Source organism: Bidens hawaiensis, unplaced genomic scaffold (assembly GCF_021521415.1).
Source record: "Bidens hawaiensis isolate Kalapana, Puna unplaced genomic scaffold, B.hawaiensis_p1.1 tig00017459_1, whole genome shotgun sequence".
Lineage (NCBI taxonomy): Eukaryota > Viridiplantae > Streptophyta > Magnoliopsida > Asterales > Asteraceae > Bidens > Bidens hawaiensis.
The window spans coordinates 207,416-279,504 of NW_027492641.1; the positions used below are offsets into that span (position 1 = coordinate 207,416).

General features: G+C 37.2%; 3 protein-coding genes and 3 pseudogenes across 7 annotated transcripts; 4 read left to right on the forward strand and 2 right to left on the reverse strand.

The window, feature by feature from the left end:
- The first annotated feature begins 15,714 nt into the window (after positions 1-15,714).
- LOC143553950 (uncharacterized) lies at positions 15,715-20,040 on the forward strand. Of its 2 annotated transcripts, XM_077043834.1 has the most exons (8): positions 15,715-16,090; positions 16,165-16,240; positions 17,848-17,974; positions 18,129-18,246; positions 18,889-18,980; positions 19,061-19,130; positions 19,220-19,302; positions 19,391-20,040. In XM_077043834.1, the coding sequence occupies exons 1-8, from the start codon at positions 15,803-15,805 to the stop codon at positions 19,473-19,475; spliced, it is 939 nt and encodes a 312-aa protein (XP_076899949.1). In that variant the 5' UTR covers positions 15,715-15,802; the 3' UTR covers positions 19,476-20,040. The 2 variants fall into 2 exon arrangements, with proteins under 2 accessions (XP_076899949.1, XP_076899948.1); XM_077043833.1 differs by having other exon boundaries at positions 19,220-20,040.
- A 6,781-nt stretch (positions 20,041-26,821) lies between these two features.
- LOC143553951 (uncharacterized) lies at positions 26,822-30,241 on the forward strand (annotated as a pseudogene). Its single transcript, XR_013138919.1, has 2 exons — positions 26,822-29,833; positions 29,938-30,241. The product of XR_013138919.1 is annotated as an uncharacterized LOC143553951 (transcript).
- A 704-nt stretch (positions 30,242-30,945) lies between these two features.
- LOC143553953 (glutamate receptor 2.8-like) lies at positions 30,946-34,008 on the forward strand (annotated as a pseudogene). The gene is made up of 5 exons (XR_013138920.1): positions 30,946-31,186; positions 31,262-32,516; positions 32,592-32,904; positions 32,975-33,375; positions 33,451-34,008. The product of XR_013138920.1 is annotated as a glutamate receptor 2.8-like (transcript).
- A 1,259-nt stretch (positions 34,009-35,267) lies between these two features.
- On the forward strand, positions 35,268-38,535 carry LOC143553952 (glutamate receptor 2.8-like). 2 transcript variants are annotated; one of them, XM_077043837.1, is made up of 5 exons: positions 35,268-35,700; positions 35,774-37,008; positions 37,086-37,398; positions 37,479-37,870; positions 37,946-38,535. In XM_077043837.1, the coding sequence occupies exons 1-5, from the start codon at positions 35,427-35,429 to the stop codon at positions 38,438-38,440; spliced, it is 2,709 nt and encodes a 902-aa protein (XP_076899952.1). In that variant the 5' UTR covers positions 35,268-35,426; the 3' UTR covers positions 38,441-38,535. The 2 variants fall into 2 exon arrangements, with proteins under 2 accessions (XP_076899952.1, XP_076899951.1); XM_077043836.1 differs by having other exon boundaries at positions 37,479-38,535.
- Positions 38,536-45,144: 6,609 nt separating this feature from the next.
- On the reverse strand, positions 45,145-52,492 carry LOC143553945 (uncharacterized). The gene is made up of 10 exons (XM_077043827.1): positions 52,392-52,492; positions 47,856-47,908; positions 46,694-46,813; positions 46,397-46,464; positions 46,149-46,257; positions 45,997-46,065; positions 45,852-45,909; positions 45,535-45,770; positions 45,413-45,464; positions 45,145-45,325 (listed from the first exon to the last, which is right to left on the reverse strand). The coding sequence occupies exons 2-10, from the start codon at positions 47,856-47,858 to the stop codon at positions 45,258-45,260; spliced, it is 783 nt and encodes a 260-aa protein (XP_076899942.1). The 5' UTR covers positions 47,859-47,908; positions 52,392-52,492; the 3' UTR covers positions 45,145-45,257.
- Positions 52,493-68,340: 15,848 nt separating this feature from the next.
- Positions 68,341-70,275, reverse strand: LOC143553954 (exocyst complex component EXO70A1-like; annotated as a pseudogene).
- Positions 70,276-72,089: the final 1,814 nt, after the last annotated feature.

Here is a 72,089-nt window from a genome sequence, read left to right on the forward strand (position 1 = left end):
TAGTACATATTCAATTTACATATTCAAAAATTATACTAAGTGTAAAACAAGTCTTCCGGGTAGGCTTTTCATTAAACTTCAGTCTCCTAGTACGCAGCGTACTCGGCCTTCCTTCAGACTTGGTAAACATAGAAGTGTACTCGGAATCAGTTTCCGGGTAGACTTTACTTAGAGAATATTTTACCAAGTAAAATATTCACCGAGTAGACTTCAATCTTCTTGGACTTATCAAACTTTGCTCGACAGATCCTCACGAGCAACCTTGTTCTTCTATGATCATGTTCGGCTCTTTGTTAGTTGAATAACTTATTGATAAGGCGTACTCGGGAGTACATACCTTACTCGAGCAGAACCTTACTCGATATAACTTAGAGATATTCCATCAACTCATCAAGTATACTCGGACCATAATTATTAAAGAATACCTTGCCCGGTCTTCCAATTGCTTGGCTTCTTGGACTTGGTTGACCATACCTTACTCGAAAGAGTAAAATACTTGGTCTTGAAGAACAACCCTGCTTGACAAAGTGAACCTTAATCGGATATGCCAAATAGATGAACCTTACTCGGAAATCACCAAAAAGCATACCTTGCTCGAATATCCACTTAAGAAGATTATTTGAAGTAAACCGTGCCCGGAAGGCAATATCTCGTACTCGGCCAAGTAAAAGCTTACTCGAAGGTCCAAGGTGTACCTGGATTCAATACTTAGCAGTTTCTGAGGAGGTTGAGAAGATTCCAATCTTCAATATTCTTCATTTAGGTCAAATCTCCTCATTTGGGTCAAACTCTTGACCCAACAGTTTCTAGCACATCACCCCTTTTCCATCTTTCGTTTTGGGGTGACATTTCATACTTATCAAACTAAATGCTTTAATTACTTGAATCTTTAAACCCATAAACATGATTGTATAGGTTACTTGAATAATTGCTTGATTTGGTGTTCTATGCTTATTTGTCCATGTGTTTATCGATTTTGGATGGTGGAACTATAAATCCTAGACCATTTGGCAACCCCTCATGGCAAGGTGTCATTAACGTAATGCAATTAACGATAACTATAAAAATCCTAGACTACCTGGCAACCCCTTGTAGCTAGGTGGTGCTAATGTGTTTAGCAATTGTCAATAAAATCCTTGACTATTTGCCATCCCCTTATAGCTAGGTGTCGCTAACTTGTTTAGCGATAACTATTTTATCCAAGTTTATAGCTTTTATTTATTGTTTTGTATACAAGTTTTGTGGTTTTTTATTACTATATATATGCTCAAACTTATGAATTGCTCACCAACCTTTGTGTTGACAAACTTTATTTTATGAAATGTTACAGGTTTGACTTTTTTTGACTCGAGGACTTGATGAAAACGTTACCAAGACCATTAGGGTATTAGTAAAACGAACAATATAATTGCTACTTGTATTCAAATTGTTTGTGTGAACGAGATGTGTTGATTATTGATTTATGAAATAAATGAGTTGATTAAATATTGTCACTTTAAATAGTGTCTTGTGTATTTGTCCAATCACGTTGCACCCCGGCATGTTCCGCCGCATTTGGTCGGGGTGTGACAGATTGGTATCAGAGCCACAAGACTATAAGATAGGTGGTTAGACGTAACGACCTAGTATAGTCTTTACTTTAGGGTCCTTATACGTGTTGCCTATACGTGTTTACCCTACTTGATTGTTCAATACACTTGTTTATTTATATACTTATTTATTGTATCAAATAATAAATATACACATACACACATTTTCATAGTATTCCAATGTATCCTTACCTTAAAACGCAAAAACATTAGTTTTTATTGTGTTTTATGGATCACGAGCTTAACTTGGATCCCGTTGTTTCAAATCTCCTTAAAAATTGTCTCATATGAGATGACCACTTTAAGTTGTCGAATGCGAGCGTTCCGGTCGCCTTCCAAGTGTTTGGTGTTGAAAACATAAAAACCTCGGTGGTACGTGGAATAGTGTTTTGACATCCCGTTGTATCTCGGTTTATTGCCTTTGTCAATATCTTATTTGAGTCGAAAACATGAAAAAGACGCGGTTTGTAAAAAGGTTTTTAGTGTCGGAATGTCAAGTCATGGTGGTTCATGCACAATTTTTCCACCTTTAAATCTTAAAACATTATTATTATGTTTCAAAAATTTAAACCATTTTTCCTTTATTTTGTTATAAATTCTTAATACAAGTCTTCATTTATAAATGTTATATTTTTTATATATTGTGAATAATTCTTTATATCTCGATTTTATGTAGTAAAGTTTTACGCCAATTTTCTCATTTTGTTTTCACAACGATTTTATTTATATAAATTTCATCCATTGCGACCTCTTCGATAAATATATGTATATATATACATTTTCGATCCATTCACTTTGATTTCTAATATGCCATCTATTTTCATTAAGACTATTTATAAACAAAATTCCGATTATATAAATTTCATCATATTAAAAAGATTTCATGACAAATGTCACTTTGAATTTTCAAGTAAATATTCTATTATATAAACTTTAAATTTTCTTTAAAGTCCTTGTATAAAAAAATAAAAATCTGTATAAAAATTCATTTTTATAACTATTCCGCTTATTTTGAACGATCATTTCACAATATTAATTATTTAAACTTTTCATGACGTTTTAACTATATCACATAATATCCATGGTAGAATTCTCATTACCTAAACTCTATTTTACAACAACTTTCATTATGCAATTTTGCTTCATTATAAATTTTCACCAATAAAACTTGCATCTTATGATACAACTCGTTTTAAATTTCTTATGGTAGTTTCGCTTTGATTTTTCAAGAAAATTCGCAAACTTATAATTTGTAATTTTCATGAAATCCTCACGCAAAACTTCATAGAAATTTTATTTTAAAGACAAAAAAATCGTTTATTGTGATTTCTCGATTTACAATGCCGGTCATTTTAACTTACCATGATATTCTTCATTACACGATATTAAATAACGAACTTGGTAAAAAAAGGGATTTCATTTCGCAACTTTATATTTACAAAACGACACTCATCATTCAATATTTAGACCTCATAACAAATTTTAACATTCAACTTACGTATTTTAAATTCCCTCATAAGCAAAAAAAATTATATTAATCTTTATAAAAAAATAAATAAATAAAATTTTGTGTGATTCACACGCTCGGATCTCAAGAATTCTATTTATATAATATATATTCATATATATATATATATTAACTTGTAATTTTTTTTATCAAAATCTTCATGGATGCTTCAAACATTAATTATAAAATATGATATTTTCAAAATCAATACTTATTACATGTCAAAAAAAATCTCCCTATACGCAACCACGAGCTTCCAAAACACCCGTATCTCATCTCATACTACCATCCTAAATCAAACCATCCTTACATTTCAAAAGTTTCCCGCGCACTCAAATATTTCCTCAATATGAACGAAACCTAACACATCAACGTTATACCCTCACCTACTCAAACCCCATGCAAAATCCAAGATGTACAACATTAACCCAACAAAAAGCTTTAAATACCGACACCTTTACGCCACGAACACCTATCAAACTCACTATCCAAATACTTCAAAGACACCAACAAACACACCCACAAAATACCTTGAACATACAATAACCAAAGCTTACCCAACTATGACTCAAATCCTTCGACTCATGCTATGTCGATTCACCAAACCATATCGCCACACCGTTCACATCCAACCATAGAGTTTGATATCAAAATAGAAACCCAAACACTCCTTACTAAATACATGTATAAACCGAATCTAAACCCAAACTAGTCAAGATCGACTTACCCAACCCATCAATTTAACCCTAGCTCAAATAAGCAAAACCTCATCTAAATAACCCAACCATTACTCACACAAATCATCTAAGCCTAAACCTCTCAAACGACCTAAACTCAACAAACCTCATAAATCCAACTCAAGAAAACCCAACTACGTAAGCCAACACAAACATACTCACTCTTGGCCAAATTTCCAAACCATTCACCATTCGAAGCCTAAAACCTCTCCATACACACGCAAGCTTCGTTTTACCCTTAAATTTTTTTATATATATATGTATACCTACATACAACTAGTGTATTTATAACAACCTCATGTATTCAAGTAATCGCTTTTAAATTATAAACTTTTACAAAAAAGGGGATGATTTACGTATTATTATACTCACATTTTATAAATCATCTTTAAAAAAAATCTAAGATTGTCATGACGACAAAATTTTTATTATGAGGATTTGTATTCAAAGATTATTAAACGATTATATGTATGATTTTAAGGCTTTAAATATTGTCACCTAAGGTGATAAATCTCTTAATAACTTTATAAATTCGAGGTTTCATTCTGAATGTTGAATGTAAGTTTTATTCAATAACAAATTACAACTTTCATCATTTTGCATAAACTCAATGACCTGGGCTTTACGAAACTTTTTGGGACGCATTTATAAATACTTTATGTTTCATATTGTGACCTGAATCTTATTCAATAACGAATTACACGACTATTACCTCTTATTATCGCAAGCATCATCACTTTATATAATTTATTTTTCATCACAACCGCTTTACGTATACAAACTCCTTTATTAATTTGGGTTACAAGATTTACATTCAATAATGATCTAAATATTTTCCCTAGCAATGTGTTACCGCGATGCTTTATTATTATGTACATTTCTTAGAAACAATAAAACGGCCTTACTTAAGACCTCCTTTTCAGTTTTAGTCTATTATACGCTACGCGATTTACATATTTCGACATTAAATTCAAGTCTCACAATTATTGCGATTTTATTTTCATTTGATGAGATGTTTCGATGACAATATTATGCACATGAGATTTCATTTGTGGTGTTTTGATTTTCGTGACCGAATGCAAACTATTCAATAACAATTTGTGTAATACTTTCATAGCCCCAATTTCGCTACAAATTTTGTTTATCTTTAAACGATATTTCCATGACTATGTTATTCATATTTGAGCATTTATGGGAACACGATTCTATACATTATTCTATATCATTTCATCTAATCTATTAACGGCCTGTGTGTGGTTGTCTACAAGTTTTAGCGCTATTAGAAACCGTTATTATAATGACGATTATATAAATGGTTTCACAATAGTGGTCGTATTCACGTTTTATCACATTTCATCGATTGTTTTGGTTGTTAACTAAATACTATTTTATTTATGTTGATACACATATGCGTCACCCAAAGAAACTCACCTCATTCTCGTGATTTCACGTAATTTTATTCTCAATTACCCATAACCTCAAGTTTGTACACGTATGAAACTCATTGCACGACATTATTGAAATTTTAACGTAGTTTACCCTTATCTCATGTACTCACATTTCGGGTTTCTCACTTTCAGTTTTTGGATTCTCGTTTCCTTTATTGGATTTCTCATTTCCTTCTATCAGATGTCTCATTATTAAAATTCAACAGATTTATGCAAGTTTCAAATGTTTAAGATTTCAAAATAGATATGTCTTTTAAACCACGCAATGAGACGAACCATGTGGACCATACGACGATCTAAATATTTATGGGTGCACACTTAATTATCGAAATCCCCGTATGGAAGCCATAGTAAGTACACTTGTGTGTGATAACTCAGGTCCGAGGATGATAGCGGGAAGACGGTAGAAATGCGAGTTATGATAAGGGCATGGTGGATACGCCGTTGGTACTTCCTATATATAAGTGTCTTTATTATGATCTCATTTGTGGCGTTTTCGAGTCATCCATTGATTTTACATTATCATTTTGTTAAAAGTTTTTCTTACAATTATGTTACTAAAGGCAATATTCGTTAGTAATTATTTTTCTATTTTCTTTTAATTTCGGGACGAAATTTCCAAAAAGTTGGTGATACTGTGACATTCGTCAAATTTGGGTCTCGAGTTATATTAGTTTTGTAAACTTTTATTTTTGTCAAATCGATTCGACATTTTTAGAACCTTATTTAGTTTTTATATAATATTAACATAGACTTCGATCTTAAACAAACCGATGTTTGTCATAATATAGTGTTGTTAAGAAAAACATAAGGGGTTTAAAAATGACTTTCGTAAACTCGTTATAAGCTTTGGAAACCTTTAAACTCGTATTAAACCATAACTGAAACTTGGTGGGCCATTTCTGTAATTATGTAAAACATATATATATACCACTTAAAAAAAGAAAACCCTAAACCAACATACATGCACAGCCGCCATCTCTTTCTCCCTATTTTCCGGCGCCGTTTCTGGCGACCAGAATCGGCTCCGGCGAGCCCGATTTTCCGGCCACCACCTCCTACCGCACCACCACCACTTCCCTCCTCCCTCTCTTGGTTTCTCCGGCAGCCGAAGCCCAGTAAACCCACACCTCCGGCCGCACACTCCTCTTCCCCTAGCCGTTTTCCGGCGATCCCTGACCACCGTGTACTGTCGTGGCCCCTGGATGCTCTCCGCTTCTCTCTCTCTCTCTCTCTCTTTCTCTTCTCTCTCCGCGTCTCTCTCTCCCTCTCGGCTCTCTCTCCCTGTCGGCTCTTTCTCCCTCTCGCTCTCTCTCTTCGTATCTCTCTCTCTCCCTCTCTCTCACTCTCTTTCTCTCCGGTTCGTCTTTCCGGTACGTCGCCGGCAACCTTTCTCCGACGACCCCGTGAACGACTAATAGGTAAATTAACAATTGTGGGTTTAACTTTGAGTTTGTTTAACAAATTGTTATCTTGGTTCGGTTGGTGGGTACATTAGTTATTAAACTAGAGGTCTCGGGTTCGGGTCTCATCCTAGGTCGGTGTTGGTATTGTTTCTTTTTATACTTAATAAATTTATTATTACTATTAGTATTAACATAAATACATAAAGGTTATTATTATTATTAACAAGATAATATTTATTATTATTATTACTATTACTATTATTATTATTATTAACAAGATAATATTTATTATTATTATTATTATTATTAACAAGATAATATTTAATATTATTATTATCACTACTATTATTGTTATTATTATCTTTTAACAAAATAATTATTATTATCATTATTTTCATAATAATAGATTATTATTATTATTATGATTATTATCATTATTATTATGATTATTAAGGAATATTATTAAAATCTAAAATTGTTAATATTATCTACTTGTTTTATTAAATCGAAACCCATGTCGGGCATAGTTACCATTTAACGTCATCGTCACTCAGGTTATATCTTTTTATCACTAATACTAATATTATTAAAACATTATAAGTATTAGTTATTATTAATGTGACACGTATAATTATTATTATTAAAACTTATAAATCTACTAATAACGTTTTCAACAATAAAGTAATAATTATTATATTTATTATTACTACTACTATTATTAGTTTTAAAAACAATTCTCAGTTGGTAGTATTACTGTGTATTATTATCATCTTTGTCTTATATATATATATATATATATATATATATATATATAACTTATTCTAAAATCATTATTATCATTTATATCCTTATTATTAATAATATTATTATAAACTTTATTATCTATTCATTTTTATAAAACCTAACTCTTAAATTAAACCCGTCTTGTTTCTATTTCATATTGGTTTAGTTATTTAAAAGCCCTAATAAAATAATATTATTTTTATTTAAATTATCAATTAAGTACGAGTCCCTAATCGTTAACAAACTAACCGTAATCCGATTTTAAACCGAACCTCCTCGTTCAATGTTTCCAATATAGTTTCATTATGGTTTCAAGTTCATTAATATATATATTATATTATTTATTTTAGTTAAGGTGTTTATCGATTCAATTCGGATCTGTTCGTTTACCGTTCGAGCTTCCTTTATTTGTCAATCATTTATTAGTTCTCGTTTCGTCAATTGAGGTGAGTATTTTCATACCCCTTTTTCCATCTTTCGTTTTGGGGTGACATTTCATACTTATCAAACTAAATGCTTTATTTACTTGAATCTTTAAACCCACAAACGTGATTGTATACTTACTTGAATAATTGCTTGATTTGGTGTTCTATGCTTATTTGTCTATGTGTTTATCGCTTTTGGATGGTGGAACTATAAATCCTATACCATTTGGCAACCCCTCATGGCAAGGTGTCGTTAACGTAATGCAATTAACGATAACTATAAAAATCCTAGACTACTTGGCAACCCCTTGTAGCTAGGTGGTGCTAATGTGTTGTAAGGCTCCGTTCCCGGTAGCCCTACTTTAGCGTCGGATTTACTCATAAACACAGTTCTACAAATCAGAGTTTATTAAAACCTTCCGCGGAATATAAAACATCAACCATTTATTACGAAACATTCAATCTTTCCCTTAAAACCATAACGTAAAACCCCATATTTAAAACATCATTTCTTCTATCTTCAAATGTCAGCCGCTCAATCCATGCCATGTGTCATCCTCATGCCATCTCGATAAACGTGTATACCTGTGTGCATACTAAAATTCAGCTACGCTGAGTGAGTTCTAGTTAATCAGGCGACACACAATACATACGTATATCATACATACATACATACATACATATCCGAATATACATATCCATACTTAATCAATTACCCTATTACCATACATGCATACATATCTACAATCACTAACCTCAAACTACCGAGAGTACGTTCATAGTCCGCTGTCTATACCTGTACTCAAGGTTGTGAACACGTAAAAGGTCCGCAGTCCTTACCTATGTTCACAAATTATGGTACGTGAAAGGTCCGCAGTCCTTCCATATACCATCCTATATTAACAACACGTACAAGGTCCTCAGTCCTTTCCTATGTTGCAATCCTAAACCATAGCACGTACGAGGTCCGCAGTCCTCCCATATGCTACCACAACACAAATACAGCACGTGTAAGGTCCACAGTCCTTTCCTATGCTGCAACCTAAACCATAGCACGTACGAAGTCCGCAGTCCTCTCCTATGCTACCACAACACAAATATAGCACGTATAAGGTCCACAGTCCTTTCCCGTGCTGACGCCTATCTACAATACGTATAAGGTCCGCAGTCCTTATCTACGTTGACGTCTATACCTATAACACGTATAAGGCCCACTGTCCTTATCTACGTTGACATATATCATCTATATCACGTATAAGGCCCACAGTCCTTAACTACGCCATCACCTGCCAAGTCTATGTCCAACAGAACTTAGAGGGATTCGCCATCCTAACTTACTACGTCGGACGTAGAACTCACATACCATTCTTGTACTTGCATGCACTTACTTCGCATATACAATAAATACATCATAGCATAAGAACACTCTAGGTGTTCTTCACATCATTCATTTAACAATGATACTCCTTGTTGGTACGTGCAATATCCGAAGATCGTTCACGCCCCGACAAGCATTCATTCATAATGATCATACATCATCCATATATATCATTCCTATCTTTATTTACAACCTGAACGTAAGCGCAATATCCGAAGATCGTTCACGTACCAACAATCAATCATTCATATCTATCACATATATCATATATGGCATACACTTACCACTTAAGGTAAGTGTATTAACTAATCACATCGAGTATGCACACAACCCCGAAAAACATAACAAGGAGTGGGGCTAGAAACTCACCTGAACTCTGCTTCTATCTCCGATAGTTGTTAATCCCTTCTTTAACTGAGCTCGGCTGACTGTATAAGTTACACGTATCAATACTCGTCTGATCTAATCTAGTTGCCTAGTATTAGCTTACTTTTACTTATCATTTTTATGGTTTCCCCTTTATTTTAACTTTAATGTGTTTCATCTCTTTAGTCCTAACAATGCATACATCACGTGTGTACACATATATGTCTACATAAACAAGTCGCCATGTATCCGGGTTTTTATATAAGCGAACTTAGATATAAGCGAACTTAGATATAAGCGAACTTAAATATAAGCGAACTTAACATCAGGCGAACTTGACATTAGGCGAACTTGGCATTAGGCGAAGTTGTATGTAAGCGAACTTAAGCATGGCGAACTTATCTACAGACAAACTCAGCTGCAGGCGAAGTTATCTTGGCGAACTTGTCTGCAGGCGAACTTAGCCGCAGGCGAAGTTACAGCAGCAGCTACGGGTTTTTTCTTAACCCTCATAATCATCTTCGTTTTAACATGTAACCCCTTGATATGATATTAACCAACCCCGTGAACATTCCCATGATCGATATCGGGTAAAACTCGGCCCGGAAAAGCATAAAGTTTGGACCTTTAGGTTTAAAACGTTCAATACTATATCTAAAGTTTATTTTAAGCGAGCCGTTCATAACCATGAGTTCGTTAAGTCCATTTTAATCTTCAAGTTTGCAACTTTACGATTTGTCTAGACCCGATCTATCATTCTACCAATTTTCATGTAAATCCGTTCATGAAAAGTAAACTTTTTTAACAAAAACGTACCTTTGAGGTTTTTGTTTGAAATCACTCGAGATGCTCAAAACCATATCAAACGAACTCCGATTTGAGTGATTTAAGCGGCCACGGAACCGTCTCGTCCCGATCTACAAACCCATCAGCTCACCTTCACCGGAACCCGCCACTACAGTCGCCGGAATAGTGTAACAGTGGCCGAAAATCTTCATTTTGAGATGCTACGGTTTTGCTGATAAAAACCGTACTTCCTGACTTCTGATCGAAGATCTAATCGGTGGGAATCTTCATTTATATACCGTGAATACTCAGTTAAAATTTGGGACCAATCCGACGGCTAGATCTCCAGGAATCTTTGTGTCATTGTGGGTGGTTTTCTCAAAAACGGGAATTGAATTAAGTGTGTGTTTTGATGGTGGAGGCTATGGTCTAGAGATGTATGAAAATGGAAAGGATTAGGGTTTTAAGGGGTAGTTATACTCCCTTAAGCCCATGGATCTAAGACCCATCTTTCCTTTTTGATCCATAATTAACTCCATCAAATTAGCCTACTTATCCTTCCATCCTTATTATTTTATTAATTCTCTACTAACTCAAGTAAACTTTTCCATCATAAATAAATAATATATTAAATATTATTTTTAGAAAATTCGGGATGTTACATGTGTTTAGCAATTGTCAATAAAATCATAGACTATTTGACATCCCCTTATAGCTAGCTGTCTCTAACTTGTTTAGCGATAATTATTTTATCCAAGTTTATAGCTTTTATTTATTATTTTGTATACAAGTTTTGTGGCTTTTTATTACTTTGTATATGCTCAAACTTATGAATTGCTCACCAACCTTTGTGTTGAAAAACTTTATTTTATGAAATGTTACAAGTTTGACTTTTGTTGACTCGAGGACTTGATGAAAACGTTACCAAGACCATTAGGGTATCAGTAAAACGAACAATATAATTGTTACTTGTATTCAAATTGTTTGTGTGAACAAGATGCGTTGATTATTGATTTATGAAATAAATGAGTTGATTAAATATTGTCACTTTAAATAGTGTCTTGTGTATTTGTCCAATCACGTTGCACCCCGCATGTTCCGCCGTATTTGGTCGGGGTGTGACAATAATAATCATAATATTATTGTTGTTGTTGTTGATGATGATTCCATTTCTTAAAGGAATGAGAAACAAACACCTACTCCTTAAAGAATGAAAATCTATATTTAGAAGAAATTTCATTTATTATGGAATGGTTCAGTCCATTACCACATGACAACCAAACATAATTCTTTTCATTCCTTTGAAATGACTCATTTCATTCCACCTTCCATTCCTGTCTACCAAACACTACCTAAGTCTTCTCAAATTTTCTTAGTAATTAAATAACTCAAAAGTAAACAATATTATTTAAATGTAAACTATTCAATTCATATATTAATGTTAATGTTGTGATATTAAATAAAATAGTAACTCATGAAGTCTTTAGTCAATCACATTGATTATTATGTTTCAAAAATTAAGGCACAAACATTGTATGGAATTAGAGAAATAAACATATTTCTATTTTAAAAAGTTCAAACAACCTTAAATATTCAAATATTTATTATATTCAATTTTTGGATTCGTTAGTTAACTGGGTATTGCCTATATAAAAATAACGCACAAAATATGTATCAAATTATACTAATAGACTTATTTCCATTGTTAATAAATACAACCACATTCCATTAAAATATCACAATTTAGTAAAGTTAATATAAAAACCAATTCAAATAAACTAATTTCGATGTTTCATAATTTGACTATTAAGAGGTTAATATTATTTAACAACATACTTTTTATTCATTCATTCATCATAATCTACCTATACTATTAAAAGAATTTAGTTTAAGTCCACATGACATTTTCCTATTGGTCATTTTCAATTCATTCCACTTATATTAACAACTTCTCTATTTTTCTTCACAACATAATAATTCTAAAAAAATATTTTTTTAAACCATTCAATGCATCGTATAAACCACGACCTGTTTACCATTCATGTTTTAAGAATATGGATTCATTGGAAGTATTTAAATTTATCATTAAATGTGGATTTGTAACTTATCATTTTGGACAAATTTTAAATATACTTTTTATTCATTCATTCATCATAATCTACCTATACTATTAAAAGAATTTAGTTTAAGTCCACATGACATTTTCCTATTGGTCATTTTCAATTCATTCCACTTATATTAACAACTTCTCTATTTTTCTTCACAACATAATAATTCTAAAAAAATATTTTTTTAAACCATTCAATGCATCGTATAAACCACGACCTGTTTACCATTCATGTTTTAAGAATATGGATTCATTGGAAGTATTTAAATTTATCATTAAATGTGGATTTGTAACTTATCAATTTGGACAAATTTTAAATAGTATTAACTCACTCAACCATTTAATAAATCAAAGAGTGGATTTTGTTAATGGGTCTAAATTATTGATTACTTATTAGACGTTTATTTTATATGTGTAAATGTTTAATAAAGTTGTTGACCCATATTCTGTTAACGTATAAAACGTATAATTTACGTAATGGTTAATTAACGCGTCTAAATTAAAGTTAGAAATACATATAGATATATTAATTCTATATTAGAGTCCCTTCGAAATTAAAGTCATTTCATTTTTTCATTTTTGAACATGTACAAAAATAGAAAAGTTAGATTTGATTTTCAAAATATGGCAATACGACCCAATCGGTGTTTAATTTTTTGATTTTTTTAATCACTTAAAATCACTTTAATATTATGTTAATTTGGTAAAACAAATTACACCTTAACTTATTTCATATAGTCTTTGTGTACAAGAAAGACATAACTTTTGGCAAATAAATAGCTTAGTCTTCCCCTAATATATGTAAACTTAAACACTATATATTCAATACATTTTGTTGAGTAACATTTGACACACTATAAATTAAAACACAATATGTCAATGTTCATACTTGGTTGCTTATGAAGTTTAAGATGCAGGATTTTGAAGTTCTTCATGTCGTTTTAAGTTAACCGATATTATACTTTTGTAGTAGACAAAGGTATGTATGTTTATTTTTTTTGAAGTTAAATCCTTTGTTAAATAAATATAATCATTCGCCATCCTATATATGTTTTTATTGTCAACATGTTTAGTGTTTCCTATTTGTTGGTATGTAAGCCTTATTACATTTTATTTTAGATGTCTTCAAGATCCATGAAACGTAATGTTTTTGAGTCATCCTCTTCCAATAAGAGAAATAATATAAACGGTTAGTCATTTTATTTTATTTGTTTACTCTCTAAATGTTATATTATATTTTGTTTTTTGAAAACGTGCAGTGTCAACGGAAAAAGAACCATTGAGTATCATATCAAACGGCAATATTTTAAAATGGCTATTCATTAATACGTTTTCATATATTTATATTTTATTTATTATTTTGTTGGATTCAATTATAATATTTACACCAAGTTATGAGATATACTATAAATGTTAATTTTAAGTAAATATATTTTTTGCTATGCGCTATGTATTTTACAAAATTGAACATACACCAAAAAATGTAGATACTCATTTTAACCTATTACTATGTTAAAAACGTATACTTATATTAACAACAAAAAAACATGTCAAAATGATTACAAATTGGAATCACGAACTAGCTTAGCGAATAAGACGTCACACGAATCAGAGTTTGATTCGTTTAAAATATAACGAACTAGAAGAATTAAGATTGTTATTTTGTATATTTTCGTTTTATTTTTATATGTTTCATTTTTAACAACCAAATACCTTTATAATTACATTAACATATTACATAACCATTTTTTTAATATTTTACAAAATCTAACATACGTTAGTATAGAAAATAATTTGTTTTTAAAATATGTTAAGTTTAATAAACTTTTTACTTATTTTATTCTAATAACAATTAACTATGCAGTTACTTGTCAAATCACATCGTTTAATGTTAATCGATTAAACGTTGGAGAAGAAAATGAACCGCCAACTACTAAACAAGGTTCTATAAGTACAAACTCAAATAACACATGCTACTTTTTTCTATTCATTTACTTTTTGGATAAAGTACATGTATTCATACTTTATTTCATAGGTTATACCAAATATTTTTATAACCATTCTTCTGTTTTTATATTTATTAGTTGTCACGATAAATACCAAAGAAGCAATTGCATAGGGAATTTCACGAGTGAATAGTAGAAATGGTGTTAAAATGCTTATATTAGACAAAGACGGTAAAGTTACAAACAAAAGTACTAATGTGGTTTATAAGGAACTATTTAGTAGTTAAGAATTTTTCATTTTGAACTTTGGATTATCTATCAAATAATTGTATAAAGGATGTTAATTTTGTTGAAAGTTATGTTTGATAATCAATTTTTTTTACCGGTATTATTAACAACTAAATATCATGTACCCATTCCAACTATATGACAACCTATTTTATCATTTTATATTAATTGCGGTTTTTACATGATTTATAAATTTCCACACGTGTCGTACACTGGTCAATGGCCTAGTTAATTTTATAATTAAAGATTGGTTTGGGTTAGTTTGTGAATGAGGATGGTCTATACCCAACCTTTAAATGTATCTGACTAGTTTCAAGATAAATGGGATGGGCCTGGGTTAGCTGTTTGCATGCCGAGTGTGTTTGTTTTCATTAAGTTTGCTTTGAAAAGAAAAAAAAAGAATAATTACATTTGTTAACTTAAAAAAAACAAATAATGTATGTAATTATCTTTCCTTGACAATCCAACATAAAATTTGTTTAATACTCAGTCGAATTTTGTATTGTAAGCTATACGAGTGACAGTACCGTACTTGTATTGTGACAAAACGAAACATATTCCTACCGGTACCGATAACAATATTCTTTATCATAATTTCCGCAGTTGTATTTAACTATTCTCTCTTGACTTTCTGATATAATATTTCTTGAAAACAAAGTTATATTCAAAATAAAGTATTTTCTTGGTATCATAAGCCATATGAGTACCAACACTATTCCATGACGAACTGAGCCGATTCTGACCGAACAACATCGGTATTTGTTTTTATGGTTTTTCTATCAACGTAAAACGCTTGTCGATATTCTTTTGTGCACATCGCGACTTTACTTTTTAGATTTTATTAAAGAACAAAACTCATAATAATCAAATACCCGTCAAATACTCTAATGATATAACCAAATGGTACCGATATCGAACCGGGTACGGTATCAATTCGGGATCAACTCCCTTTCCGGTCCGACTTTCTTTCATTTCTCGATACCTAGGGTTTCATTCATAATCATATTCATATCCATAGATCCAATCCAACCATCAAATGGCCGGCAATGGAATGCACCAATACCATCACCCCCAATGGCCACCTGCCCCAGCTCCATCTCCTCCGGTGGTCCACCATTCTCCGATGTCATTATCCGGTGACGAGGTCCGGACGATCTTCGTTTCCGGTCTGCCGGAGGACGTCAAGGAGAGAGAATTGCATAACTTGATGAGATGGTTGCCTGGCTACGAAGCCTCACAGGTTAACTTCAAAGGCGAGGTTCCGATGGGCTTTGCTCTTTTCTCTGCCCCGCATTTCGCATTAGCCGCTAGAGACGCTCTTCAGGTTAACTATTTGCCTTATTATTATGATTGTTATAGATGAATTATGTGAATTGGTTGTTGTGTTTTTTGGTTTAGGATATGGTTTTCGATGCGGAGTCGAAGTCGGTCCTGCACACGGAAATGGCTAAGAAAAACCTGTTTGTGAAAAGGGGTAAGTTTTCTTTTAATCACTTTAGAGCATAAACTAAGTTCTAGACACATAGAAGAATATATGATCATGCTATTAGTATAACTAGAAGACTCATCACGTCACACCCCTATAGGGATCTTTATTGTTTCAGTTTAACCTATTGTAGAATAAAAGTCTCAATGGTCATCAAAATCCGCATTGTACCTCTCCATATTTGCTCCAGCCCTATAATTTTTTAGCTTTTATTCTGGCTAGTTTATATATCAGGTTGCTCGTTGAGTACTAATTTACAACTTTCTTTCCTGAGTTATTGTAAGAGCAAAGTTTTTCGGTTAGATGCTTAAGTTTTGACTTCTATTAGAGGCTTTGACTTATGATGGGAAAATCATTTATTTAATTGGTTTGTTGTAACTTGTAACAAATTTAAAGCTACTACTTATTTCAATATATTGATCCTCAATACCATACCTGTAAAACCTACATAGTTATTACTTGATTGAGATCTCCATAAACTCTAATCTCTTCTGGACTTGTTAAGGTTTAACTATGATAGAATCATCAAGCCTTGTCATGGAGATATGCACTTTATAACATCCACTACTACATTTCCCATGACTATATTGGTTATTTTCTAACTGTCTTATAATCTCAACAGTTTTTGTATCGCTCTTACTGTAATTCATGCATGTTCATAGTCTTATCTTTCCCCAAATTCCTATTTTCTGATTTTCCTTGCATTGTTACTAACTCATAGTTTTGTAGACACATGCTGTTGACTCCTACGACTTCACCTTAGTTGTTTCTTTTTCTCACATTTTAACTACCTATCTACTGTCATGGACTAGTGATATGAACTGGCTTGATAATAGGAAGAAAACGAACCGTAATTAGAAGAGACAAATAGAATGATCTATATTGAGAGATAGACCGAATCCTCCATGGTTTACTTTCGATTTCGAGAGGTAAAGCAACTCTCCGTTGACATAAACCAATATTCAAATAAAGCATACAATGAATTACAACCATAATTTCATATTTATAATCTGATAGATTTTAATCCTGATATTTGTAGGACAAGTAACCTTTTTAGGGTCTGTTCACGAATAACCGATTAAGCACACACTAAATAAAAACTTATCTTATAGTTAAATTAATTTTCTGTTTATTATAATCAATGGCTCCGGGGCATGTCTGAGCTATCTGTAGGTTAATTTAATTCTACACAATGGCAATTTAATACTGTGCTAGTTCGTATACCTTCATTTCCAATTCTAAATGCAGAACACCTGGGTTTGCTAATTAACATTTTATATAAGCTAATAAAGTTTTCTTTTTTTTTTCCCATAGAAATTTTGAATACTCCTTTTGCGAGATAATTACTACTGTAAAAACGCGTTATAAAGTGTCCGTTATGAAGTAATAAAAGTTGGTATTTAATCTGAGTTGGCCAGGGAAGTAAAGTATTCATTTGGTATGGGCGTGTTTTGTTTATTGGGGTTAAATGGTAATTTTTTTTCTTCAGTTTATTAAGCAATTTGCTCGTTCTCTAATTGTATAGGACTACAGTTAATATATTTCTCTTATAACATGGCTGTGTTGGCTTTTACTAAACTTCTGTTGATCTGCAGGAATAGTATCTGATCCAAATTCTTTTGATCCAAGTAAACGACTGCGAACAGGAGACTATACACACACTGGTTTCTCAAGTCCATCCCCTTTTCATCCTCCACCCGCACCTGTTTGGGGTCCACATGGGTTAGTTCATATCTGCGCCCAAGTCTTGTTTCATTTTTTTGAAAAAGATTTTGCTTAGGCCTTAGGCAATTGGTTCATTGTGCTGAAGTGGAATTTCTTTTTAAGCTGATTTTTATTTTTTTATGCCTAATAATCTTTACATACTTCGCATCAGGTATATGGCCCCACCTTCACCGTATGATCCTTATGGAGCCTATCCTATTTCCCAAGTACCTATGCCTCCTCCTCCTGCCACTCCTGTACCTGCACCTAGCAGTTATATGCCAGTTCAGGTGATAGTTGTATGCATTTGTTGGTTCTCTTGCATTCTTGATATTGATAAATGATAACATGTAATTTAGCTATGGGTCAGAACAGTCTCTTCAGGCTTTTGATTTTTTTGCTGATATTATTTGTTACATTACATGTGTCGTCCCAACTTCCAATCTTTTCATCATATTCACTAACTTTGTTCTTTTTTTTATGTTTGTTATATATTGTTATTTAGATCTCTATTAGTTGTTTCCATTTGTGATCGCATGACTATTCAGTCAGTTTTTATGCCTGTCTTTGATTTGTGTTGCATTGTTTACTTACTTTGTGTGAGAATTCATTTATTTTGTGCCTTGTAGTTGGTCTTAATGTTTTGTTTGCATCCATAGTACACTGGTACAGAACTTTCTTCTCATCTTAAGATTCAGCTGCATCTTTGTTGTGTGGAATAGTATGCATCCTGTTTTTGTACTAGTAATACAAAGCTGCTGGCTTGTTTTCATGTATTTGTACTACTAATAATTTAGTTGCGCTTTTTCTTCCAACATTTGTCTCACTTATTGTCTACCGGTGCTCACATATATATATATATATATATATATATATATATATATATATATATATATATATATATATATATATATATATGTTTTGATTTTCAGAACACAAAAGATAATCCTCCTTGCAATACCTTGTTTATCGGAAATCTTGGGGAAAATATAAATGAAGAAGAGCTAAGAGGACTCTTCAGCATGTAAGAAGTTTCTCTTGTAACTATTAAAACAAGGCTTTAAATCCTTTTGTTTATTTTTCTGAACATTTCCTCTTTTGCAGGCAGCCTGGTTTTAAGCAAATGAAGGTCTTGCGACAGGAAAGACACACCGTTTGCTTTATTGAGTTTGAGGTTAAATTTTGTTTCTCTTTGTTAGTTTATTTTCCAAGAAGCTCTGATTTGCTGATTACCTTTTTTTTGGTAACTCTATATTTCCACAGGATGTGAACAGTGCAACAAACGTACATCATAGCTTGCAGGGCGCTGTCATCCCTAGTTCTGGTTCCGTTGGCATGCGGATACAATATCCTTGTTTCTTTTTGTCTGTACTAATTGAATGTGTTATTGAGATTTGCCTTCTTTCAGATGCATTTTCTTTAACCTCAGAAAACATATTCAAAGAATCCGTTTGGGAAAAGGAAGGACGGTGGCTACCCTGGGTCAAATGGATCACCAGCAGCTATTACTTACCAGTAATTGGAAGGGGGGTACTCTGTTCTCCATGCTCTGACATAAGAACATACTACTACTAGTTCTCATATGGCTGCTGTGCATGCTTCCATTATATCTTAAAAGTCAGAGTTTTGCATTAGCATCACTTGCATGTATTTGGAGAGAGTTGGTTCATTGGTGTGAGCATATAATTTAGTCATATGATAGTGTACCCAAGACATGCATTAAGCATCATTTCAGAATGCTTTGTTAACTTATTTAGGGTGGATATGATTATGTTGTTGCATCAGTTTGTAGTATCATTTGCTTTTGTGCTCTCTATCCATTTAGCAGTTTTCATGTTTCCATTCATTTCATTACTGTTTTTTGTGTTCTGTGTGCATAAAAAGAAAGGGATAGCAAAGGGGCTCATTTCATGTCATTGGCATCTCATCTCATCTCATCTCATGTGTGAGTTTAGAGCGCATAAAATATTAAAAGGTTCAAGTGGTACATAACTACATAAAAGCAAGGCCATAATTTGGTCTGTTGCTGATATATAACAATCTAACTTAAGGCACTGTATCAGGGAACGTATGTTTGTGTATGCGAAGGAGGGATTAACTGCTTTCTGTTTCACGCAAGGTAAAGTTTGGTTACAGGTAGATCTGCTTGTAAAATGCAATGAGGAGGTTCTAGGTTCTGTAAGTGGATACTGTTATTTTGTATCATGGTTTGTTAATTTTAGCATGGATGATAGCAGTGCTCGTTGTCTTTGGTGGCAGCATAGCATACAGTGGAGCAGGTCAAATCCCATTTGAATTCGAATACCCGCCTGTACTTCTAGAAACTTGAACTGCCTGTTTGATATTATTTTAAACTGAGTGGCCTTGTGACCAGAAGTGCAAGAAAAAACAACATGCTTATGCAAGGACGGTCTGCGAAAACATATGATGATAAGTTTGTGGGTCTGTGATTTGTATTGTATTGTAGACATCAAAGTATGGATGTAAAGCACTCACTCAGTGGATGATAGGTACAACTAGACGTGCACAAATCGGGTTCAACTGGAAAACCCGAACCGGTTCGAAACCGGTTTTTTCACACCGGGTTGTAAAATGGAACTGGTTCCAATCAAGAACCGGTTCGGTTCCCGACCAGAACCGATGCCCAGATATGCTAACTTTTAAGAACCGGGTAGGGTATGAACCGGAACCGGTTTTTACGTAAAAACCGGTTCCACCGGTTTTTTTTGAAATTTAAATATTGTAGCCGTTAGGAACCGGTTTTTTAACTACAAATAGGTTATTTTCTTACTATAAATAGCAAGGTTTGCTTGAGTACTTGTTAAACCAATTCCAAAACTATAAAACACACTCCAAACCACAATTAACCTTAAACCGACAACAAATGGCAACTAATGATGACGTTGTTATGGTGATCAAAACAACAAGATGCCCCGATGTTTGGGTTCATTATGATTTGTGTCTCATGACCGACTCACATGAGTTGGCACGTTGCAAATATTGCTCGAAGTTTCTTAAAGCATCCACCGCATCCAAATGGTCCTTTAGGCAAATGCAAACCTCTAGAGACTCGGGAGTTAGTTTTATTCGCATAGATAACACCGTTGGAACTGACGTCGGATCTATTGTCTCAAAAAAACCGGTTCCAACGGCTATATTACCGTTGGAACCGGTTCCAACGGCTAATTGGTGTCTAAAAAACCGGTTCCAACGGCTATATTACCGTTGGAACCGGTTCCAACGGCTAGTTTGACTTTTGTTTGACCCTTCAAAAAAAACCCGTCGGAACCGGTTTTTCCAGGTACGAACCGAACCGGTTCCAATTAAGAACCGGGTTGGAACTGATACTGACATACAAATAGAAGAACCGGGTACGATTTTCGGGTACAAAAATACCCAAACCGGGTATTGTATCAACCGGGTTGGAACTGGAACCGGTTCCGGTTCAGTTCCACCAGTTAAGTTCCGGAACCGGTTTTTTTGTGCACGTCTAGGTACAACTGCGATATGATGATAAGATTGTTTTATTTGAAAAATACAATATCTTCTTTTCCAATCTATGTTTACATTTACAATCATACTAGAAAAGGCAGTTGGGATAATGTGAATGGAATATCTGTAAGGAGATGGTTGGTCCCATTCATACTCAAAAGTCAAAATGCAATCAATCGTTTCAGTATCATAAATGTTACATCCTTTTGTGGTTTTTTTTTCTTTTTTTTTTTTCGAACGACCAACTAAAATATGTATATATAAACAGAGTCCGGAGATCCAGTGATACACCCACTAAAACACCAACCCACCAAAAAAATACCAAAAACATTATACGAAACTACAAATGAAACCTCGTCCAATCTTCCCACGAAAATGTTAAGCTTTCTTGAGCGATTCTTAATCCAAAGAAAATTAAGAGATTTGATTTCCCCCACTACCCTTGCTAGTTGAATCGGCCTCCCCTTAAACACCAAATCCTTTCTCAACTTCCAAATACTCCACATAGTTATTAATGGTTCTTATTTATATAAATTTAATTAATTATAAGAATTTATCACGGGTGCATACTTGTAATTCATCGTTGGTCCACGTGTTTTCATATATTGGGGCCAAACGTGTTTTTAACCAATTTATGCTTCCTCCAATTGTATGAAAGTTGTTTAATAACTCTTCGTTTATTAATTTTGTCTTTGTGAAAGACATGGATAAGTCTTCAATTGTATGAAAGTTGTTCAACAACTCTTTGTTTATTAATAATTTTTTGTAAGACATGTGTATATGTCTTCAATTTAAAAAGTTGTCCAACCATTTTTATGTAAGACATGTGTATATGTCTCTAAATTTATGAAAGACATGAAGTCTTTATTTGTTTTCTTAGGTTTGCTAAGTTTCCAATTAGAAATCATTGAGCTTTGACAAGGATTAATCGAGTTTTGTTTTGAGAAATCAAATTTTTGTAAAAATGCTTAAGGAGAGATTATAATAAATACTTTTGAAGTAAATTAACAGTTATAAAATAAATCATACCTCCTCTTCTTATCAAGCTAAGTGAACCTTTTAAATTGAATTTTTCAAGTGACCAACCCAACCAATTTGTTCCCTACGGCCTCCTGCCTCAACGGTACTCTTATGGCTCCAGGGCTCCAGGTTTTGCAAAATTCTTAAAGATGAACTTGATGGATAATAAGAACTGATATATTTATTTCACAACTGTTCTTCCCAGGGGAAGAACTTCTTGGTACTTACATAATACTCTCCTTTAGCAAAAAGATTACTCACTAATACACATGATTTATCTTACAAGTAGAGAGAAAAGAAAGATAGGTAAGAATGGATAGCTGCTTCCATCTACGTAGCTTTTGACTAGTTGAATCGGCCTCCCCTAAACACCACATCCTTTCTCAATTTCCAAATACTCCACATATTTATTAATAGTTCTTATTTATATAAATTTAATTAATAATAATTTATCACGGGTGCATACTTGTAATTCATCGTTGGTCCACGTGTTTTCATATATTGGGCACAAACGTGTTTTTAACCAATTTATGCTTTTATAACTAACCTTAATAGTATGTTATCATTCGACCCTTAAACTTTAATAAATTATTTTTCCTTAAACGGTTTACATATCTACCCTTAAACCTTAATAGAGTTAGCATTTGGCCATGGAAGTTTAGTTATTTTTCTTAACAACTAATTTTTCTTTTATGTTTCTTTCATATGCTTAACTAATTATTGTTTAATTGTTTTTTCTACTAACTTTTTATAACTGAAGTTAACTTTTAATTTTAGACATGTTTACCAACTTGCTTATTTTTATCAATGATTAGGTTCAAGCCTATATGATCTGTTTTAACCAATTGATATACCATGTAACAAATAAATACTTAACTCAAACATCATAAGCAAATTAAACTTTTAATATTTAAATAACATCTATAAAAGAAAAGGAATGTTTATACGGAGTATTTTATTTAAAGTGTTTAGAGTATTTTCATCTCATTTTCTATAATTATGTGTGAGAAGTTTGTAAATTATAGGGTGAGGTTGTGAGTGATTGTGAGTGTAAATTATAGTATGAAGAGAGAAATGTACTGATTTTTTTTAAATTTGGGGAAACATTTTGAGAAACCTTGTTTCCCCTATTTATTTTTTAATATTTGTTGAATTGGTTGTGAGTAGAGGTGAGAAAAAACTGTAATGATAAAGGTATAAAAAATATTATTTACTTGAACATGAGAGAGAAATATAGTGTTTTTTAGTGTAATTATATAGATAGAAATGGGGAACGGGTTGAGAATGCTCTTAGTGAAGATACTAGAAATGACAAATATTACTTAATTAAACAGAAAAGAGAAATATAGTATTTTTTAGTATAATTATAGAGATATAAATGAGAAACGGGTTGAGAATACTCTTGGTGACGAAGATAATAGAAATAGAAATGAACGTAAACGTGGCAAGCAAAATCCTCCTTGATATTGGTACCGCACACGAAGACCGACCGTCAAACCGCGTTGATTTGTTTATATTTAATAATAATAAAGACACCACCCACACCCACTAACCACCATTCTCTGTCTGGTCGTCTCTTTTTTTTGACAAGAAAATTTCTATAAACACAGCCCAAAAAAAAAGGCAAAACCACCCACAAACACCAATTACATAAACGTAAACCGACACCACGAATCCCAAGACAGGGAATACTTATCAAACCTATTGGAAAACCAGAAAAAACTTAGGGATTTAATCTCACTAATTAAATCACCCACCCTAACAATTTTACGATCAAAAACACATTCATTCCTAGCTTTCCATATTCGCCAACAGCTGATGATAACAATACCTTGAAAAGCAGTTTTAGCATATCCTTTAAGCCCAACATAATTATGCACCTCCATCAGATCATCCATGGAGAAGGCAAAAACATTATTAATACCACACCATGACGCAATAGCTTGCCAAATAATCGACGCCACATAACAAGAAGTGAAAATATGCTCAACTGACTCGTCTCCAAACTCGCATAAAACACAAATCGAGCGGCCCACCGAAATCTTCCTATACGATAACGCGTCAACAGTCGGAATTTTACCCAAAACAGCTCTCCAAGCGAAAATATTACATCTAACCGGAACCCATCTACACCACCGAAACGACCCCGAGCCACGGAACCACTCTCGGCCCGAATAAGATTTTTAACAGTTCCGACAGAAAAACCACTAGACCCACCACCGACCCACCTCCAATAATCCTCTCCATCCGGAAACACCATCGGTGTAATAGAAGCTTCCATACTGCCAATTTCATCCAACACTATCGAATTCCTCTCACCATCTATCCAACTCCAATCAAACACCAAACCGTTCGGCCCTTTAATAACCCGATCCGAAACCAAACAATTTTTAAACCTTTCAACCTTAAAAGCATTACAATAAACATCCTTTAAGGGCACTGAAGTCATCCAAGGATCCAACCAAAATTGAATCGCACCCCCCGAACGAACTTCTCCCTTAAAAAAATTCCGAAAAGGAACATTTCCGACTGAAAGCTTATTCACCTGTTTAGCTATATTAGCCCACACCCCATTACCCAACCTACCAATTGGTAACCCACCCCACCCAACCGACGACCTATGAATAGCACAAATAACCCTCTTCCAAAGACCATTTTCACTCTTATACCTCCACAGCCACTTACTTATCAAAGCAACACTGGAAACACCAGTACTACAAATACCAAGTCCCCCTTCCTTTATCGGCACCGCAACTCTCTCCCACGCAACCCAATGAATTTTCTTAGACTCCACCGAGCCTCCCCAAAGAAACTTCTTATATAACGAATCGATCTTCTTAATAACCGCTTTAGGAACAACATAGAGTGACATATAATACACCGGTAAACTCGAAAGAACCGACTTAATAAGCGTAACCCTACCTCCAATCGATAAAGTTTTCACCTTCCAAGAATCCAACCTATTATGAATGATATCCACCACAGGATTCCAACTAACAATCCGATTCATATTCGCCCCAACTTTGAGCCCTAAATACTCAAACGGAAACTCACCTTTCCTACACCCAATAACGTTCGCCATGCACCCTATCTCATCATCCTCCACACCCACACCGAACAAAGACGATTTAGCCACGTTAATCTTCAACCCGGAACATAAATAAAAACACCTCAACATTCTAATAACACACTTAATATTATCAATAGACCACTCCCCCAAAATCATCGCATCGTCCGCATAAAACAAATGAGAAAGAACCGGCCCATTGTTAGGAAGTTTGATTCCACAAAATAAACCTTCATCGCACACCGCACGAATCATACACGAAAGCGCCTCCATAACAACGAGAAACAAAAAAGGAGAACTAGGATCACCTTGTCTCATTCCTTTAGAACATTTAAACTCGTAAGTCGGACTCCCATTGACCAACACCGCGGACCGAGCTGAAGAAAGAAGTCCTCTAACCCACTGACACCATCTATCCGGGAAATTCATTTGATGAAGAATAGAAATCACAAAATCCCAATTCACGTTATCATACGCTTTCTCAAAGTCTATTTTCAAGAAAAAACATTTCTTCTTCTTTAACTTACACCACGAAACAACTTCATTAATCACAAGCGGCCCATCTATAATAGACTTACCACGAATAAACGCCGACTGTTGATCCGAAATAACCGAGTCCAACACCACTTTCATCCTATTCGCCAACAGCTTGGAAATAACCTTAGCAATAACTCCCACCAAACTAATAGGCCGGTAGTCGTTTAATGACAAAGGATCCTTCTTCTTAGGAATCAACGTGATAAACGAAGAGTTACAACCTATATTGATCTTACCGTCCTCAAAAAAATCTGTAAAAACTGCATAAAAGTCTTCTTCAAACACTCCCCAAAACTTTTTAATAAAGAAAAAATTGAACCCATCCGGTCCCGGCGCTTTGTCACTTCCACATTCAAAAACTGCGGCTTTAATCTCCGAAGTTTTAAACCGCTCAACCAAAAACCCACTATCCTCTTCCGACAGCCTTAAACAATTAATACATCTCAAATGCGGTCTATTATCCAAATCTTCATGAAAACGCTCCCTAAAAAACCGAAAAACTTCTTTTTTAATTAACGACGCCTTAGTAACCCACACCCCATTAACATTCAACCCTGGAATCCCATTCGAGGCTTTGCGACAATTAACCATTGAATGAAAGAACTTAGTATTATCATGGGGTTCTAGTGTTTTAAATCTCTAGTGTTTTAAATCTAGAGATTCAACTCTGTCTGGTCGTCTCTAGTGTTTTAAATCTCTGTGGGTTCTTTTGTCTGCTGGAACCTAACAACCTGAGTTCCTTTACACAATGCCCATTCACCTCTCTTAACACACAAGATCAATACAAATGCATACACCAAGACTCATCTTATTACTTCTTCTACCATTCTTCTTCTATGTTGTCTCTGGGTTGACTTCTGATGGGTTAACCCTGTTATCACTCATGACTCACTGGACATCAATACCACCATCTCTTCATTCTACTTGGAATGCTTCAAACCCAACTCCATGTTCATGGGCTGGTGTTCACTGTAACCATAACCATCATGTCCACTCTCTCAACCTCTCATCTTACCTCATTTCTGGTCAAATACCCTCTGAGCTTGCAAACCTTAAACACCTTACATCTCTTGACTTAAGCTACAATAATCTTGCTGGAACCATACCACAAGTATAGGTAACCTTGCATTCTTAACACAGATATATTTTTACAGCAATAAGCTTACTGGAACCATACCACATAGTCTAGGCAACTTGACTAATCTTGAGGCACTTGATTTCTCAGTAAACCAACTCACGGGTACTGTACCAGAAAGTTTATGGAAGCTGCAAAGTCTTAGATATTTAAGTTTTTATAATAATTCTCTTCGTGGTTCGATACCCTTCTTTAATAGTCCTTATTTGGATACCATTTATCTCAATTCAAATCAGTTTAGTGGCTCTGTTCCATCAAGCATAGGTAGTTTAAGTAACCTGGTTGAACTGCGGCTGGACAACAATCGGTTTTCGGGTTCTGTACCGTCGTCGATTGGGAACTGTAGTATGCTGCAGACGCTCATACTCGGTAACAATCGCTTCACCGGTGAGTTGCCTGATACAATTATTAATCTTGCTGAGCTTACTGATTTAGATGTTCAGAACAATACTTTACAAGGTAGCATTCAGTTTGGTAGTGGTGGTAATTGTATGAATTTGGAGTATTTGGATCTGTCGTTTAACCGGTTTAGTGGCGGTCTCCCTCGTGAACTGGGAAACTGCAGTAGCTTAACTCAAGTTGCTGCGGTTAACTGTGGGTTAAGTGGCTCTATTCCTTCTTCTCTGGGGAAACTTACTGCACTCGACACTCTTCACCTTTCTAGAGATCGTTTTACTGGAACAATACCGGCCGAGCTTGGCAACTGCCAATCGTTGGTTGAGTTAGAACTCCAGGCGAACCAACTGGAGGGCGGTATCCCAAACGAGCTCGGTATGCTAAGTGAATTGCAAGTACTTCAGGCGTTTGATAACCGTCTGACAGGAGACGTCCCTTTGGGAATCTGGAGGATTAAGGGCCTTAAGACGGTTAACATATACAACAATAATCTTTCAGGGGAGCTGCCAAATGAGGTGGCTGAATTGAAACAGTTAACGGAGATTACATTGTACAACAACCGCTTCACTGGAGATATACCTCAGGGACTGGGATTCAGTAGTAGTTTGACTGTAATCGATTTCACTAATAACTCGTTCACTGGGAAAATACCGCCAAATCTATGCTTTCGAAAGCAGCTTCAAAGGCTTCTTTTGGGTTATAATCGTTTACAAGGAAGTGTGCCTTCTGATGTTGGAAGCTGTTCTAGTCTTTCAAGGTTAATTTTACAACATAATAACCTCACCGGAGTTCTTCCCGAGTTTATGGAGAACCCGAACAATCTTAGGAGCAATTTGTTTAGTGGAGAAATTCCAGCTAGCTTTGGAAAGCTGACGAATATAACAGAAATTGACCTCTCGGTCAATAAACTCAATGGCCATATACCTCTGGAGTTGGGAAATCTTGTGCAGATTGAAGCTCTGAATATTTCTTATAATGAACTTGAAGGTCCTTTGCCACCTCAGCTAGGCAATTGTACCAGGTTGTTGGAATTCGATGCAAATCACAACTCGCTAAGTGGATCGATCCCAGACACATATGGGAAATTGACTCGGTTGTCAACTTTAAGTCTGAGTGACAAATCATTTCTCTGGGGAAATTCCACTTTTTATTTCTCGACTCCAAGATTTAATAGATCTCCAGTTAGGCGGGAATGTATTAGGTGGACGTATCCCCTCGTCGATAGTAGAGCTTCATAGTCTGAACACGTTGAATCTTAGTAGCAACAAACTAATCGGTGGCATTCCATCAAATTTTAAGAAGATGGTAATGCTGGAGCATTTGGATGTTTCACACAACAATCTGACCGGGAGTTTAGTATCACTTGGTGACACCCCTGGAATGGTCACCTTAAATGTTTCTTTTAATCATTTCACAGGCCCAATACCAGCAACCTTGTTGAAAATCGCCAACTCGTCATCCTTCCTGGGGAATGCAGGTCTTTGTGTCGATTGTGGGTTGAATTGCGGTTTCAAACCGTGTGTTGTTCGATCATCGCGGAGTCTGAACAAACAGCAATGTATAATGATAGTAGTTGGATCGTGTCTGTTTGTGATGCTCGTGCTCCTAGTACTCTATCTGGTAGTGGTCTGTCACAGAAAACAAAAACAGGATTTGGACATGCTTGCTGAAGTGGGCTGTTCGTCGTTGCTCATAAAAGCGTTGGAAGCTACTGAGAATTTGAACGAGAAGTATATTATTGGGAAAGGGGCTCATGGTACGGTGTACAAGGCTTTCTTGGGTCACGGGAGGGTTTATGCTGTAAAGAAGCTTGGTTTTGGAGGGGGGCAAACAAGTATGAAACGAGAAGTTGAGACGGCTGGGAAGGTGAGACACAGGAATCTGGTGACGATAGAAGACGTGCTGATAAAGAAAGATTATGGTTTGATCTTGTATAAGTATATGGAAAAAGGTAGCCTGCATGATGTTTTGTATGAAAAAGATCCACCATTAACCTTAAGTTGGAACGTTCGGTACAATATAGCTTTAGGTACTGCCCAGGGCTTGGCGTATCTCCATTTTGACTGTGATCCTGTTATCGTGCATCGAGATATCAAACCCATGAATATTCTTTTGGATGGTGATATGGAAGCTCATATCTCGGACTTTGGCATTGCCAAGCTTCTAGATGAGTCTGGTGCTGCAGGAACAACCAACACACTTATGGGCACAATAGGTTACATTGCTCCAGGTAAACAAACTTATACAGTTATATATATATACTTGTTGTGTTTAGTTTTTCAAATGTAAAAAAAGTGTCTCTGTCTTCTAACTTATTCTTTGATGGTGGTGCAGAAAATGCATTCACAAGGTCCGCAAGCAGGGAGTTGGATGTTTATAGCTATGGGGTTGTGTTGCTTGAGCTTATAACAAGAAAGAAGGGTGTTGGACGTAATGTCATGGGTTAGATCAAGAGAGCAAGAAATTGAGACGATTATAGACGAAGGGCTTTTAGATGAAGTTGAAGAAGATAAGACGGTGAGGGAACGAGTGAGAAAAGTGATGTTGGTGGCCTTGAGATGTACAGAATGGGAACTGGCCAGAAGACCAACGATGAGAGAGGTGGTGAAGTGTCTTCAAGACTCGGTTTAAAAGCGCAGCAAATCTCAGTGACACGGAGGGAAGATTTTCTATAGTTGGTGGTACTTTGTAGGTAGGTCAAATGGTTCATACTAAACTAAATTAGTAATGTTTAACAGGTTTTTGGCCTGATATAATATTAAGGTCATTACTTTGTTGCTTTGTTAATCAGTTGACTTGATACTATTCTAGTGATAATGCAGATTTTTATTTTTATTTTGAGATTACTGGACATAAAAATCAACTTCAACCAATCAGTCATTTAGCTGTTACGCTTCGTTTTAGCTATTTATCACCCGACGTGTTTGAAACAAAAAACCATTGTAACTGGGACTTGGACTATGGTTCAGCGTATGTTTGATAATCGTTTGATATAATCGTTTGAGTTACTAATAACGAATGCACCTTCTTTTCCACGCTATAACAGTCCTATTGTATTTATATTTTCAAGTGAAGAAATAGTCAAATAAAGACAACGTGTGTATGAAGAAGATATTTACAAAGTCAACATTCAATCTTTTTCACCAAAATATCTATTTATAAAGTCAACATTCTACAAATATCAAGTCAAATCACTTTGTTTCAGTTATAATCATATATACAAATATACAATACAGTTGAGGAGTTGGAAAAGAATCAGATTTTCCTTCTGAAGCTAGTCCGTCCGCAACATAAAAGTTAATCACCAAATATGCAACACAAATTTACGCATCATGCCAGGTCATGCTCATGTTCATGCTATTTCTCATCATCAACAATACAGGAAATACCAACGCGAACGAGACACCTAGAGAGATAGGAATAGGTGTGATTCTTGATCTGGAATCCTGCGTTGGGAAAGTAAGCAAAATTTGCATTCAGATGGCGATCCACGATTTCTATCAAACGCACAGCAACTACAAAACCAAAATCTTCCCTCACTTTGTTGATTCCAAATATGACCGAGTCAAAGCTGCTTCTGCAGGTTGGTCAATGGTCAATCTACCTTACCTGTATATAGAAACTAAAATATTCAGAGTTTTGTTGTTTTGTTTTGCAGCTATACAGCTTATAAAAGATGTTAAAGTAATGGCGATTATCGGACCCCAAAGATCCTCACAAGCAGATTTTGTTGTGGACAATGGCAACAAAACTAAGGTTCCGATACTCACTCTGGCCACCACCCCTTCTCTCTCCCATAAGGAGAATCCCTACTTCATCAGAGTGTCACTCGCCTCCTCCTCACAAGCTCAACCATAGCAGCACTCATCAACTCTTTCCCTTGGCGGGAGGTGGTGTTTGTTTACCAAGAGGGTGACTTTGGTACCGGCTTGATTCCTTCTTTGTCTGAGGCCTTGCGAAATGTTAATGTCCAGATCAAACGCCCAATTGTCATATCTCCCTTTGCTTTGGATGACGCCATTTCTGGCTACCTTGACAACATTAAAACAAATCAAACACGGGTCGTTGTGGTTCATTTGTTACCAGAGATGGCTTCTCGCTTTTTCAAGAAAGTAAAAGAAGCAGGAATGATGCAAGAAGGATATGCATGGATCGTCACTGATGTTGTCACCAATCTTTTGCATACCGTTAATATGGATTTGATGCAGGGAGTGGTGGGTGTAAAACCCAATATTCAAACATCTGCTCGCCTCAGGAAATTCGAAAAGAGATTTAAAGGAAACAACCCAACGCAAGAGATTGATGTATACGGGCTATGGTCATACGATGCCATCTGTGCATTAGCAATGGCAGTGGAGAGAGTTGGGAATGCTACTACTTTCCAATTCCAATCCCAACAGCCTGAGCCGGTAACTGACCTAGACGCCATTGGAGCATCCGCACTAGGACAAAGGCTACTAACAGAGATCAACAGGACAAAGTTTACAGGGTTGAGTGGCGAGTTCTCTCTTGTTGATGGACAGTTACCATCTGATTCGGGCTACCAAATAGTGAACATAGTTGGCAAGGAGGATAAGCCCATTTACTTGTGGACTCGGGGTAATAAGATTTTCAATGAAAACGCTATCAAATGGCCCGGTGGCAGCAGCCAGTCTCCTCTAGGCTGGGAGATCCCAGCTACAAATGATAGCAGGTTAAAAGTTGGGTATCCAGCAATAGGTGGGTTCCGTGAGTTTATTTACAAAGACATCGGCTCAGAACCAAAGGGTTTCTGCGTTGATGTTTTCCACGCAGTGATGGGAAAAGTAAAAGGACTACCACATCCTCTATCTTATGATTATATTCCATATCCTATCCAAACAAATATAGCATCAGGAAGCTACAAGAGTCTTGTTGCCCGGCTTTATGACAAGGTACATCGTTTAATTGCTTGTAATGGTAGAATTTTTGTTATGTAGGAGTAACTAATTTGGGTATCAATGAGACAGGAGTTTGATGTTGTTATTGGAGACGTGACCATTCGGGCGGACAGGTCCAACTATGTGGACTTCACATTGCCATATACAGAGTCTGGAGTCTCAATGGTTGTCCCAATCAAAAAGGATGAAAGGAAGAATGCATGGATATTCATGAGACCCTTGGAGAAGCAGCTATGGTTCACAACATGTGGTTTCTTCATCTATACTGGAATTGTGGTTTGGGTCCTCGAGCATCGGGTAAACAAAGAATTCCGGGGCCGCCCATATAAGCAAGTAGGGATGATCTTTTGGTTTTCTTTCTCAACCCTTGTTTTTGCACACAGTAAGTACTTAAACTAATTAGCTTGTTTTCTTGCTTGTTAAATAATAACAAGAATGAATGTTGGTTGCAGAGGAGAAGATGATAAGCAACCTATCACGATTTGTGGTGATTGTGTGGGTATTTGTGGTTCCGGTGTTGCAATCAAGCTACACAGCAAGCTTAACATCCATACTGACAGTAGAGCAGCTTCAACCAGACTTCACGGATATCCATGATCTGATGAGAAAAGGAGACAATGTAGGCTACAAAGAGGGGTCTTTCGTTAAACAGATGTTGATGGACATGGGTTTTCAAGATAACAAGTTAAAAGGTTATGACAGCTTGGAAAACTATGATAAAGCCCTTTCAAATGGATCAGTTTCTGCCATTTTTGATGAACTTCCTTATCTAAAGTTGTTTCTGTCTAAACCTAAATACTGTAACAAGTACATAATGGTCGGTCCAACCTATAAAACAGCAAGCATTGGCTTTGTGACTCTCATTTCCCTCTGTTTCAACCAATTCTTCAGTATAACACATGTATCTAACCGCTTGCATTACATACAGGCATTTCAAAAAGGGTCTCCACTGCTACCACTTGTTTCAAAAGCTCTGTTACAAGTCACGGAGAGTGAACTAAGCAATATTACGAAACGTTGGTTGGAACAGGAAGGAGATTGCAGTGAGCAAGATTCGGGTTCTGGTTCTAGGTCTGGTAGGCTGTCGCTGGAAAGCTTTTTGGGGCTTTTTTACATTGCTGGAGCATTATCAACTTCTGCTCTTATCATTTATCTCATCATATTCTTGTACGAGAATAAACAAACGCTACTGTCGGAAATTCCAATTAGTGAAAAGTTCTCTACAATTGCAACAACCTTCCAACAGGAAAAACAGCAGGAATCAAAGCAAGCAGCAAATGCCCCAATTAATAATAACGTTGACGATGATGATGTAATTGAAAATAGCATTACCAACCCTCCGCCAAGTCCAGAAAGCCATCAAGTGTCTAATGATGAAGCTCAGTCACATGATGTGGTAGAAACTAGAAATTAGAATTATTACATACAAGCTGATACTTGATAACTAATATTGATCAATGAACTTGAAATGTATGTATATATATATATGTAGGTATATGTTGTTTAAACCATAGTTATCAAAGGCGCTAGGCGCATAGAGGCATAGGCCTCGATTGAGGCCTAGGCGCGAGGCGCAAAAAAAGTGAGGGCCGAAGACAACAAAAGCGCACTTAAATAAAAAATATATAAATATATTATGTATTAGAAAAATAATACTATTCTTCATATATAATAAACAAAGGCTATTAGTACCAAAAAGCTCTAAAAGAGTCGAGAATCAAATGTAATTCCAAAACTTGAATAACAAATTGTTCATAGTAAAGTACCAAAACATAAAAACCAAAAGGTCAAAAAGTAATAAATAGTAAATGTTCAAATGACTATTGTTCTTGATCATTCATCAATGCCAGTAGAGTCACATTCAAGAAGCGAGGGCCTAGGAGCCTGGCCTGGAAAATGGGCCTAGGAGCAGGAAGCGAGGGCTTTTAATAACTATGGTTTAAACGCGTACCTGGAGATATCCGAATCAACGTGAGATATCACATGAGAGAAACTATGGAAACAATATCAGTAGCCTAAGATGGCTCTTGCAGGTGTGTTGAATAGATAGATATAAAGAGATGAGAGTGCTATGTGTAATGTATATTGTCAGATGTGTGTGTTGTGAGATAATTCTCAAAGGAGGCCCAACCCTCCTTATATAAGAAAGGGTATGGGCTACAGTTGGGCCTAATGGGCCGAGTCATGTCTATGCCTAAGCCCAAATAATATATATCCCGGCCTTACATCCGTCAACGATAAACCCGGACTGGTCATCCGTTAAATAGTAGTCCGGACCCGACATCCGTCATCATATGTATGTACGTATGATTAGACATTTCTTTCATTCGAGTACACATTTTCAAAAGTACTATTTCTCAAGAATTTCCAAAACTATTCCTCATTATTCTCCAGCAACATCCTTAAAGCCATTTACATGTAGTTAAAACATTAATTTTGTTCCTTAAAACTTAAAGACCATAAATACATCTATTTGAATGATTCTAGGACAATGGCACCTTCAACTTGCACTTAAATAATTACACGGTGAACCCATAATTATTTGATAAATGTTTGTAACTTACACAAATTCGTCGTGCTTTGTTACTAATAACGAATGCGCCTTCTTTTCCACGCAATAATAGTCCTATTGTATTTTTGTTTTCTAGTGAAGAAATATTCAAATAAAAAAAACGTGTGAAGTGAAGATGTTTGCTAAGTCAACATTCCATCTTCTCCACACAGTTTAATTCCAGTATCTTTTTTGTACTTATAAAGTCAAAGTCAATATTCTACAAAGATAAGTCTTGTCACTTTGTTTTAGTTATAACCATATATACAATACAGTAGAGGTATTGGATTGAAAAGAATCAGACTTTCCTTTTAAAGCTACTACTCACACAACCAAAAAGACAGCCACCAAATATGCAACACAAACATCATCATCATGTCATGGTCATGCTTGTGTTCATGCTCCTTCTGATCATCAGCAATACAGGGAATACCAACGCCAATGGCACGACTAAAGAGATAGGAATAGGTGTGATTCTTGATTTGGAATCCAGCGTCGGGAAGGTGAGCAAAATTTGCATTCAGATGGCGATCCACGATTTCTATCAAACGCACAGCAACTACAAAACCAAAATCGTCCCTCACTTTGTTGATTCTAAAAACGACAGAGTCAAAGCTGCTTCTGCAGGTTGGTCGCTCTCTTTACCTTAGCTAGTAAATAGCAATTAAGATATTCAAAGTTTGGTTGGGTTGTTTTGCAGCTATACAACTTATAAAAGATGTTAAAGTAATGGCGATTATCGGACCTCAAAGATCCTCAGAAGCAGATTTTGTAGTTGACATTGGCAACAAAGCTAAGGTTCCGATACTCACTCTGGCCACCACCTCTTCTCTCTCCCCTAATGAGAATCCATACTTGATCAGATTATCACAAAACTCATCCTCGCAAGCCCGACCCATAGCAGCACTTATAAACTCTTTTCCTTGGCGAGAGGTGGTGTTTGTTTACCAAGAGGGTGATTTCGGTGCCGGCTTGATTCCCTCTTTGTCCGAGGCCTTGCGAAATGTCAGTGTCCAAATCAAACACCCAGTTGCCATATCTCGTTTTGCTTCGGACGACGTCATTTCTGGCCACCTCACCAACATTAAAACAAATCAAACACGGGTCATTGTGGTCCATTTGTTACCTAAGATGGCTTCTTGCTTTTTCAGTAAAGTAAAAGAAGCAGGAATGATGCAAGATGGATATGCATGGATTGTCACTGATGTTGTCACCAATCTTTTGCATACCGTTGATACGGATTCGATGCAGGGAGTGGTGGGCGTAAAACCCTATATTCCACCATCCACTAGCCTCAAGAAATTCGAAAAGAAATTTAAAGAAAACAACCCAACGCAAGAGATTGATGTATACGGGCTATGGTCATACGATGCCACTTTCGCATTAGCTATGGCAGTGGAGAGAATTGGGAATGCTACTACTTTCCAGCAGCCTGAGCCTGAGCCTGTAACTGATCTAGATGTCATTGGAACCTCTAGACTAGGACCAAGACTATTCACAGAGATCAAAAGGATAAAATTTAAAGGGTTGAGTGGCGAGTTCTCTCTTGTTGATAGACAGTTACATGGTTACAAAATAGTGAACATAGTTGGCAAGGAAGATAAGTTGATTTACTTGTGGACTAATGGTACTAAGATTTCCAATGAAACAGCTATCAAATGGCCGGGTGGCAGCAGCAACCGCCCTCTAGGCTGGGAGATCCCTGCCAAGTTAAAAGTTGGGTATCCAAAAATAGATGGGTTCGAAAAGTTTATTCAACAAAACCCCGATTTAAATGTGAATGAACCAAAGGGCTTTTGTGTTGATGTTTTCAAGGCAGTGATGGAAAAGGTAGAACTACCATATTCTCTATCCTATGATTATCGTCCATTTGATATCGAAAAAAATAACCTATCAAGAAACTACAAGGATCTTGTTGAGCAAATATATTACAAGGTGCGTACATCACTTACATAATTTGCTACTAGAAGTTTTGAAAAGGTAACTAACAAATTTGGATATGAATGAAGCAGAGCTTTGATGTAGTGATTGGAGACGTGACAATCCGGGCGGACAGGTCCATCAATGTGGACTTCGCATTGCCATATACAGAGTCTGGAGTCTCAATGGTTGTCCCAATCAAAAAGGATGAAAGGAAGAATGCATGGATATTCATGAGACCCTTGGAGAAGCAGCTATGGTTCACAACATGTGGTTTCTTCATCTATACTGGAATTGTGGTTTGGATCCTCGAGCATCGGGTAAACAAAGAATTCCGGGGCCGCCCATATAAGCAAGTGGGGATGATCTTTTGGTTTTCTTTCTCAACCCTTGTTTTTGCACACAGTAAGTACTTAACTAGACCGCTTGCTTGCTTGTTAAATAATAATAACAAGAGTAAATGGCTGAATGAATGTTGGTTGCAGAGGAGAAGATGATAAGCAACCTATCTCGATTTGTGGTGATTGTGTGGGTATTTGTGGTTCTGGTGTTTCAATCAAGCTACACAGCAAGCTTGACATCCATACTGACAGTAGAGCAGCTTCAGCCAGACTTCACGGATATCCATGATCTGATAAGAAAAGGAGACAATGTTGGCTACAAAGAGGGGTCTTTCGTTAAACAGATGTTGAAGGACATGGGTTTTCAAGAAAACAAGTTAATAGGTTACGGCTTGAACGAGTATGATGCTGCCCTTTCAAGTGGAAACGTTTCTGCCATTTTTGATGAACTTCCTTATCTAAAGCTGTTTCTGTCCGAATACTGTAACAAGTACATAATGGTCGGTTCAACCTACAAAACAGCAGGCTTTGGTTTCGTAACTCCCATCTCTCTCTGTTTGAACCAATTTTTCATTATAACACACGTATCTAATCGCTTACATTACATACAGGCATTTACAAAAGGGTCTCCGCTGCTACCACTTGTTTCAAAAGCACTTTTAGAAGTCATGGAGAAAGATTTAAGCAATATTACGGAACATTGGTTGGGACAAAAAGGAGATTGCAGTGAGCAAGATGTGGGTTCTACTTCTAGGTCTGGTAGGCTGTCGCTGGAAAGCTTTTTGGGGCTTTTTTACATTGCTGGAGCATCATCAACTTCTGCTCTTATCATTTATCTCATCATATTCTTGTACGAGAATAAACAAACACTACTGTCGGACGTTCCAATTCGTGAAAAGCTCTCTGCAATTGCAACAACCTTCCAACAAGAAAAACAGCAGGAATCAAAGCAAGCAGCAAATGCCCCAAATAATGATAATGTTGACGACGACGATGATGTCCTGGTAATTGAAAATAGCCTCACCAATCCTCCGCCAACTCCACAAAACCATCACGCTTCTGACGATGAAGCTGAGGCTCATGAAGCGATAGAAACTAGAACTTAGAATTATTACATAGATAAACCGATACTTGATGACTAATATCGACCGATGAACTTGAAATGCATGTATGTATGTAACTATGTATGTATGATTAAACATTTATTTTCAAAAATACTATTTCTTAAAAAATTCCACAACTATTCCTCATTCTAATTTTCCTATAACATCCTTACATTACAACCATTTACGAGTTGTAGCTAGATATCAATTCTGCTCCTTATAACTTAGACCATAAACACATCGATTTGAATGATTCTAGGGCAATGCCACCTTCAGCTTGCACTTAAAAACTAATTCAAAAATCATTCAACTATAATTACAAAAAGGTACAAAACTTCATTGTAAACAACAAATTATTCCAATAGCACAGTTTCCAGGTGCAGTTGGTTAGGAATAAAATTCATAAATCAGCTTAACAAAGATGAAGTTCAGAAATTATCATATAGAAATGCAAGCAAATGTAATGAAATGATTATAGATTGAAAGTAGAGAGTAATTAGTCACTTGGTGACGGAGAAATGGACCTTCTCTCTCACGGCTGATGGCTTCGTAGCAGTTACTGACGAGATCGGCACAGATGTGATGTACGTCATCCCTGCACGTCTTCAAAACGCCACCGCACCGTTCGAACCCGTTACGATCCGAATTATAAAGACAATGTTTGATATCATTCACCACTTTGAACATTAAAAAAAAGAACAATGTTTTAAATAAAGTCATTCCTTAATTTCCAAATCATCTAATGTGTGATTATCGACATAGATTGAACCTCATGACACTTCTTATTCTTGACGTGCTTACTCAGGTAATTGAGAATCTCTTTCTCTGAACCAAAGTCAACATGTTTTGGTCAATTGGCCCAGCATTGAAGAATCAACCACACCCATTTTGCAACGCCGCAATGAGCCTCGATTTTACATAATCAATCATTTTACATCAGTACTTTTTACTATGGACTACTGATTACCAGTTTCAACTTAGAAGTTCATGAACCACAGCGATTGAACCTACATTTTGCAAAGGGAAAATTACCTAAATAGCCCTTTTGAAGCGAGAGAAACACAAAAGTAGCTCGTGAGATTTCGTTTTCCAAAAATAGCCCTCGAAATTCAACTTCCACGTGACATTGGGATTTTCCCCGTGAGATTTCTTGGACCAATCAAAATCTGCCATGTGTCAAGCATTCCCACCTACCACGCAAGTTTTCATCCCAAATCCGTCTTAAGCGTTACTTTTCACATCAAATATAACCTGATGAAAACCAACTTTAACACGATGTTTCAAGCTGTTTTCGTCTCCATCATGAGTTTTCAAAATAGTTGATTATTGAGTTTTTTTGAAATTCATCTCCAAAGATGAATTTCAAATGAATTTCAACTTCAGAGACGAATTTTGATTACAATTCAACCGGCAAGGTTAATTTCGAGGAAATTTAAACTTTTGTTCATAAATTTTGAAAAGGGTTAGGTGAATGGTTAGGTGGATGGGGTCCACATGAAGTATTTCTCGTCAAAAATGTCTTTGAAGATGGATTTTATAACAAATCCAACTTTGACTTTGGTTTTCAACATAAAGCCAACGTATTCCGAAGAGGTAAGGTGGATGGGGTCCACATGAAGTTTTCTCCTCAAAAATGACTTTAAATATGGATTTTATAACAAATCTAACTTGACTATGGTTTTCAACATAAAATCAACGTATTCTGAAAAGGGATGGGATCCGTCAAACTACTTTGTCCCGAAAACTATCTATGAATATGGTTTTGTATAACATATCCAACTTTGACTACTGGTTTGTATAACAAATATCAAGAAATTAACACTTCATTGAAAATATGTAATTAATTCACAACTAATTGAAAATAATTACAAACTAATTTCTAATTAACAAATCATATTCATATTTACGCAAGGTTTCAGAAGGCCACCGAATTCACGACCTAAAAGCCGACCCCAAAATTCTCGACCAACTTTCATTCCGTTAAGTAGATGAGAGGAACAAGCCGAACAGCTTCCATCATTATAGAACTTATCAACGTTTGGAGGTCAACAATCAGAATCTGAATTTGGCAGTTGCCAAAACGTTTGAACCGGGAAACATATGTTCTCTGGGAAAATTTTAGCGACACTTGATTCCATTTATTCAATTTCAACATGAATTAAATGTTATATATCTAAAAATAACTCATGGATGGATTCATACGAGAATGAGAGAAGAAGAACATGGTTGTTGTGAAGGATATGAAAAAACAAAAGGACAATAGAAGAAGAAAATGAATATTAATTGAAATTCATCTAAGCAGCTGAATTGTAATCAAAATTCATCTCCGAAGTTGAAATTCATATGAAATTAATCTTTGGAGATGAATTTAAAACAAACTTTAAAAACCATAAATTTGAAAACTCACGTTGGAGACGGAAACGGCTTGAAACACTACGTTAAAGTTGGTTTTCATCAGGTTAGATTTGATGTGAAAAGTAACGCTTAAGACGAATTTGGGATAAAACCTTGCGTGGTAGGTGGGAATGTTTGACATATGGCAGATTTTGATTGGTCTACGAAAACCCACGGTGAAAATCCCAATGTCACGTGGAATTTGGATTTTAAGGGCTACTTTTGGAAAACGAAATCTCACGGTCTATTTTTGTGTTTCTCTTTTCAAAAGGGCTATTTAGGTCATTTCCCCTTTTGCAAAACATGTACACCAGAAACACAACGTACAACTTAAAGAAAGCAGCTCACTCACTGACAGCCAACAAAAACTAAACATCAACTTCTAAGTTGAACACGCTATCTTGTGTTTTTGCTTTTTTAGTTGAAAAATATATAGTACTGGTGCTTTGCTGTTACGGATGAGCATGTACAGTACCGATACTGATTAGTACCGGTACCGGTACCGGTACCGATACCGAAATCGGTACCGATTTGGTACCATCGGTACCAAAGTTTTAATTTCGGGATCGGTACGGTACCGGTATTTTCCAATTTTTTACCGTCGGTACCGGTAGGCATGTTCAAAACGGTTTGGGACTAGGAACCGGAACCGGTTCCTAACCGGTTCCTATATTCAAAACCCTCAATTAAACCGGTTCCAGGCTCGAACCGGTTAGGGAACCGAACCGGTTCTCCCACCCTCGGACCCCTAACCTATCTAACCGGTTCTTACCGGTTCCTAACCCGGTTCCTGTACCGTAACCGGTTCCAACCGGTTACAGTGTAAAAATTTTTTTTTTTTTTCGTTTTTCGTTTGCGATTTGGATTCTAAACTACGATTCGTATTTGTATAACATGAAAAATAAAAAAAACAATTAACTGATGAAGAAAAGACAACTACTGAAGATGTTTGCCACTGAAGACAACTACTGAAGGTTGCCACTGAAGACAACTACTGAAGGTTGCCACTGATGACAACTACTGAAGGTTGCCACTGATGAGGAATACTCATCAGTGGGAACATTCATCAGTTGCAGAGTTTGTTATCACTGATGCAAAATATGAATCAGTGACACATCAGTTGCAGAGTTTCATCAGCTGGAACATCATCAGTTAAATATGTAACTATTGTACAATGTAAACTTGTTCATTGGATTTGCAATACAAGTGCATTTAGTTTTTTTTTTTTCGTTTTTCGTTTGCGATTTGGATTCTAAACTACGATTCGTATTTGTATAGCATGAAAAATAAACAAAACAATTAACATAAAATTCATTTTATTTACTTTAAGAAGTTCAAAAAAAAAGGTTACATGTTTTAAAATCTTCAAAAACAAACTAACAAAACATTAAACTTATAAATATAAAGTTGTGACATATTATTTCTAGAAAAGCCTTCTTGTTCGTCGTAATTATTGAGCGGCGACTTCTTCCTCGGAATTACTTGTAGAAATGCCTTCTTGTTCGTCGTGCACTCGAACATCAAGTGGTGTTTCATCTTCGAGAGTGGTTACGTGTTGAATACGATCGATTGAGTCCAAGTGATCCTTTAAGCAAATGCACATCTCCACCGACTCCGAATTTAGTCTTCTTCTCACCGATATTACCCTGCCACTAAGAGAAAAAGCGGATTCCGAAGCTACCGTAGAAGCTTGGACGGTTAGTAAATCACGGGCCATGGTGGCAAGAATCGGAAACTCGGTTTCCTTTACCTTCCACTAAGCCAAAACATCAAAAGTGCAATATTCCTCTTCGGATAAACCGGTAGAGTAATCATTTGCACTATACCTTCCTAGCTCGCTTGAAGGGGTGTTACCCCTTTGTTTTTTAGCCGTTACGTTGCGAACGGTGTTCATAAGACTAATCATGGGATCTCGTACTCTAGTAGCACTTGAACTTGATGAAGACCCCCCCGACATAGGCATGTGTATGTTTGACCCATATTTATTTAAATAAAAGTCATACATAAATTTAAAATTCAAGTTAAAATCATTTTTTGCCTCTGTTGAAAAGTTTGGGTCAACTCATGCATATCTAAGGCTGAAAAAATTTCGTCTATCACACATTCAACCCCCGTAACATTTAACATTGGGTTTAAGCGGCGGCGCAAGTAAAAACCGGTGGCAATTCAAGAAAGTATTTTTTTAATTTAAACTTCACTGGAAATATGATGTTTGAAAACATTGGACTTTTATTTTCAAATTCTTTAAGATTGTTAACGATTAAAAATAACTCCGAAAGAACCAAGGGACTTGTCGGATAATACGTTCCCGATAGTTTCGTAGTTGATGTTTTAAAAACTTCAAGAAAAGTCGATAAGTCATTGATAATTTCCCATTTCTCATTTGAAAAGGGGATTGCCAAATCATTCTCGGCAAGACTAGAATGAAACATTTGTAAAGTTTCTCTTTGTTTCAAAGCACTTTGAAACATTATGCAAGTGGAATTCCATCGATGAGGTACATCCCAATTAGCTCCCAAAGCTTTTCTTCCCGTATCTTTACAAAATTTTCTATATTCCATTTGTCTTTTTTTACTTTTCTTAAAAACTTCATGTATCATTAGTCTAAAATCGTTTATAACCGATGTAACCTCATCCGAAGCAAGTCCGTCTTGCACGATTAAATTAATGATATGTGCAACACACCTTGAGTGAAAAAATACACCATTGCAAATCGGCGTATATTTTAATTTTAATTTATCAACCGCCGATGTATTATTCGACGCGTTATCAAATGCCATTGAAAATATTTTATTTTCTAGTTTATAAGTTTTTATAACATAATCTAAAATTTCAAACAAATTATCTCCCGTATGTGGATACTCAAAGAGTTCGAAAGCAATGGTGCGTTTCATTATTTCCCACGATGACGGGTCTACCCAATGAGCGATGACACAAAGATAAGATTCGGGTAGACCATGTGGAGCCGACCAAACATCACTAGTTAAGTTTATTCCCGTATTTATATTTTCAAAATATGCAATTAGTACCTCTTTGGCCTTCTTCCACAATTTTAAACAATAACGTTTAAGAGTATGACGACTTACGTGAGTGTATTGTGGTTGAAGCGTATCTCGAATCATGGCGGTTAAGCGAGGGTTGTCGAAGTGGCTAAACGGCAAAGCTTCTTGAATCACAAACTTCGTCATACGATCTTGAACTCGATCAATTTGGTATGTAAATATTCCGCCTTCACTATCCATTTGCGTTTGTTGCGAATCGACGTTCTTTTTCAACGCCTTGCAATACGGTTTTTCGATGTGTTTCTTCAAATTTGAATTCGAAAGTGGGTTTAAATAAATCCCACAAAACTTGCACCGAGCCTTCAATGAATGGTCACTCAATTCAACCAAATCCCAATTGCACCAAATCTCTTGATTACGATTATGAGGTACAATACGAACGAAACTTGGTTCGGCGTTGGAACCTTGACCAACCGATGATTGTGAGGTAGCCATAACAACAAATATGAATATAGAAGAAGAGAAAACAAGAGATTAGAGAACTCAAAACATTGTAATAGCGTTTTTTTGTATTTTTTTGCGTTCGGGTTTGCGTTTTGAGTGTTGTGATGAACCCATGACACCAAATACCTATTTATACTAGTAGTGGGGTGCTTGGGGGAGCCAAAAAACGGCTATTTTTGACCCCAACGGTCAAAAAACGGCCAAAAAATCGATTTCCAACGGCTATATTCGATCCAACGGCTAGAACCGGTTCCTGATGAACCCATGACACCAAATACCTATTTATACTAGTAGTGGGGTGCTTGGGGGAGCCAAAAAACGGCTATTTTTGACCCCAACGGTCAAAAAACGGCCAAAAAATCGATTTCCAACGGCTATATTCGATCCAACGGCTAGAACCGGTTAGGAACCGGTTCCGGATGGTTCGGTTCCAGAACCGGTTCCGGTTCGGTTCCGGTTCCTACCCGCCCCCACTCAGAAATGCAAGAACCGGTCACGGATCATCGGGTTGAATCAGATAAGGTCCGGTTTCTACAAAAAACGGGTAGGAACCGGTTCGGATCCGGTTCGGTTCCAGGAACCGGTTTCGTTGAACATCTCTAGGTACAGGTACCGAACCAAATATTACGGTACCAGTACCAAGAATTCGCGAATTTCAGGATCGGTATTTTCGGTACCGGTACAGGTACCGAGCTCATCTCTAGTGCTGGTCTATTGGTAACAGAGTACAACAATTGTGATACTTTAATATGTGAGATGAAAGTCATCAAATCAATTCATTCAAGAAGGCTAAAATTGGAACTGATTTATGAATTTTCTTTTTTTCATAGAACTAATTTTTCATGTCTAAAAAAACACAATACCCAAAGTCCAAGTTCAAGTCGAATCAATACATGTATGCAGTAATTAAAACCGAATGTCTACACAAGCAAAACTGCATTGATGCATCCATCATTCTCAGGATTATTCGTCACCTGGGCATATTTCCCTGCATCCAAACAAAATATCATACATCATATGCCTACACAAATTTCTCAGCCGAATAACAAATAACTAATAAACATAGTCATCTTACCCCATACTACTTTCCCAGCCGGAGTCACCAAACCTAGCTCACTCACATTCACCTGTTAATCATAAACTTAATTAACAACTCTACTTCAAATTATCTTCTTTAAGAAAGACCAGACCGCATACCTCAATGATGGTTCCCTTGGTCACAACACCAAGAGAGGTATACATTGGACCATTAGGATTCTTCTTCACACCAATCATCTCAAGGTTGAAAGTGCACTTAAGCTCCGGGTGTGTCACATGAGCTTTGGTGAACCGTAAACCACTCGGACGGATAAAACGCTCATACTTTGGAGGTTTCCTAGTGAAACCTTGTCCTACAAATGTAACCTTTGTGATCATCCTCTTCCACTGCTTAGCTGCAAAAGTCATATGTAATTCATTAAGAACATAGCCTGCACAAAGAACCTAGGGATGTAAAACCGAGGCAGGATACTCACCTTTCCTTTTACCAGTTCTGATTACTTTAAACATCTCATCTTCAGCCACTGGTCTCACCTAAACAAACAACCAATCAAAAACTTAACCAACAGCAACTCATATACATAACAGGATTAACAGCTAACAAGGAACCTTAATTCATACCTTGGGTAAAGGCACATCCCACTTTCCAGCTTTCTCCTTCCTTTTTTGTTTGACTGTGTTGCTAAGAACCTTCATATAGAATAACATGAACGCTTATGTTATGCAAACAACTCCTCATGTACATAATATTATAACAATTTAAAACAGCAAACCTTTGCACGTGTTGTGGCATCACGATCAAGAAGATAGGCAGGCACAGCGCCTTCATTCACATCATCGTCCACCTTGCGTCGGCTTGATGATTCTTCATGCATAGCCAGTCTGTTAACAACAGACATCACAAAGGTTTAGACTCATCACATTGACATAAAAAAAATTGGCAAAAGAAAGCTGGAAGCTTCAATAACTTCACTGTATTGTTTAAAAAATTATATAAAAAAAAGAATAACAAAAGACTCACGTCTTCTTCATTTGAGCCTTCTCTGCATATCGTTTCTTAGCAAACATCTTACCCTTGATACCTAAAGCCTGAAGCAACGACAGATAAAGAAACATTTCTATTATTCCAAACATACAACTAGAACTTAAACAGATAGAACGTAACTAAACGCTTGTTTGAAAACTCAAATCCTTAATAAAAAAATTAAGAAAAATCATTAGTAAGTGGATCAACATGAGTGAATAATATATTATTTCTAGACTATAGGAAATAACAACAACAAAAAGAATGTTAAAAAACAGAGGAAAAAAACAGTACCTTTTGAGCAGTTTGGGAACGCTTGTGAACTTCACGTGCTTCCCTCTTCCGTTTCCTCTCAAAATGATCAAGGCGGTAGCCATTTCTCTTCCTATGTTGCTCTATGTAATCTCCTTGAGGCTTTTAATAGCAAAAAAAAAAAATCAGAACACATACCAAGTATTAAATAAATTACAAATTAACTGCTAATCACAACTCTCTTGGAACCCACTTGTGAATAGTGATATCATATGGTCCATGTTTGCAACTTTGATACTCAAAACAATAGTTATGCATGCGGTCACAATTGATGACTAGTAAGGGACTAAGATGTTCATAAATCATTGAAGCCAAGAAAGAGTGCAAACAACCGAGCTGCTTGCGAGCTACTCAAGCTCAGATTGTAAGAAAGCAGAAAACATGCCAAGCTTTTTTGAGCTCGAGCCGAACACGAACCCTCACGAGCCTTGTGTATTATTATATTTTACCTCATCTAGACGTCCATGTATTATATTTAGATTTTAGAGCCAAGCTCGAGCCAAGCTTTGACTTAAATTACTAAACGAGATCAAGCAGAGCTTAAGCTCGTTTAAGGTTTTTTTCAAAATATATATAAAAAAATGTATATAAGTTAATTAATAAATAATAAATGAGCCAAGCCCGAGCTTGAGAAAACAACTCACAAGCCAAGCCCGCACTTTAAAAAAATAGCTCAAAACAAGCCGAGCACGAGTCCTTGTAAGTCAAAAGTCCCAGGCTCAAGTTTGGCTCTCTTGCACCCCTAAAGCCGACCAAACCGCACAACTCAAATCAAGTCGACCTGTCGTAGATCAAAACAATTGGGTTCATGGTTCGGCTTTGACGCTTAATGGTTCGGTTTGGAACATAAAACCGTCGCTTAACCTATATTATTTATATACTTCTTCATTTTATAAGTTGTAATACAAATTATTGAGATTGAAAAAAAAGTTTGAAATGTCCAAAACTGAACCGCTAAACCAGTTGGCCAGACCAATCGACCCAATCTGTTCGATTTTGTTTTGTCATTTCTCGAAACCATAGGGATTCGGCCAAAAATTTGCCAAACTAGACCGTAAACACCCCTAATGACTAGCAAGCTAATCTCAATATCTGTTAAAAAGTGAAGTTAAGATAAAGAACAACAACTTGTAAGGAAACTAACCATGATTAAGTCTTTTTTGTTCCAGGCACGATTAAACTAAGAACAACCGAGACCTGTTCAATAAAACCAAATAAAAGAAAACACATTAATAAGTGTTTTAAATTAGCAGTCTGACCTATAACACAATGGCACAAATAGTCACCCGATTATCCGGTATATTTCAAATAACTGTATTCATCCAAAATTAGGGTTTATATACATACTACTGCAATACGCATATATAAATCTACATAAGAAATTAGGGATTCATTTCAGCTAAAGATACAAATACTCATATATATGATAACGATATCAGACCTGAAGCTATCGGAAACAGAGAATAAGCTTATACGAGGTTAAGGCCACTGAATGAGGTTCACCCCGATTGATTCAAGAGGCACTAAAACAACCCTAGCATAACTATAAGGGCGGTGTTATTTATTCAAAACATCCAGCCCAGCCCAGTCCAGTCCAGTCCGGCCCAATAAAGCCCAAAAATAGAAAACATTAATTAAAAATATGTTTTATTTGTAACTTTGCGTACTTGAAAATCATTCACTCACTTTATTGGGACGTGTCATTACACTGGAGAAACAACCTCATCTTCTTCCCTTTCTGATGATCGACTTCTTATAAAATTAATACACCATTCAACACAATTGTACAACTAATAGAACTCGTCTGTAGTGACGAAAAGTAAAAGAAAACACAAATTTTAACTTCATCTCATATAAAAACATTTTATCTTTTGACATAGATTTACATGTTAATATATAAAGCCATAAATTATGAAGGTAGAGCTTGATGTAGGAATTGCCCGATAACATTTTTAAAGAAAATAATCGAAATATAGTCTAACATTTGGTCTTGTTTGTCGGTTCGATGGTAAGAGGTGGTTCAAATGGACGCTACCAGGCCACTTACATATGACATTTCCAGTATAATTAATTGGCCTGATATGATTTACATTGTTAATACGTTCTTAAAGCATAAGACCATGTATAGTGGTGGCACCCAATGACGTCTCCACCTTTTCCATCGGCTGGAACATTGATTGAAACAAAGTCAACTCCCAATCCGCGCTATGCATAAAACGCCCAAACCAAATCCCCCCCCCCCCCCACCCCAATGGCCCACTATGGGGTGCTTTCCCCCTCCAAAACGCTCCACTGCGTTTGGTCTAACATGTAAAACTATATATCTGGTTATTAGAGATTAGAAACATCATCCCCTTCTATCACACCAACCATTTTTGATATTTCATTCAACCTAATGAACACCATAGGCATCAACATAACGATCATCAAAATACATTATGTTGATCGAATACAATCCAAAAACGGTTTTCCAAACAATAGAGGCAATTAAAAACTGTTGAGATATCCTCATAAGTGGGCCCATGTCCAACAAGACAAATGTGAATGGGCCTGACATTAATAACCCAGGTAAAGCCTGGCCCATTAGGGTTACAGCCCAGGTTCCATCTTATAAATAGGAAGAGGCTCTCTTCCTCTAGAACAAGTTAATCTCTCTAACCCTTCTCATCTCTCTAGTGTCTTACACACTTGTATGCACGGGGAGATGATCGTGATGGCGGTGATGATCTTACTCTGAGCCGGAGACATCTCTCCCTCTAACGTCACCACACTATATTTTCATCTATATCTGGGCAGGAACATTATTATCTTGGTTGTGTTATAATATCAAGAAGATCTGGGCAGGAACTTAGGTTTCCTGCTCCCTAAGAAGGATAACACCCCAACAGCATGAGAATAGGAGTTTGACTTGGATCTTCATGAGTCCGGAAACGCCATCCGTGCTAATCTTGGATTCAACCTTCTTGATGAGATCCCTTGTCTAAGTTTGAATTTCTGAACATTGTTTCCCGCCAAAGAACTTATTGAAATCCTGTCTCAGATTGTCGAGGGCTGCAAACACGTCCAGCAGCTTGAATAGCTTGATCGCTTCCTTCTTAGCTTTAGTAATCGTGTTCCCGAATTTGATAAAACGTTGTATTCCTGACTGGAGTGCGATCTTGGAGAAGCAATCTGCTGTCTATTGACCAAACACCTGGTGACAGAGTGTATACTCCAGTTCCAGCAGATGCTTCACTACAAACTCCAAATGCCTCCCCCATTCGTCTACGTAGCCTTCTATATCTTGCACGCTGTCGAATTCTGATAATGACATCTCCAGTTAATCTAATGTCACACCCTCACTTAGGGCCTAGGCGTGTGACCAATAGTTGGTACCTGTTTTGAAAATATATCAGAGTTTTAGCGAAAGTCTTTAAAATATATTTTTATTTAGCGGAAGTCTTTTTGATAATAAAATATTAATTTATATTTCGTAACATTAGTTTATTTGTAACATCTTTATTTATAACAATAATAATATTTGATTTATTATAAAGCTTTTCGAATAATAAATATTCGAGAGTTTGATTTGTAAACCTTGTTTGATTTATAAAACTTGTTTAAATATTGTTTGCAATATTTTAATAATTTTAAAACTGAGTCATCTCTACATTGCGAGCGTCTATATCCTTGAATGGCTCTACTTCCTTGCTACCTGTACTAACTTTTGTATCCTGTAATCATGGGGGGGAAAATACGTCAGCGATATGCTGGTGAATCGTTGACTCTAAAAACATTTTTATAAATCTTTCATTGACTGACAAGATAGTTTTCATGAAACAATCTCAGCATTTCTGGGATTGTGTCACTGCCATACACACACAATTACGGTTCTCCGGGAATTGACACCCTTTGGAGAACTTTTATTATGACTTCTAGTCTGCGGCCACGTAGCCTTGACTGATAGACTAGATTGATTATGTTTGGATCCAGACACATGTGTACTCGGTCTAAGTTGTTTTTATTTTCTATCTTATATTTTAATAGGAAACACGTAATCCCATAAATCTTTATTTGACTGTCTTTGTTTAAGATAAACAACCCATTTATCTTGACAGAAAAAGGTTTAACGTATTCACCTGTGACTGTCTGTTCTGAATGATGTGGTGATCTCGTTTGAAAACCTTTGTGAATGAATGAATGATTGATTGAATGATTGACCTATAATAAAATATATTTATATAAATACCCGGATCGTCTTTTAATCCGGCTACAGACCTTTAGTCTGGTTTTGATAGCTTAAACCTTGATTGATCTTTTGTTTGAATGAAATATTTTGATATGAAATCTTTCTCTATATTTGCTAACTATGTGATATGTTTCTTCTTCAAGAAGAAACGTCAATTATCTCTATCCTTTGTTAATATCTTATATTTCTTAAAAATAAGAAATGATGTATTAACTATATCCTTTAAAAATTCTATCTTTCTTAAAGAAACATTATTTTAATTTATTCATTATATTTATAATTCTTTGATCAACGTCTAGGCTATACCCCTGATTAAGGTCTAAGCCTTTATTATTTTATTAATATTTTATTCGGACATAATTCTTACCTTGCTTAGCTTATTGTTTTCTAGATTCTCGGGCAGCACTTCGACGCTTGCACGTACTTTGAGAATCTTGATTAACAACTCCTCGGCATGCAAATCGAGGTAACGTTCGGGGGTTTGCCGGGTCGTGCACGTACTTCGAGACAGAATGTCGGGTCGTCTCGGGTCGGCACGGTTTACGAGGTCGGCACGCAAAACGAGGTGCGCCGATTGTCGGGATTGTCGGTACGAACTTCCAGGTGCCGTCGGTATATGGTGCGGATTACGAGGTTATAATTGTCGAGTCGGTGGCACAAAAAACGAGGTAGGGAGAGAAAGTTCTAGAGAGAGAGATTTTGGTGTGCAAATGAAGGTGCCAAGCACCCCTATTTATAAGCTGAAAAACGAACCCATCTCGGTACGTTATGATTGATGAAAACCCCGCCGCGTATCGCGACATAGGTTTGATGAATCACCGGTAGCGTCGCCACGTGGCGGACGCGGTGCCACGTGGCAAGACATGGTGCCACCATGTGACACGTGGCGGGACACGTGTCACCTCGTCATGCCTTTATGCCACGTGGTGACACGTGTCCTGACACGTGTCATCCTGTCAGACGTCGTTATCGCGGTACGCGATGACGTTGGGTTTTGGTTCGTCGCGTATCGCCGTCTGCCCATTTCTTGGGTTTAGAAAACATACCCATCGCGGTACTAGATGGGCCTCCTTCTGATCCGTCGCGTATCACGATCGGACATGAGAACATAATTTTCTCTTTTGGTCCTTAGACTTTGATATTTGGTATTTTTAGTCCGAAATTTTTGTGATTTTACATCTAACTCAAGACCTTTTAAACTTGTTTCAACCATTGTGGTACGAACCTTGATGTATATCGACATGCACCGGTCCACCTGGTTTTGGTTGCCACATGCTGAATAACACGCCATAATAGCTTGAAGGTTCTCCACAACACGAAGAGGCAAAACAGGTTTTTGTAATGGATCACTTTCTCATCACCGGATGAGAAAAGTGAGGAAGGAACCTCAATAGGAAAACTATTTTGGGTTAAAAGACACAGATACTCATATATATGATAACGAGAACAGACCTGAAGCTATCGGAAACACAGGCTAAGCTTATACGGTTCAGGCCACTGAATGAGGTTCACCCGATTGATTCAAGCGGCACCTAAAACCCTAGTATAAGTATAAGTCGGTGGTTATGTATTCAAAACATCAAGACGCTGCTTGAAAGAACGGGTACTCCCGGCCCAGTCCGGCCCAATAAAGCCCAAAATTAAAAACGTTAATACAAATTACAAAATCCTTCATAAACTTCCAAATTTAATGCAGACAAAGTTTGTTGTTTTATTTGTAACTTTTACCGCTTAAACTTGTCTAATGCATCATGCGTCCAGTTTTGTAACACGATTTTGAATGAGGAACGAAATGTTGATGCATATAAAATAATATAAATAATAATATAATGACATATATAAATAAAATTATAAAAATATGTTTTATTTGTAATTTTGGGTACCTTGCACATCATTAACGCACTTTATTGGGACGTGTCATTACATTGGAGAAACATCATCTTCTTTTTTTCCTGGTGATCGGTTTCCTATAAAGTGAATACACCATTCAACACAATTGTACAATTAAAATTCTTTTGTAACTATTATAAAATTCAATACATGAATCAAAATTTTATAAATATTTGCTATCTAAAAAGGTATATTAAAAATTAGTGGTTAATACACCATTCAACACAATTGTACAACTAATAGAACTCGTGTGTAGTGACGAAAGGTAAAAAAAACACAAATTTTAACTTCGTCACATTTTATCTTTTGATATAGATTTACATGTTAATAAAATATAAAGCCGTAAATAAGAAGGCAGAGCTTGATGTAGGAATTGCTCGATAACATTTTTAAAGAAAACAATCGAAATATAGTTTAATATCTGGCCTTGTTTGTAACATTCGTTACTTTTTAAATCCGAAACCGACCCATTTATTTTTCTTTTGCCTCATTTATTATTCGAACGTTCGTTACTAAATAAATTCCCGCATTCGTGCATTCATTTAAGTATATATATTTCGTTTATTTAATTATTGATAATAACTATGAATTATATGCAATAATACCCCCTAACTAAATTATACCCTCTTGTGCACCCAACCATAAAGACCAAGGACCAAATTTCAAACCCAATTCAAACCCTTTCCAGTTTCCCCTCCAACCCGTCACCACCCTACACCCACATCCATTACCATCTTTAATCCATAATACACGCCGAAAATCAAGGAATCTACATCGCCAAATCAATAATCAACTAGAAACGCGTTTACATTTTCGTTTAATCATGGAACTGACAGCTTTGTATACCAAATTCGCTCATCATGAACTGCGGACCAAACCAACACCAAAACCCTATAAATACTCGTCTAAAATTCAATTAAACTCGCACTCACACTCCCCAAACCATCGCGAACCAAACCCCTTTAACCAATTTTATTTTCTCTGCTGTTGGATGTGTGTTCTTGAGCTTCTCTCTGCCTGCCGTATTTTATGTTAATTGGGCAGCGAAAATACATCGTATTAGGTAATTCTTTGTAATAGTGTGATCGGTTTTCCATGTACTTCATTAGCCCTAACCCTATTTAATCAAACAGTTAACAGATTAACAAAATTGAATTGTTAGGGTTCATAGATCCAATTGCTCGTATGTCAGTCTCTTATATAAATTTCAGTTCTGGTTGATAACAATCAAGCACTCTTGCCCGGATGGCTGGGTAGATTGCGTTAAAGACTGTTGTGGCTGGGGACGCAAGTTCAAGCGACCCCCAACCCGGGTTTTTAGTTCTTTTTTTGTTTTTAGCCATTTAATCATATTATAAACCCATTTAATCATTAAATCACCTTATTAATATTTTAAATACATTAAGTGTCACACCCCTATCTTAGGCCTAAGAGTGCGACTCGATAGTTGGTACCATATTTGTAATTAAATCAGAGTTACGGTTAATTAGCGGAAGTCTTTATAAAATAAAAGAATCAAAGTTGTAAAATATTTACAATACAAAAGATGGAACAAAAGTTCCATTTACGTTTACTTGTTTTATGTTTACAAAACCACCTTTTAAATTCATAATTAAGTTTAACAAAAATTATCCAAGCCATCGGATTCTTGAGCCTTCGTCCTTTAAGTTCTAATATTGATTACCTGCAAAATGTTATAAAAACACGTCAGCAAAGATTTGCTGGTGAATATGCTGACGCGAAAACATTTTCTTTTACTTTGTTACCCCTCGAGGGTTACGCGTGCCTCGGCTCATCTTGGCTTAGGAATAACAAAGTTAAAACAATATCATTATAAACTCGAGCCTCTACCTAGGTCACCCCAGCAAGACACCGCAACCTCTCGACGTACTTAGGTACCATAAATATACACAAGGTCATTCTCACTCGAACATACTTTGGTTCGGCCCATCGTGGCTGGAGGTCGTGACCAGGCGTGGTGCGATGTGCCCACCGCATTTAACCACATATGTAAGGATCCAGACAAACGTATACCACAACCTGAGGGCTAGGCTTTTACTCTTATTCATAATGTTTTTAGAGACACTTGGTATCATGTAAAGTTTACACATAACACATTTGTTTGTTTGAAAACAAGTTTGTAAAAGTGGGGCGTATTCACCTTTGTTCGGGATCGGTTTCCAACCCCGTCCTTGCGTGCTTTTTCTTGCTATCTCGCACCTATAGTACGAGTATAACTTTTATTAGTCGGATATACAATCCGGCTTAAGACCTTTAGTCTTATTTATCTCGATGAACCTTTAGTTCAATAATCTTTTACTTTAAAACCTTTAGTTTTAAAAGCAATATTTATAAACCTTTAGTTTATTATAAAACCCGACGTTTCTTCTTCTTTAAGAAACATATTCTTTTCTTTATTATTTAAGAATACTCATTAAACTTAAATAATATCTATAACAAAGAAATGTATATCATCTTGCACACATGTATATATATGTATATATACTGTTTATATTTCTTTCTTTTCTTTGTTATATATTTTCTTTTCATAAGCATCGAGTATAATTCCGACTTAGGGTATTAAGCCTTTAATATAATATTATATTATTATTTTAATCGGGTAATAAGCCTTAACTTTCCTCGGCTTATAATTCCCTAGATTCTCGAGCAGCACTTCTACGCCGCTTAATCTTTTCAACACTCGCTTTGATCGCCACTTCACTTCGACACGCTTCTCGAGGCACCAACACTTCACGGCACGTACTTCGAGGTGATCGTCGGGATGTAAAAACAGCACCACCTTCTTGTTCGGAACATCGTCGGCGAGTGGTACGAATATCGAGGTATGACACGTTTTTCGAGGAATCGGGGCACGGATTTCGAGGGGGATCGAGGGCACAATATTCGAGGTGTAGTGAGAGAGTAGAGAGAGGATTGTAAACTGATTGTGAGGTGTGAAAATATCAAACCCGGACCTTGCTATTTATAGGCAATTCTGGTGTCCCATCGCGTACCGCGCCCGGACCCTGGGGACCCGTCGCATACCCCGACGTAGGTCTGATGACGCAGACAGTAGGTGTAACATCTGCCCCGATCCGACCCGACCCAGGTACCCGTTTCTCTGACCCGATCTCTTTCTTTTATGATTTAATATTTATACTTATATTTTACTTTTAATAATAATATATATTTTCCTTCCCGCCTCTTTCTCTCTCTTTCTTTCCGCCGTCCCGTCCCTCTCCTCTCTTTCCGCCTTCTTTTCCCTCTTGTCGCCGTCCCGCCCTTACGCCTTGTTTCCCTCTTTTTCTTCTAACTCTTTGCTTGTCCTTTGTTCCTTCCCGCCTAAGGTTGTCTGCGCAGCTCCACGCGCCAGACCCCTTACAAGGAATCCTGCGTGAAGACCACCTGTTTCAGCGATACGCGAGACGAACTCTTCTCGCAGCGCGCTAAGAATTGTAATTCTTCTCGCAGCGCGCTAAGAACGGTAGTTCTTCCCGCGACGCGCTAAGGATTGTAGTTCTTCTCGCAGCGCGCTAAGAATCGTAGTTCATCCCTCGACGCGCGAAGAATTATAGTTCTTCCCGCGGCGCGCTAGGAATTTTAGTTCCTCCCGCGGCGCGCTAAGAAATGTGATTCTTCCCGCGGCGCGCTTAGAAATGTAGTTCTTCCCGCGACGCGTTAAGGTTGGTTCTGTCTGCCTTCGCGCTCGCGCTCTCTTGACCTTCTGTGTCTGCCTTCGCGCTCGAGCCTTCTCGCGCTAAACCCTTTGAGTTTTCTTCTGTTTAATCTAGCCGTTTGCTTTTGTGTTGTCTTATCTTTTGTGCTGTTGACCTAATCTGCTTTATGTCTGAAAAGTTACTTTCGGCGCAGCATGCGCACCAACCCCATTGGTTGGCAGAAAAAGTGACTGACATTATCTTTTGAGATCTGCTTTTGCCATGCTTGACCAGTACCTTTAACTGACCTGCCCATGCCTTTTTACTGTTCCCTGTCAGCTTTTTCTCTTTTTCCCTGCTGCCATATCTTTTGATATCTTTTGCTTTTGGAATCTTTTGCTTTTTGAGATCTTTTTCCCCTTTTCTAGGGATTGTGTTCCCTAGGGTTTCTCTATAAATAATAGTATTATTTTTCCTAACACTACACACACAAAACACTTAATCTCTCTTATTCTCTCTTGCTCCTTGCTCTCTCTGCCGCCTCCCTCTCTGCCTCCGTCTTTCTCCCTGTTCTGTCCTGCTCTTCCGGTAATATATATATATTATATATAATAATTTACTTATTAATTATGCTAACTTATAATCAAGACTTAAAACAAATCATTAAAACAATAATCTTATTTATAGGTTAACTTGTGCTTGTTTAAAGTTGGTTCTTGCTTTATCTTACACCGCATCGTTTATCAAGTGAGTAATCTCGTACCTAATCCCTTTTTGCTTTTAATGTTTTGGGATGTTCATGTGTTCATACAAACTTAGAGTCTTAAACTTGTTTATGTGCTTTAGTCGCGCAGTATCCCATGTGTTGAGGACGTTTACTTGGCTGTTTATTTGTATGTGTGTATCATTAACCGCTTTGTTCGGCCTATTCCGCAGTTTTCATGGATCCATTAGATGAACACGGGAGACCTATCGTTTACGGTTTTCTTTGTTTACACTTGCACAGATGTTTTCTCGTTTTTGTGCTCAATTGGGAGCACGGATTGAACTATGAACTATGAGCTATGATCTATCTAGGCTTGATCACAATCTGATTACACCCTTGTTAAACACCAGACATACACGTGTTGCGCGCAGATTTATTGTTATCTATGTATTGTATTAAACTTGATTTCTCACCAACACGCAAGTGTTTGACGTTTATTTTAACACATGTTCAGGTTTGCAGTAGCTGTTTTGGAGCTTGTGGACACGTAGGAAGTTTTCTTTATTTTGGACCTAGATTAAAATGTATCAAGACAAGTTATTTGTTGTTCGAATATTTTGTCTTATAATATATTGATTTATGTTATCTTGTGTTTACCTTGCGCGTGCGCGAATGAATGTATTTATTAAATATTGACACCCAATAGTGTCACGAGTAATGAAACAATATGTGGCGCCCCGATGTATAATCCGCCCTTGGTCGGGGTGTTACAGATTGGTATCAGAGCACGTTGACTTTAGGATAGGTGGTTAGACGTAACGGCCTAGAATACCTAAGAGTCCCTTCTCGCGCATGAGAGAAATCTCATGTTTGCACGCTTATTGTTAATTACTCGTTATTTATGAATATGCTCGCGCTTGCGCAGTATATGATTTTATGTTTTATTCCGCGATATTTCGATTTTTGTTGAATTTCGATTTTTATTGATTTTACTTACATATTCGTTTGTTGGATTTGAAAATCCGAAAAGTCATGGTGATACATGAATAGTTGATTTTCAATTTCCATTTACGATTATGTTCTGAGGTTGGAGACTTGAAAAGTCATGGTGATACATGAATTGTCAACCTCCAATACTCATTTTCTTGTATATTTTATATTGAAGATTGAAAAGTCATGGTAATACATGAATCGTCAATCTCCAATACTCGTTTGCTCGTATATTTTAAATTGGGAATTCGGAAAGTCATGGTGATACATGAATTGTCGATTCTTGATTCGAATTCGTTACCTTTATTAAGTCTACATTTAGGGTCATTTATTTTACTTTAACTTTTGATAGTATCTGACTCCGTGAAACCAAGCTTTTCGAGGTTATACTTTGTGCTAAAACCAAGATATTAACTAAAATTAAAACTTTTATAAAATGCCTCCGCTATCTCGTCGCCATCTCAAGAAGAAAGAAGCCGCGCGCAGACGCTCGCAGCAACGTTCCCAGGAAATGGCCGCCGCAATAGCCCAAGCTTTGAGCCAAAACAATACCAACACCTCCAGTTATAACATTAAGTCCTTTAACGCGGGTACCCCTCCAAAGTTCACAGGTCTTGAAGGAGCCACCGTGATGCTTCAGTGGCTTGAGAAAATAGAAAACACTTTCCTCCACACCCAATGCCCCTCAGACAGACGAACCCTATATGCTTCCAGTGTCCTGGAATCTAGAGCGCTTACATGGTGGAATGGAGTAGCTCATGCGCGTGGCGCAGAAACTGCTTCTAGCATGCTCTGGGAGGAATTCAAAGAAATTCTGACGCGAGAATTCTGCCCTCCCAACGAAGTTAAGCGCTTGGAGGAAGAATTTTGGAATCTTAAGCAGTACAGCGGTGAAGCGCGCGAGTACGCGACGCGTTTCCATGAACTAAGCCTGCTTGTCCCTCACCTTGTTACCCCTTCCCGCCGAGCCATAGAGAAATTCCTTGGGGGTCTCCCCATGGAAATTCAAGATTCTGTATGGGCCAGAAACCCAGTAACCCTCTCTGACGCCATTGAGTTGGCCGCTGTGCTCAGCGACAACCATGTCAGAGCAGGAACCCTGTTCCTGCGGGGAGCTGAGAAAACCAAACCCACCAAGACTGCTCCTGAACCAACAGAAACCAAACCTGAACCCTCGAACCGTAACAACCTCAAGCGCAGGCGCAAAGCCTATGCGCTTACCAACCCGCCCATTGTCCAGCAACCCATCTACCAACCTCCAGTTTACGCGCCTAACCCACTGTCAACCTACCCAACACCTCCTGTAGTCCATAACTATGCCTTAACCAATCCCGCACTCCCTGCCCCGCCACCTAAGAAACCTTACACAGGAAATCAACCCTTTTGCCCAACCTGTAGACTTCACCACCCAACCCAAACCCCGTGTCGACAATGTAACCGATGTGGCAACATTGGTCACTCTGCTGAATACTGTAGAGTCCCTCTCGCCAACCCAATTGCGCCAACACCACCAGTCTACCCGCAGAATCCACAACCAACCTACCAAAACCCACGACCCAGATCGTGCTTTAACTGCGGTGATCCCAGTCATTTCCGGAACGCGTGCCCAAGGCTACAAGTTCAGATTACGCAAGCGAATCCGGTGAACCAGATTTCAAACCAAGTGACGCGTGGACGAGCTTTTAACATAACCGCGCACCAAGCGCAAGCAAATAATGACGTAGTTAATGGTACATTTTTGCTTAACGGATTTTATGCTTCTATACTTTTTGATACTGGCGCCGATCGAAGTTTTATCTCTCGCGCCTTCGAGCAGAAGCTTGCGCGACCGCGCAGCGATTTAAAAGAAGATTTTTCAGTTGAATTGGCTAATGGCGAAACTGTTTTAATTAACTCGGTGATTAAAGATTGCACGCTTAACCTTAACCAAAACGATTTTCTAATCGATCTCATCCCCATGCCTCTTGGAAGCTTTGATGTTATTATTGGTATGGACTGGCTCTCGAAGAATCGCGCCGAAGTTATTTGCGCCAAGAAGTTGATTCGCATTCCTCGAGAAAACGGTGATCTTCACATCTACGACGAAAAACCCTCCAGTGGTCTTAAGCTTATGTCTTGCGCCGAAGCCCAAAGACTCATGCGGAAGAAGCGTATTGCATTTTTAGCCCATGTGGTCAAACCTGCTGAAGAAAAGAAGCTTCGCGATATCCCCGTTGTGCGTGATTTCCCTGAAGTTTTTCCTGATGATCTTCCTGGTATCCCTCCCGCTCGTGAAGTCGAGTTCCGTATTGATCTTGTCCCTGGTGCTTCCCCCGTAGCTAAATCTCCTTACCGTCTTGCGCCCGCTGAGATGCAAGAATTGGCAAGCCAACTTCAAGAGTTGACTGCTAAAGGATTCATTCGCCCTAGCTCTTCGCCCTGGGGTGCTCCGGTGTTGTTCGTTAAAAAGAAAGATGGATCGTTTCGCATGTGTATTGATTACCGCGAGTTGAACAAACTCACCATTAAAAACCGGTATCCCTTACCGCGTATTGACGACCTCTTTGATCAACTCCAAGGTGCCTCTTGTTTCTCCAAGATTGATCTCCGCTCTGGCTATCACCAGTTGCGCATCCGCGATGAAGATGTTCCGAAGACTGCTTTTCGAACTCGTTATGGCCATTTTGAATTCTTGGTCATGTCCTTCGGTTTAACCAACGCACCCGCCGTTTTCATGGATCTAATGAATCGGGTGTGTAGGCCTTTCTTGGATAAATTCGTGATCGTGTTTATCGATGATGTTCTGGTGTATTCTAAGACCAAGGCCGAGCATGAGCAACATCTCCGGTTGGTGTTGCAGAAGCTTCGAACCGAGCAGCTCTATGCTAAGTTTTCCAAGTGTGAATTCTGGTCTGATGAAGTACAGTTTCTTGGCCATGTTGTGAACAAGATGGGTATTCATGTCGACCCATCCAAAATTGAAGCAATCAAGAACTGGATTACGCCGACCACTCCTTCCGAGATCCGTTCCTTTCTGGGCTTAGCTGGTTATTACCGGCGCTTCATTTCGAACTTCTCGAAGATCGCTTTGCCTTTAACAACTCTAACGCACAAAGGTAAACCATATATTTGGGGCTCGAAGCAAGAAGAAGCCTTTCTATCGCTCAAGCGATTGTTGTGTGAAGCTCCTGTTCTTGCGCTACCTGAGGGTAATGATGATTTTGTCGTGTACTGCGATGCCTCCAACCAAGGTCTCGGTTGTGTTCTTATGCAACGAGGCAAGGTTATCGCTTACGCATCAAGGCAACTTAAGGTTCATGAAAAGAATTATACAACTCACGACCTCGAACTTGGTGCAGTTGTATTTGCCTTGAAGATCTGGAGACACTACCTCTATGGTACTAAGTGTATCCTCTACACTGACCATAAAAGCCTTCAGCATATCTTTGATCAGAAGGAACTTAACATGAGGCAACGCCGATGGAACGAACTCATCAGCGATTACGATTGTGAGATCCGGTATCATCCTGGTAAGGCTAATGTGGTAGCCGATGCGCTCAGCCGAAAACCCTGCCAACTTAACTGTATCTTGCCGCGCACCCAGCTTCACTTCGCGCCGATTCAAAGCAACCTTGAATCGCGTATTCGTGACGCGCAGCGCGCATCCATCAGTAATGGTAACCTTCGCGCCGAGTTAGCGTGTGGCGCGGAAGCGCACTTTGTCCCTAATCTGGGTGGAATTCTCTGTTATCTTAATCGCATCTGGATTCCCTTTGATGAGAATCTTCGCGCTGATATCCTGAGTGAAGCGCACAAATCTCGATATTCTATTCATCCCGGCGCTGATAAGATGTACAAGGATTTGCGCATAACTTATTGGTGGCCCGGTATGAAGAAGGATATTGCTGTGTTCGTAGCTAGATGCCTGACTTGTTCTAAGGTAAAAGCTGAACACCAACGCCCATCTGGTTTGCTCGAACAACCAGAAATTCCTACGTGGAAATGGGAATGTGTAGCGATGGACTTTATTACCAAGTTACCTTTGACAGCAAGCAAACATGATAGCATTTGGGTAATAGTGGATCGTTTGACTAAGTCTGCTCACTTTCTGCCCATTCGTGAAAACTACCGTGTTGAGCAACTCGCGCAGCTTTATGTCAAGGAAATTGTCTGCCGCCATGGTACTCCTTTGAGCATCATATCCGATCGCGATGGCCGTTTTATATCTCGCTTTTGGAAATCTCTCCAATCTGCGCTAGGAACTCGCTTGGACATGAGTACGGCATATCATCCCCAGACTGACGGTCAGTCTGAGCGAACTATTCAAACTCTTGAGGATATGCTCCGATCTTGTGTTCTTGATTTTGGAGGTAATTGGGATTCACACCTGCCTTTGATTGAGTTCTCTTATAATAACAGCTATCATTCCAGTATCGGTATGGCCCCATTTGAAGCACTTTACGGTCGTAAGTGCCGCTCCCCGATTTGTTGGAGCGAAGTGGGAGAAGCTCAAATCACAGGACCCGAACTTGTTCAAGAGACAACCGATAAAATCGCCAAGATCCGTGATCATCTGCTGACTGCCAGAAGCCGACAGAAGAGTTACGCAGATCGCAGGCGAAAGCCTCTCGAATTTCAAGTTGGTGATCTTGTTCTCCTCAAGGTGTCGCCCTGGAAGGGTGTTGTCCGCTTTGGGAAGAAAGGTAAGCTTGCTCCTCGATATGTTGGACCATTCAAGATTCTCGCGCGTGTAGGAAAAGTTGCTTACAGACTTGACCTGCCGCCCGCGCTCAGTAATGTGCATCCAACGTTCCATGTATCCAATCTCAAGAAGTGTTTAGCTGACGAGAACCTTCACATTCCACTTGATGAAGTTCAAGTTGATGAATCTATGCATTTCGTTGAGAAGCCTGTTGAGATTATGGATCGCGAGGTTAAGCAAACCAAGCGCAGTCGCATCCCTATCGTGAAAGTTCGCTGGGAGTCCAAGCGCGGAGCCGAGTTTACATGGGAAAGGGAAGATCAAATGAAGATCAAGTACCCGCACCTGTTCTCTGCGCCACCTACTTCGAGATAAATTTCGGGACGAAATTTCTTAAAGTAGGGGAGACTGTAACATCTGCCCCGATCCGACCCGACCCAGGTACCCGTTTCTCTGACCCGATCTCTTTCTTTTATGATTTAATATTTATACTTATATTTTACTTTTAATAATAATATATATTTTCCTTCCCGCCTCTTTCTCTCTCTTTCTTTCCGCCGTCCCGTCCCTCTCCTCTCTTTCCGCCTTCTTTTCCCTCTTGTCGCCGTCCCGCCCTTACGCCTTGTTTCCCTCTTTTTCTTCTAACTCTTTGCTTGTCCTTTGTTCCTTCCCGCCTAAGGTTGTCTGCGCAGCTCCACGCGCCAGACCCCTTACAAGGAATCCTGCGTGAAGACCACCTGTTTCAGCGATACGCGAGACGAACTCTTCTCGCAGCGCGCTAAGAATTGTAATTCTTCTCGCAGCGCGCTAAGAACGGTAGTTCTTCCCGCGACGCGCTAAGGATTGTAGTTCTTCTCGCAGCGCGCTAAGAATCGTAGTTCATCCCTCGACGCGCGAAGAATTATAGTTCTTCCCGCGGCGCGCTAGGAATTTTAGTTCCTCCCGCGGCGCGCTAAGAAATGTGATTCTTCCCCGCGGCGCGCTTAGAAATGTAGTTCTTCCCGCTACGCGTTAAGGTTGGTTCTGTCTGCCTTCGCGCTCGCGCTCTCTTGACCTTCTGTGTCTGCCTTCGCGCTCGAGCCTTCTCGCGCTAAACCCTTTGAGTTTTCTTCTGTTTAATCTAGCCGTTTGCTTTTGTGTTGTCTTATCTTTTGTGCTGTTGACCTAATCTGCTTTATGTCTGAAAAGTTACTTTCGGCGCAGCATGCGCACCAACCCCATTGGTTGGCAGAAAAAGTGACTGACATTATCTTTTGAGATCTGCTTTTGCCATGCTTGACCAGTACCTTTAACTGACCTGCCCATGCCTTTTTACTGTTCCCTGTCAGCTTTTTCTCTTTTTCCCTGCTGCCATATCTTTTGATATCTTTTGCTTTTGGAATCTTTTGCTTTTTGAGATCTTTTTCCCCTTTTCTAGGGATTGTGTTCCCTAGGGTTTCTCTATAAATAATAGTATTATTTTTCCTAACACTACACACACAAAACACTTAATCTCTCTTATTCTCTCTTGCTCCTTGCTCTCTCTGCCGCCTCCCTCTCTGCCTCCGTCTTCCTCCCTGTTCTGTCCTGCTCTTCCGGTAATATATATATATTATATATAATAATTTACTTATTAATTATGCTAACTTATAATCAAGACTTAAAACAAATCATTAAAACAATAATCTTATTTATAGGTTAACTTGTGCTTGTTTAAAGTTGGTTCTTGCTTTATCTTACACCGCATCGTTTATCAAGTGAGTAATCTCGTACCTAATCCCTTTTTGCTTTTAATGTTTTGGGATGTTCATGTGTTCATACAAACTTAGAGTCTTAAACTTGTTTATGAGCTTTAGTCGCGCAGTATCCCATGTGTTGAGGACGTTTACTTGGCTGTTTATTTGTATGTGTGTATCATTAACCGCTTTGTTCGGCCTATTCCGCAGTTTTCATGGATCCATTAGATGAACACGGGAGACCTATCGTTTACGGTTTTCTTTGTTTACACTTGCACAGATGTTTTCTCGTTTTTGTGCTCAATTGGGAGCACGGATTGAACTATGAACTATGAGCTATGATCTATCTAGGCTTGATCACAATCTGATTACACCCTTGTTAAACACCAGACATACACGTGTTGCGCGCAGATTTATTGTTATCTATGTATTGTATTAAACTTGATTTCTCACCAACACGCAAGTGTTTGACGTTTATTTTAACACATGTTCAGGTTTGCAGTAGCTGTTTTGGAGCTTGTGGACACGTAGGAAGTTTTCTTTATTTTGGACCTAGATTAAAATGTATCAAGACAAGTTATTTGTTGTTCGAATATTTTGTCTTATAATATATTGATTTATGTTATCTTGTGTTTACCTTGCGCGTGCGCGAATGAATGTATTTATTAAATATTGACACCCAATAGTGTCACGAGTAATGAAACAATATGTGGCGCCCCGATGTATAATCCGCCCTTGGTCGGGGTGTTACAGTAGGTCTGCCACGTGTCGCCACGTGGCAAACGGTGTGCCACGTGTTGACACGTGGCGGGCGTCGTGCCACGTGTTGCCACGTTTGGACCGTGGCGAAAAGGTGTCAAACATGTCAGGCCACGTCATCACGGTACGCGATGACGTAGGCTCAACAGCGATCGCGTACGCTGTTAACTCTTTCTAGAAACTTTGACCAAGCCCCATCGCGTACCGCGATGGGCTTGTCTTTTGTCCCGTTGCGTACCTCGATTGGACAAGAAATCAGATTTTTCATTTTAGCCCTTGGAGTTTGGAAATTGGCAGAATTAATCCCTATACTTTGGAAACTTGTCATTTTGGCCCAAAATTCCAGTGATGTTACATTAAGTGATCTGTATTTTTACAAAAACCGACATAATAACCGATCATTTTTCCGAACTTATGATAAACCATATATACATATATATATATGTGTGTGTGTGTGGTTATATATAAAGTGATTCAAGTTGATAAAGGTTTTAATTGTATATATAATCATATATATAATATCACGTATTCAAAACATAATTTGAAGTATCATAGCTTATATAAATATTATTCATTTATTATGTATTATCGGTTATAGTTACAACACTTATTTAAAAGACATCTTTATTAATAATAAGGATATGTATAAACATTAAAGGTATTTTTTTAGTTTAAAATAATTATTTTATATAATCTATCTAAAGTCTTATAAATATTTATTAAGTATTTTATGTATTTTCGTATAATTAAATCATAATATTTTTTAATAAAATTTTGATAGTAAAAAAAATTAATAATATCTTACGTTTGCAAGAACACACTAGATCATCAAATCCCGAACCTCTATTTAGTTTTAGGTTTTTTTTTCACTTCGTATTCATTCCATAACTATTGTTGCATAGGATTTTCTCGTCGATAACTTTCGAAGAGCGTGACCCTCATTTACTACCGTTTTAACCGCATTCATCTACCTCTTGCTTATTGCTAAGGTGAGTTTACATATCCCATTTTTTCCATCTTTTATATTTTGGAGGTAGCATGTATACCTTATTTTACTCATTTTTATTCTCACATCTATTTAAAACACAATTCAATATATGTTAATGTGTGATTATTGCATGCTCTATGATAAATGCTCTATGTGCTTAATTGTTTATTTTATGTTTGGTGGTTGGTATCTCATCCTCATCTATCCTCATCTAGTATGATCATACATTTACCAAAGTACGTTGATTTTATATCAATAAGAACGGGTCCACATCTATTTAGTTGTTTACATTTTCATAAGAATTGTAATACTCATCATATACATATGAGTTGTGATTTATCTCTCTCTATATATAAAACTGAAACTTATGTATTCTCACTAACATTCGTGTTGACAAACTCTATTTTCATACATGTTACAGGTACAAGTAGTTGATATTATTCAAGATTGAAGACAATAGTTAGACCTTAGGATATCTATTCATATTACACAAAAGGACGATTTATTTGATTTAATTATTGTAATTTGTGTACTTGATGTAATGTTAATGAAATTAAATAATAATTGTCACATTTATTAGTGTCTTTTGAGCTACTGTCCAATCAATACGTTACGTCCCAGCATGTTCCGCCTTGGTCGGGGTGTGACATTGTTTGTCGGTTCGATGGTAAGAGGTCGTTCAAAGGGACGCTGCCTCACCACTTACGTAGTACAATTGACTGACCTGATATGATTTACATTGTTAATACGTTCTCAAGCATAAGGCCATGTATAGTAGTGGCACCCAATGGCGCCTTCGCCTTTTCCATTGGTTGAAACATTGACTGAAACAAAGTCAACCCCCAACCCGCGATATGCATAAAACGCCCAACCCCCCCCCCCCCCCAAATGCCCCGCTATGGGGTACTTTCTCTCCAAAATGCCCCATTACGTTTGGTCTAACATGTAGAACTATATATCCGATTATTAGAGATTAGAAACATCATTCTCTTCTGTCACACCAACCATTTTTAATATTTCATTCAACCTGATAAACAACATAGACATCAACATAAAACAATCATCAAAATACATTATGTTGATCGAATACAATTCGAAAACGGTTTTCCAAAACAATGGAGGCAAATAAAAGCCAATAAAAGGGAACCGATTCTACTAAAAACAACCAAAAAAATATTATCATTATAAAAATTCAAGAGAAAAACCGACACAACTTCAATCCTCAATTCTTCTTGGTTTCCACGGAGGCAAGATCAGCGCAGGGGCCACCCCTGACCCCAACTAAGCTACGCCCCTGAGTGTGCATCATCAACAACTTGGACGATAAATACTAACTTAGTTACACACCAATCATTATTGTTGATAAAACTGAATAAACCGTCAGACAGTTTTAAACCGTTAACTAGGATACTTATTCATGAAGAATTGTGTTGTTTCAAATTAACTTTTACGCATAACCCTGGTAATAGACATTTTAATTTGACTTGAATTGGACTTTATATTAAAGTCGTATGTTGGTTTGACCGTTTGGCCATTTGGGTTAAGCTAAAATTTACGGGCTTACGGCGATTCTGAAACAAAACAACTCCGACAACGACTCTCTCGTTCTCCGGTTGCCGGTCGTAGTCGACCTGTTCTACTTCGAAGCCATAGAGAGAAACGATGGCGGATCTCATCCCAATGAAGAAACAAATAGTCAATTCCGGTGGTATGCACATTTTTTAATTCGAAAATCAATCGTCAATCGGACACGAATATTAATTCGGTTTACATCCTGGATATGGAATTCAATTCAAACTATTAGCAGTTAATAGCCAATTAGTATCTAAGGCAAGCATTGTTAGGGTTTCACATAATTATGATAAATTAGGAGTCACAATTAAGCAGATAGCTACACTAACAACAACAACAACAACAACAACAATATTTCATATTATGTTACTGTATAGTCTGTATTACATTCTGTCAACCTATATACATGATTATTATGTGCACCTATGTGAATGTGAGAATGATTTAAGAAGAAGCTGCAGCTGTCGGTGAGAACACACTCTTTATCCTATCAATCAACTTGGCATCCTTATCCTTCGGCTGAAGCATCGAAGTCACCATACTCTCTACCCGCTCCGAACTATACTTTACATGCTTCTTACTCCCGCCGCCGCCTTCCACCAACCTCTTGTAAAAAGGGACTATCATTCCCGCTATTAGCGGCCCGGTTTTCCATCTCAAACTGTTATCACACAGCACCCACCCTGACTGTTTTTTATATTCTTCGTCAAACGCCTCGGTAAATCCTCTGATGTCTTCATTGTTGCGTGGAATCTTTCCCCAACTCTCTCTTAAATAGCGTTGTGTATAGTATTCTACACGATCCTCATGTCGCTTTAACCAAGATTCCCCCATTAGATCGCCTAGTTTTGTGCCCTTTACGTGTTTGTTCAAGTACCAGCTGGTGTTCATTATGAAAATACAACACAAACGGTGTCTTCGTATCTCTTTGCCCATGTGTCCAAGTTAACTTCCAGTGATTTTACTATGTTGTGAACCTCAACCGAAACGACTACCTTACTGGCATTGTACCAGCCGCGGTGGATTTCAAGAACCTGGTCCAGTACATATTGGTAGTCGCCATCCAGCAGCTCTTCCGAGTATTCTATTACAAATGGAACCAATCTTGGAACCGACCCGTCTGGAGGTGGATCCGTTAGCCTTTGAAACTGAACTTGGGCCGGGAGCTCGTGGAAAATTTCGGATGCCCCGTTGACAACCTTCTTGATGAGATCCCTTGTCTGACTTTGAATTTCTGAACATCGTTTCCCGCCAAAGAACTTATTGAAATCCTGTCTCAGATTGTCGAGGGCTGCAAACACGTCCAGCAGCTTGAATAGCTTGATCGCTTCCTTCTTTGCTTTAGTAATCGTGTTCCCGAATTTGATAAAACGTTGTATTCCTGACCGGAGTGCGATCTTGGAGAAGCAATCTGCTGTCTGTTGACCAAACACCTGGTGACAGAGTGTATACTCCAGTTCCAGCAGATGCTTCACTACAAACTCCAAATGCCTCCCCCATTCGTCTACGTAGCCTTCTATATCTTGCACGCTGTCGAATTCTGATAATGACATCTCCAGATAATCTAACTCAAGACCTTTTAAACTTGTTTCAACCGTTGTGGTACGAACCTTGACGTATACAGACATGCAGCGGTCCACCTGGTTTTGGTTGCCACATGCTGAATAACACGCCATAATAGCTTGAAGGTTCTCCACAACACGAAGAGGCAAAACAGGTTTTGGTAATGGATCACTTTCCTCATCACCGGATGAGAAAAGCGAGGAAGGAACCTCAATAGGAAAACTGTTTTGGGTTAAAAGATCCTGGAATTCATCTTGGAGAACCCTGAAGGCGACCCCTAGAATTCCTTGATCGAGGAGGCAACGCTTCTTAGTTGCCTGCAGTTCTTCAAGTAAACGTAGAGTCTTGCAAACATTGAAGCGGTCGGTGGTGTGTTGGAGATCCTGAAGCCACCTGATTGCTAATTTGCAAGTGTTGGTGAGGAGGGTGAGTGCCTGTCTGAATCGTTTGATGCGAGAGATATAGATAGTGAGGTGAGAAGAGGAATGGGCTGAGTCCGAGAGCGAGGTCCCTAGCTCATTGACTAATTGGTGGACGTTTAAAACAGCTGAAATAGGTGGGAGTGCACGATGGACGTGGTCTCTGATGGCAAGAGTGGCGCATTGGGAAGCCATGTTTCTGACAGCGGTTTCTAAAGACGGGAAGGTTCGATTGATACGGGCGAGATTGACAGACGTTTTGTGAATTTCAAAGTCAATCTCTCTTGACTGGTGTAATGTAGAGTTGAGAAGATCTCTCATATGATCCATTTCTATTCAACTCAATGTGATTGATTGAGTGATTGCAGTTAAACTTAAAAGCGGTTTGTTGGGTGTAAATTTCTTCACCAAACATACACCAAATGAAGTTTGTAAGATATTCAAACCAAACCTCACTGCCAATTGCCATGTCTTTACTCAAACTATTTCCATATGCTTTTACTCAACTTTCTTTTAATTTTATTTATAGTTTTCTTTTCATCTTCATGAGACACAAAATTTAAAAAGTTCAATCTATTAACAATATTATTCTACACATAATATTCGTATAATGTCTTTTCTTTTTCTTTATGTGAATATTGCGAAACATAACAACAAATGAAAATGCATAATGAAATAAAAGTATAAGATTCGCTTCTATTTAAAAAGCATAACTTGAAAAATAAACATGAAGTTATATAATAGTGTGAGAATATGGATAACAAATACCATTCATTTTTATTTAAATCTTAAATTTTTTTTAACATAAAGGCGTTCCATGCGGTGTGTTTAACCATTTGATGTATTTGAAAGACAAGAAACGCTATAGTGTTTGAGGGTAAACCGGCTAACCGTAGCAATTTGATTGGTGAAATAAAGGCGTTGAGCTTCTTATAGGTGCGTAACATATTCAAGTGGTTGAGCTTCTCGTGGGAAATATGGTGTGGGTTTAATTTCAATTTATTATAAGGGCATATGGGCGTTTTTGTAATTGTTATGTACCGGTGGTTTGTTTTTGGTGTATTTGTTTCTCTGGCAACTTGCTAGAGGTGACTTGTGTTAATTATAATATATTTTTTTGTTGGTTGTTTAAAAAAATGAAAAGTTTATATAAGTAAACTAGCTTTAGAGCCCGTGTACTACACGGGGTGTAACAAATAATCAAAATACAATTAAACATAAATAATAAGTTTATAATCATGTGACCAACCATTAGAATCCTCGGTAAGTTACTAAAAGTAGACAAACTTCTTTAACTTACAATAAGAAAATCAAATACCCACAAGAGAACGAAACCCCTAAACATCAATCTAGACTTCAAAATATTTTGATTATAAGCATAACCCTATCAAGATATAGAAAATATATATAACCTGCTTTATCCGAAAAATCCATTGTGGGCCATTAGATCCCAAAATTGCTTGTGAAAGAAGTTTTTTGACTATGGGTTCTAATCAGGGGTGTCAATCTTGACCCAAATACTTTCAAATGAGTCAATTTGAGTTATTTTAAAAGTTAAATAAGTTGGTTTGGGTAAAATGTTTTAAATAAATGGGTCAAAATAAGTCATTTGAAATTTCATCCTTTTATTTTCGGGTCAAAATGGGTCGACAAGTTCAAAAAAATGGGTCGATGTGGTTAGTGTCCTAAGGAAATGTGACAGGTTTCGGATCGGAACGGGTTTTCGTACAAGACAAGTTTCGGCACGAAACGGCTTCAGATCGGAACGGGTTCGGTTCAGGTTTCAAGTCAACACGAGTTTTCACCCGTGACGTGTTGGGTTTTGGTTTCTTTTGTTTCTTTCTGGTCGATTCCGGACTCGTTTTTGTTCGTTTTTTCAGTTTTGTTTTTGTTCGGTTTGAATTCTTTTAGTTTCATTTTGATTGATTTTTTCGATTTCGATTAATGTGGTCCGGTGGTGGCTTCTTTGTTTCATTTTCGTCGATTCATCCGGTTTCGGTTCGATTCTAAATTTTTTTTTCTTTTTTCTTTTTTTTTATGAAATGAGGACAACGTATGAAACATTTTAGTGTTTTTACTTTTTTTGTTCATGATTTATATTTTGAGTTACAATTTTTTTATTATTATTTTTGAATATTTTTTTGAGGGTTTTTGATCTTAATAGAAAACCCCTTCAAAAATATTCAAAAAAAATAATTAAAAAAATCATAA

Coding starts and splice junctions, on each gene's coding strand:
- LOC143553950 (XM_077043833.1), top strand. CDS start 15,803: ATGGCCGGCAATGGAATGCACCAATACCATCACCCCCAATGGCCACCT. Junction 16,091..16,164: donor CCGCTAGAGACGCTCTTCAG/GTTAACTATTTG, acceptor TTTTTGGTTTAG/GATATGGTTTTCGATGCGGA. Junction 19,131..19,219: donor TTTGCTTTATTGAGTTTGAG/GTTAAATTTTGT, acceptor ATATTTCCACAG/GATGTGAACAGTGCAACAAA.
- LOC143553952 (XM_077043836.1), top strand. CDS start 35,427: ATGCAACACAAACATCATCATCATGTCATGGTCATGCTTGTGTTCATG. Junction 35,701..35,773: donor AGTCAAAGCTGCTTCTGCAG/GTTGGTCGCTCT, acceptor GTTGTTTTGCAG/CTATACAACTTATAAAAGAT. Junction 37,009..37,085: donor TTGAGCAAATATATTACAAG/GTGCGTACATCA, acceptor TGAATGAAGCAG/AGCTTTGATGTAGTGATTGG.
- LOC143553945 (XM_077043827.1), bottom strand. Junction 46,258..46,396: donor AAGGCTCAAATGAAGAAGAC/GTGAGTCTTTTG, acceptor TGTTGTTAACAG/ACTGGCTATGCATGAAGAAT. Junction 45,326..45,412: donor GGCTGGGAAAGTAGTATGGG/GTAAGATGACTA, acceptor GTTTGGATGCAG/GGAAATATGCCCAGGTGACG.